Genomic DNA, 72,089 nt, shown 5'->3' with positions numbered 1-72,089 from the left:
ACTTTTTCACCAAACCTACCTTTTCTATGTTAGGCTTAGTGGTCCCAAGAGTTATGACTTTCAATAATTAAAATCTGTGTTTTGTCTTTTTAAGACATGCCTTGTCTGTGCAAAAATTGCATTGATCCAGCACTTACAGCTTCTAGTCACCTATTTACCCCCTTGCATTTAAGAGATTTAAAGATTAAAGAGATTAAAGAGGAACTGCAGTCTGCTCACATAATTTGTATTAAAAACATCTTTGCCATTTCTATCCAAAGTTAAAACAACAAGGGCAGAAGATTTAGTCGATGGAAAGTTGAAAAATAACTGAAGTTCCACTTTAACCTCCCTGGCAGTATTCCTGAGCGTGACTCGGGGTTGATTTTCTCTGCCAGGAGCGGTAACCCCGAGTCACACTCGGGGTAACATTGCAAAGCTGCCAGTGGAGCCCCTTACCTTCTCCTGGCAATCCAGCAACGTCATCCGCTGTCCTCCGCTGTGATTTCCAGTGATATCGCCGGCGAGATCTCTGGCATCTGACTTCCTGGTTCCGTTCCCTGCGGGCAGCAGCGGTGCATGGGAGTGGAACTGGGTGGGAAATTTAAAAGTGAAGCACACATAAAAATAGGTGATACATTGTAATCTGAGAGGATTGACACTTGATCAATGTACAGTGCCACTTGCCTGCCATTTTACTGTAATTTGTGGCCATAAAAAATTTATAACATGGAATCAAAATAGCGCCACTTTACTACAAAAGCGCTTTCAGACCAGTTGAGTGACAGCGTCAGGGAGTTGCTCGCAGAACTGAGCGATAGTGAGTCATGGGGAGATTTGTCGTCTGACACTGACACTGATCTGACAAGTGACAACGGTGATGATCCTGCACCTGACCTCAGCGATGTACGCACTTGGTGCCCTATTGACTGCGATACAGACCAGGTATCGCCCCCAAGATTCCCCTTCACTGGATCACCTGGGATGAAGGTAGATGTTGAGCGTGACAACCCTCTGGCATACCTGCAATTATTACTCACTGAGGAGGTAATTGAAAAAATCGTCACAGAGACAAATCGCTACCAAGAGCAGCAATCCACTAGGCTGCATGCCAGGTTTTCCAGAAGCAGAAAGTGGGAACCGGTGACCAAGGAGGACATCTGGCAGTTTCTGGGACTCATCATTCTTCAGGGGGTGGTGGGGAAACCTCTCCAGAAATGGTACTGGACCAACAATAAGTTACTGGCCACTTGGGCAGCACAGTGGTGTAGTGGTTAGCACTCTCACCTAGCAGTAAGAAGGGTCACTGGTTCAAATCCAAACCACGACTCTACCTGCCTGGAGTTTGCATGTTCTCCCTGTGCCTGCACGGGTTTCCTCTGGTTTCCCCCCACACTCCAAAGACATGCAGGTAGGTTAATTGGCTTCTGTCCAAAATTGGCCCTAGTATATGAATGGGGACCTTGGATTGTGGGCTCCTTGAGGGCAGGGACCAATGTGATTGTGCAATGTACAGGTATAGGGACAATTGTAGACACTCAGGTTGAACTGGATGGACTGGTGTCTTTATTCAACCTTACTAACTATGAAACTCGGTTTTTTGGCACCGTGATGTCAGAATACCGTTTTCTCCCTCATCCTGAAGTATTTCCACTTCACGAACAATGAAGAATTTGATGAGGCCAGGCATCCTGCACCCAAACTAAAAAAAATCTGGGAGGTATGCCAAATTATTGTGATCAATTTCCAGTGGACCTACATGCCAGAAAGGGACGTCAGTGTGGATGAAAGTTTGATGGCCTACAAAGGATGCCTAAGCTGGATACAGTTTATTACATCCAAAAGAGCACGGTTTGGCATCAAATCCTGCATGCTCTGCGAGTCATCCACTGGGTACATCTGGAATTCGGTCACATACACCGGTAAAGGCACGAAGTTCAACCCCAGGTACAGCGGCTATGGGATGGCCACATCATCAGTCCTTACACTGCTGGAGCCATTGCTAAACCAGGGGTAATGTGTGACCATGGACAATTTCTACACATCTCCGGAACTGTTTGAGGTTTTGCTACAAAACAAGACCCATGCGTATGGTACCGTTAGGCCTAACCGACGTGACATGCCATCTACGTTTGCCAGGAAAAAACTAAAAACTGGAGAAATTTTTGCCTGGCAGAAGGGTAAGATGATGGTAAAAAAAATATTATAAGAAGATTTTCAGGCATCTTCTGGAACAATGCCTTTGGAATGCATATATCCTGTACAGAGCAAAGAGTGACAAGCCTCTTGTTCATTCTGATTTTATCTGGAAGGTGGCTGAGCAGATTTTTGTCAACCACCAGACTCCATCAGTAGCTGTGAACAGACCTGGACGACATGCTGTTGACATTGCCAACCCAGAATGCCTGACTGGTCATCACTTTATACCTACCAGGATGTGCGTGGTTTGCTGTTTAAAGAGAGATAGCAATGGAAAGAAAGTCCGAAAAGAAAGCAGGTTCCATTGTCCGGATTGTGACGTCGGACTTTGTGCTGTACCTTGTTTCAAAATTTATCACACTCAGGATGTTTATTGAATTTTCTTTGTTTGACAAATTTCATTATTTTGTATTACATTATTGAATAAAATTATATTATTTATTAGATTATAATTCATGATTTTGTGTTGCAAACTTTATCACATCTGGGATGTCTACTAGAGTGTTGTTTGGTCAGGTTTAAGTAAGTAATTACTAAGAATTGCAGGCCCATATATAACACCAAATTTCCATGTAAAAAATTGTACCGCTTTTGGTACAAAATTCCTGACATAATCATACCGCCAGGGAGGTTAAGGGCAGGGACCAATGTGAATATGCAATATATGTAAAGTGCTGCGTAAATTGATGGCGCTATATAAGTACCTGTAATAAATGTAAAAAAAATAAAAATAAAGGGTATGTTGTATTTTATCATGCTTTATGATAGGACTGATCTAAAGGCAGTGTAGAGAGCATCATATCCACAGTTAAATGAGGTGAATAAGATCAGTGTTACACAACATAAATTTCCCTTGTCATTTGCTTCTTGTCCCTCTCAGGAACACTGAAAGGATGATTTGAAGGTCATTATTTTTTTTTCGCCCTTAGGGTTAATATTTAACATGTACACTGACCTAGTATTGCACACTAGGATGCAACATATCAACATGCCGAGTTACTTGTATAACTTGAAAAAGATAGTAAAGAAAATAGAATATACAAAATATGAATGTTTAGTAAAATAAATGGTTTGCCATCAAGACCAGGTCTGTGGACAGGCAGCACAGGTTGTAGCCTGGAGCCACAAGCTGCTTCTTGTTTCATTATCTCAACACATTTCACTCCTTTGTAGATTGAAGAAATATGTTCACTGCAGTCATAAATATTAAACTTTAACTTTTTTCACAAGAGGTTGGGACAAGCTGCACAAATAAAGGTATGCAATCAAAAGGCATTAAAAAAGGAAGCAGGTTACAAAAACCCAACCTTGAGTGTCATAGATTATCTTGGTTGATACTAGAAGGTAAATTGCATATTCAGTCTCATGGACGAAATAGTTGGGTCTTCAAACTTTTAATACATAGGATCTTATTTGTCAATACTACTGCAATGCTGTAGATGCTATAGTGGAGCAATATTTAAAGTAAAACTGTAGCACCCACTAGTGTGCTACTAGAATAATGCAGGCAAATTTATTGACTTATGATAAAATGAGCCTGAATCTGGGTCAGGGTTTACTGCAGGTCAGGCTGGATGACTCACAGAGGCAGGTCTCTGGTGCCTCCCCCTGGTTCTGGACGTTTGGAGAAACTTCTAGAAGTTAGTGGGTGGAGGCCAGGAGGGTCGATCTGCATACTTATGCCACGTACACACGTATCAGACTATCCGGCGGACTTAGTCTGGTGGACTGTTCCACCGGACTGTCCGTCGGACTTTCCGAACGAGCTACCTGCCCACACACGGTATTTTTGCGGCAGACTAGGTACGGCGGACTAAGTCCGCCGGATTATCCACCATTCTTTTGAAATGAACTGACTTGCCCACACACACGGAGGAAAGTCCGTTCATTTTGCATGCGGCTCCAGGTCACCTGGTATGGATTTAAAGGGGAATCCCTATGCCGAAAAAACTGCGTGGGGGTCCCCCCCTAGGTCCATATCAGACCCTTATCCGAGCACGCTACCCGGCCGGCCAGGAAAGGGGGGGATGAGCGAGGGCCCCCCTCCTGAGCCTTACCAGGCCCCCCCACCCCAAAGCACCTTGTCCCCATGTTGATGAAGACAAGGGCCTCTTCCCGACAACCCTGGCCATTGGTTGTCGAGGTCTGCGGGCGGGGGGCTTAATGGAATCCGGGAGCCCCCTTTAATAAGGGGGCCCCCGAATACCGGCCCCCCACCCTATGTGAATGAGTATGGGGTACAATGTACCCCTACCCAATCACCTGTAAAATAAAGTACAAAAAAAAACACAACACACAAGATAAAATAATTTATTGCACAGCTCCGGGGGTCTTCCGCCTTCGGGGGTTAATAAGGGAGGGACTTGTCCCCCTCTGGGACTGTGACATCATAATGGGCGGGGACATCATCCGGTGATGTCCCTATATAAGTCGCCACACGCCACGTGTTCTGTCATAGTGACTGGAGACAGCGACGAGGCAACATCTCCAGAAGAGGAGAAGAGAAGAACAAAAGACGGCCACAGCGGCAGCGACGACAGAAGACCGGCAAGAAGAACCGAAGAGGGGGACAAGACCCCCAAAGTCGGAAGAAGAGGGCGGCGGCAAAGAAGAAAGCCAGGCTCCTCTGCTAGTAAAAGAGCTAGCAGAAGATAGCGGAGGAGTCCGGCGAGAAGACCCCCGGAGCTGTGCAATAAACTATTTTAACCCTTGTGTGTTGTGCTTTTTTTTTCCACAGGTGAATGGGTAGGGGTACATTGTACCCCATACTCATTCACATAGGGTGGGGAGCCGGGATCCGGTGGCCCCCTTATTAAAGGGGCTCCCGTATTCCGATAAGCCCCCTGCCCGCAAACCCCGACAACCAACAGCCAGGGTTGTTGGGAAGAGGCCCCTGTCCTCATCAACATGGGGACAAGGTGCTTTGGGGTGGGGGGGCTGCTCGCCCCCCCCTTTTCTGGCCGGCTGGGTAGCGTGCTCGGATAAGGGTCCGATATGGACCTAGGGGGGACCCCCACGCCGTTTTTTTGGCGTAGGGATTCTCCTTTAAATCCATACCAGGTGACGGGCCAGCGACGCCTCCGTCGCTGGTCCCGGCAACCTGGAGCCGTGCGCAAAATGAACGGACTTTTCTCGGGGCGGGAAAAGTCTGTTAATTTCAAAAGTACGGCGGACTAGCACACACACAGCCATACTGTCCGCGGAAATGCGAGTCTGGCAGACAGATTGATGTGCAAAACTCCAATCTTAGTCCGCCGGACTTTTGGGTAAAAAAAAGTCAGCCAGAGCCTACACACGGGCGGATTGTCCGGCGGATTTTTCCATCAGATTGTTTGATCGTGTATACGCGGCATTAGGGGAACCTGGCCAATCCCCAGGCATACTTTCCATGCAGGGGGGCTAGGCCAGCCTTTAAATATGAATGCAAAAAAAGGAAACAGAAGCTTCTACTGGACATGCATGCTCCTTTCTCTAGTGATCACTTCCGGCCTTCTTTCCTGTCACACCGCAGTCTCCAATACATCCAGACTTGGGAAGCAGATGACTGCTTTCACCAGGATCTCTGTATGATAGATGAGCCTGTTTTATTCATCCCTCCTGTAAGTGTTCATTTGTCTACTCTGATCCCCTGTTCTAATAAATACTACACTTAGACCCCTTTCACACTGGGGCATTTTTCAGGCATTTTTCAGGCGCTTTAGCGTTAAAAAAAGCTCATGTAAAGTGCCTGAAAGAAGCCACAACTGCAATCCCAATGTAAAAGCCCGAGTGCTTTCACACTGAGGCGCTGCACTGGCAGGGCGTCAAAAAAAGTCCTGCAAGCAACTTCTTTGCAGCGCTTTTGGAGCGGTGAATACACCACTCCTAAAGCGCCCCTTCCCATTGAAATCAATGGGAAGCGCCTGAAAAACACCTGAAAAGCACCTGAAAAGCGCCTGAAAAACGGTTTTGGCAGCAGCGTTTTGTGGGCGCTTTTAACCCTTTATTTGGCCACTAGCAGGGGTTAAAAGCACCCCAATAGTGCTTGAAAAATGCTGGTAAAGCGCTGATAGTTTAAGCGGCACTTTACGAGCGTTTTTCGGGCGCTGACATTGTGAAAGGGCTCTTAAAGCACTTGGGCTTTCACATTGGGATGGCAGATGAAGCTTATTTCAAGCGCTTCACAGGCGCTTTTTTTAACGCTAAAGCGCTTGAAAAACGCCTGAAAAACGCCCCAGTGTGAAAGGGGTCTTAGAGGCGATTTTCTGTTTCCTTTTTGTGCATGTAGTTTGCCAAGTTGGCTTCACTTCTTAGTAGAGCTTTTGGCCCTAAGTGAGTTATATATCACCAGCTGCCTGCCCCACTGATGGATTACCACAGTCCTTCGGGACTTTTATGAACTTTATGCACTTGGCCTTTTATAGGCCTCTTATGATTTTTTTTAATCCTGTGCGCTTGTACAGATTTTTACTTATTATAGTGGCATGTCATTTTTTGGGGGGAGGAGTGGGTACCCTGCTTTTACAGGCAACCAGGTCCCACTTCCTTCCCTGGTTCCGTGGTGCTGGAAGGAACCTCACCTCTCCCCCCTCCCTCTCTATATACAGGAGGGGGGAGGGTTAACTATGTACAGGGGGGTTAACTATATACAGGAGGGGGGGGTAACTATACACAGGAGGAGGGTTAACTATTTACAGGAGGGGGTTAACTATTTACAGGAGTGGGGTTAACTATGTACAGGAGGGGTTACTATGTACAGGGGGGGAAACTATGTACAGAGGGAGATACTATGTACAGGGGGGGAGTAAAAATGCACGGGGGTTACTATGTGCAGGGGGGTAACTATGCACAGGGGGGTAACTATGTACAGGGGGGTAACTAGGGGGAGAGGGGTAACTATGTACAGGGGGTGGGGTAACTATGTACAGGGGGTATGGCTCTGCCTGGGACACTGATGTAAGGACTGAGGCTGGGAACACTGGTGTAAGGACTGACTGAGGGCACCTGATGCAAGGAGGGACTCTGCTGGGGCACCTGATGCAAAGACAGACTCTGCTGGGGGCACCTCATGCAAGGACTTACTCTGCTTGGGGCACCTAATGCAAGGATGGACTCTGCTGGTGGCAGCTGATGCAAGGATGTGCTCTGCTGGTGGCACCTGATGCAAGGACAGACTCTGCTGGGGACACCTGTTGCAAGGACGGACTCTGCTGGGGCACCTGATACAAGGAAGGACTCTGCTGGTTGCACACCTGTGTTAGCGCTTCAATCATCCCGGCACCGTGATTGTTATTCACCACTAGATTCTAATAACCCCGAACATTTACAATAAATTGATATGTACCCGTATTTATCGGCATATAACATGTACAGGCGTATAACACGCACCTTCAATTTAAGGGAAGTTTCAGGAAAAAAAAACTTAAAAAAAAAAAAAACACACTTTTAAGCAAAATAATGGTCAGTGCCCATCAATGCATCCTGATTAGTGCCCATCTGCAGCCTCAATGCAGCCTGACCTGTGCCCATCTGCAGTCTCAATGCAGCCCGATATGTGCCCATCTGCAGCCTTAATGCAGCCTGATCTGTGCCCATCTCTCATTAATGCAGCCTGATGCACATCTGCAGCCTTGCCATCTCTCATGCAGTAAAATCATGCAGGAATTTCAGCTCCAAAACCTGGTGCATCCCATTACATGGAAGTTTTATGCTTTTTAAACGTTACGTGATAAATTTGATATACCCAATCATATGTTTTATTTTTACCTACAGGTCAGGCACTTCTTTTACTCCAAATCTCCATCTCTTACACTTGACAAACCCACTTCCTTTGAACACCTTTGTGCCCAAGGTCCCCACCAGTTACATCTAATTTTCTCCATCCACCAAATCCTCCATGGGTCGACTCCTTTACTGGGACCACGCATCTGTACATGAGCAAATGGGCCCATAAACCTATCATGGTTCAGATGTGGAATGGAATTTGGACCTTCATCTTTAAGTCCTCCACGTGTGTTACTCAAAGGGATACACCTATAAAAATCCTCATGTTTTGGTATAAAACCCCTGATGTCATTCACAAATATGACCCTTCAATCTTGGTGCTCTGTTGGTGATGCAGGACTGAAACTGGTTCGTTATTCCATATATTTTGGCAATGCTCCCTGATATGGCCCTTTTGGAGTGAGGTGGGGTCATTGGTGCAGAAAGTGGTGGGGGTGTCCCTCCCAGTGGATCCCTTAAATTGCCTGCTGAGACTTCCCGTTCCAGGTTTAACTAAAAGAGCCAACTGGCTGACCTCCTATATTCTGCTAGCTGCAAAGAGACTCATCCCGCTGTGTTGGCTGTCTAATGCCCCTCCTCCATGGCCCAGATTTCTTCATCTGATAGCGAAAATATGGAGGATGGAATACTTAACGGTCACTGTGTATGACCCCGTCCCTCAGTTTGATAAAATCTGGGAACCCTGGGATCAGTCGGAATATGGGTCATTCACCCCCCCCAATTGCTGCTAGTGGGCTCACACCACTCCCATACTGTTCAAGTCTCTGTCTCACTCACCCCCTACCTATAATAGTATGGGATGATCTTTACTCCTTTGGAGACTTTCTTCATTAACCATGTGCCTTTCTACCTGATGCTCTTTGTTTTTCTTTTCTGTGAACTGTACGTAAATTGTCCTTCTGATAAATTATGTATTCCACGCCTGTGCACTGCATCATTGGACGATAATTTCCCGTTCTTAAATGTTCTTGTTTCATTCTTCAAACATTTCTGCTCAGTACATATTGTTATGCATAATTACTCTGTATTTGTTTTGGAAAAATTTCATAAAAATACAATTAAAAAAAAAATAATTCATGCAGGAAATCACTGAGCCGTCATCTCTTGTTTACTCGTCTCTCAGTGGGCAGTCACATACACAGTCAATGCCATCGGTATTGGACCAGCTCCTGCGATTGACAGAACACTGGTCCAATTCCGGGGGTGGAGGCAGAACTGTGAGTGTGACGTCAGAGCCGAGTGAGAGCTGATTATACAGGAGATGACGGCTTGGTGACTTCCGGCAGTGCTCATCCCCCTCCTTCCTCTCCGAGGTACACTAACAGCGTATAACACTTACCCGTGATTTGCCTCCTATTTTCAGGGGGAAAAAGTGTGTGTTATATGCCGATAAATATGGTAATTATTCCAAAGAGGTCATCCAATGTATAGGAAGTCATTTCAAGCATATTGCTACTGTTTCATTGCTAATGTAGTAACAACAAGCAGCGGTATAAGACGTACTATTTAAAACCCATTCCACACATAGAAACTGAAATAACAGAACCATTTCTCTATTCCTAGCTGCACTTTGATGCCTGAGGTCTTGACCACTCTTGGCTCAGTAATAGATAGATGAGTGTATGAGAAGAGCGTCTGCATTAACGGACCAGAGCGTGAATTCTGTATAGTAAATGTCAGTGTGTAAGAGGAATGTCTATCATATAAGACTGGGCACAGCAAGACACCTTCAGATATATTCTTGAAAGGGAATAAAGAAGCAACTTGTCTTTAAACTGACACGTGGTAGAAAATGTTGTACAGGAAATTACATGCGTACATCAAAAACATGAGGAGATTGCTTTATTGTGCTGTATTTTTAGACCCAGGCAAATATCGACACATCCATTACACCCACCTACAGCCAGCGCACTTGTGTGGATTTTTAGAAAACACACATTTATGTTACCTAATCTGCCCTACCACTGGATGTGAGAAAAGTAAAATAACATGTAGCCTTTTTAAGATAAATATAAAGCCTACAATAATTGTCTGATATAACAAATGTGTGGCACTAAACATAAATAAAATACATTTAAAAAATGAATATATAATGAATAACTCATGCATATATCCTATAATGTCTAAAAAACATAAAATATAATATATAATTAAAGTGCACGCACTTCGTGTGATGCACACAAATCCTCAATAATATAAAAAGTCTACATAACTACATAAACATAGAGCAAAAAATAAAATCGTAATGCAATGTCCAAAAACGATATATAGGGAAAGCGCACGTGCTCCGTGTATTGCACAAAAAAAAAAAACCCTTAGGCCGCGTACACACGCGCGGACTGTTCGCCCAACTTTGTCCGTCCAACAGTTTCAGCAAACAGTCCGCTCAAAATTAGCATGGACGGACATGCCCACACACGACGAACGAACAGTTTGCTGAAACCGTGCGCGATGACGTGAACAGCACGTACGACGGGACGAAAAATACGACGTCCTATACACTGCATTATAGCTTTCGGCGTGAAAATCCTTTCTGAGCATGCGCGCAACTTTGTTTGACGAACAAGCCTACACACGAGCGGGCTGTTCGCTGAAACAAGGTTTCAGCGGACAGTTTTTCGGAAATTCCGAAAAACCTTGTCCGTCCAACTGTCCGCTGAAACTGTCCGCTGAAAGCCCACACACGAGCGGACTGTCCGCCCAAACACTGTTCAGCGGACAAAGTTGGGCGAACAGTCCGCCCGTGTGTACGCGGCCTTAGTATTGCAACAGTCCAAACATAATAAACTGTGATGGTTATGTCTTCATGCAGGTGTGCCCACCAGGTGTACCCTCACCTTAAGGACTTTTAAAAAAATACTATGATAAATAATATTATCAGCTTGGGAAGATCCTCTTCCGTGTAGTGGTTAGTTATGGCTTAAATGCTGCTACAAAGATCACTCCTTCCTCCCGATCACAAGCCAATTTCCTCCTGGCTGCCATCTTCTCATATATCACACGTTAAAGACAATGGAAACTTGCAATGGTGTGATAACGTTTTAAAACAGGTTTATTAAATGTAAAATCCCACATAGATGTACACTCACATTTAATACAATATAAGCAAGCCTTGATATACTTATGGACAGCAAAAGGGGGGGGGGGGGGGTGACAGTGTCACCTGGAGACAGAACATGCAGCTACAGTTCCCAGCATTCTCCCCATCCTCAGCCTGTAGTACACACAAGGTGTATTTATTTTTTTAATACATTTTCTTATTTTATATTCTTATTTTTATTTTTTTTATTTGTTTATTTAGTCTCTATTTATTTTTAGTTTTTTTATTGAGGTTAGTAGTTGCAGTTCTCAGAACTGCGTGTGTCCCAGAACACAGCGCGCCCCATTCACAAAGCACTGTGCGACTCATGCATGTGCAGTAGGAAACGAGCAGTGAAGTCGCAAGGCTCCACTGCCTGTTTCCCTTAGATAGAATGGCAGCGCCGGGATCCAAGAGCTGAGGGATGGGTCGGCCTCGGGCGGCTGACATCGCAGACACCCTGGACAGGAAAGTGCGCTTATTAAAAGTCAGAAGCTACAGTTGTTGTAGCTGCTGACTTTTAAAAACCCTCTTGGGCATGGAGTTCACCAGAGCTTCACAGATTGCCACTGGAGTCCTCTTCCACACCTCCATGATGACATTACGGAGCTGGTGGATGTTAGAGACCTTGCACTCCTCTACCTTCCATTTGAGGATACCCCACAGATGCTCAATAAGGTTTAGGTCTGGAGACATGCTTGGCCAGTCTATCCCCTTTACCCTCAGATTCTTTAGCAAGGCAGTGGTCGTCTTGGAGGTGTATTTGAGGTTATTATCATGTTGGAATACTGCCCTGCAGCCCAGTCTCTAAAGGGAGGGGATCATGCTCTGCTTCAGTATGTCAAAGTACATGTTGCCATTCATGGTTCCGTCAATGAACTGTAGCTTCCCAATGCCAGCAGCACTGATGCAACCCCAGACCCTGACACTCCCACCATCATGCTTGACTGTAGGCAAGACACACTTGTCTTTGTACTCCTCATCTGGTTGCCGCCACACACGCTTGACACCATCTGAACCAAATACATTTATCTTGGTCTCATCAGACCACAGGACACGGTTCCAGTAATTCATGTCCTTAGTTTGCTTGTCTTCAGCAAACTGTTTGCAGGCTTTGTGTATCATCTTTAGAAGTGGCTTCCTCCTGGGACGACAGCCATGCAGACCAATTTGATGCAGTGTGCAGCGTATGGTCTGAGCACTGACAGGCTGACCCCCCCACCCCTTCAACCTCTGCAGCAACACTGGCAGCATTCATACGTCTATTTCCCAAAGACAACCTCTGCATATGCACATGCACTTAACTTCTTCTGGTTGACCATTATGAGGCCTGTTATGAGTGGAATCTGTCCTGTTAAACTTCTGTAGGGTCTTGGCCACCGTGCTGCAGCTCAGTTTCAGGGTCTTGGCAATCTTCTTATATCCTAGACCATCTTTATGTAGAGCAACAGTTCTTTTTTTCAGATCCTCAGAGAGTTCCTTGCCATGAAGTGCCATGCTGAACTTCCAAGTATGAGACAGTGAGAGCGATAACACCAAATTTAACACACCTGTCTCCCGTTCACACCTGGGACCTTGTAGCACTAACAAGTCACATGACACTGAGGAGGGAAAATGGCTAATTGGGCCCAATTTGGACATTTTCACTTAGGGGTGTACTCAATGTTTCCAGTGGTTTAGACATTAATGGCTGTGTGTTGAGTTATTTTGAGGGGACGGCAAATTTACACTGTTATATAAGCTGTACACTCACTACTTTACAATGTAGCAAAGTGTAATTTCTTCAGTGTTGTCACATGAAAAGATATAACTAAATATTTACAAAAATGTGAGGGGTGTACTCACGTTTGTGAGATACTGTGTGTATATATAATATAATAATATATAATATATATATATATATATATATACATATATATATATATATATATATATACACACACAGGGTTATTTACGAAAGGCAAATCCACTTTGCACTGAAAGTGCACTTGGAAGTGCAGTTACTCTAAATCTAAGGGGTAGATCTCAAATGAGTGGAGGCTCTGCTGATTTTATCATCCAATCATGTGCAAGCTAAAATGCTGTTTTTTATTCTCCTTGCATGTCCCCCTCAGATCTACAGCGACTTTACTTCCAAGCCCACTTTCAGTGCAAAGTGTATTTTCCTTTAGTAAATAACCCACAGTTTATACCTATACAGTGGGAAAAATCGATATGAAACACATCACCATTTTTTAACTTAAATATATTTCTAAAGGTGCTATTGACATTGTCATTTCATTTTATTACACATAACTTAATTTCTGAACTTATTTGTTTTGGTTTCTTTGTATGTATGGATTGCATGGGTTGTTACCGACATGTGGTGAAAATTTCATGTTAAGAGCACCCTATATATATAGTAGGTGAAATTATAGTAGGTAAAATTAATATCTTTTAACCACTTTCAGACCGGACCAATTTGCTGGTCAAAGACCAGACCACTTTTTGCGATTCGGCACTGCGTCGCTTTAACTGACAATTGCGCGGTCGTGCGACGTGGCTCCCAAACAAAATTGACGTCCTTTTTTTCCCACAAATAGAGCTTTCTTTTGGTGGTATTTGATCACCCCTGCGGTTTTTATTTTTTGCGCTATAAACAAAAATAGAGCGACAATTTTGAAAAAAAACGCATTATTTTTTACTTTTTGTTATAATAAATATCCCCCAAAAATATATAAAAAAACATTTTTTTCCCTCAATTTAGGCCGATACGTATTCTTCTACATATTTTTGGTAAAAAAAATCGCAATAAGCGATTATTGATTGGTTTGCGCAAAAGTTATAGCGTTTACAAAATAGGGATAGTTTTATAGCATTTTTATTAATAATTTTTTATTCTTATTTTTTTTACTAGTAATGGCGGCGATCTGCGATTTTTATTGTGACTGCGACATTGTCGGGGACCCATCGGACATTTTTGACACATTTTTGGGACCATTGTCATTTATACAGTAATCACTGCTATATAAATGCAGTGATTCCTGTGTAAATGACACTGGCAGTGAAAGGGTTAACCTGTGGGTGGCAGTGTAGGGGTTAAGTGTTCCTAGGAGTGTGTTACTAACTGTGGGGGGGGTTGGGCTTTCATTTAGTGTACACTGATCTCTGCTCCAATCACATGGAGCAGAGATCAGCGTCACTAGTTGCTAGGCAGAATGGGAAAATGTTGTTTATACAGCATTTCCTCCATTCGGCCGCTCCATGAGACGATCGCGGGGATGCCCGCGGCGATCGAGTCCACGGGTCCCGCGACCGGACTCACGGGGGTCCCGACCAGCGCGGGAGCGCGCCGCCGGCGGCGCGCTCCCGATGGCACGGCGGCAACGAATATTGGACATACATGTACGCCAATATGCCTGCCCGTGCCATTCTGTCGACGTACATCGTCGTGCGCTGGTCGGGAAGTGGTTAAACATGCAATATTCACTTGTTTGACAGCTGGTGACATCACTCATGCTGTTCTTTCAGAGCTCTGTGTTGCGCATGGGAGTGACGTCAACATGGCTCGGCCTTTCAAGCGGCAGGAACCGGTGAGCCTGGAAGGAAGACTGGGTGAAAATGGAAGACCTGCAAGCATGCGTGGCAGTGACATTGACGCACCTCAGCCATTCAAGCGGCCAGAGCCCGCAAACCCAGAAGGAAGATCGGATGCAGATGGAAACCCTGATAGTGGTGAAAGTGCTTCGCTGGAGGGCTTTGTTTCAATGCAAATCTTTCATAATGTGTTCGTATGCAATGCATACTAGCACATTATAATATTACTTTGATAGCATGCATTGCATACTAGCACATAATAATATTACTTTTCTGGAGGATTTTTCTTTTTTTTTTATTCTAAAATTTGCTATGGCTTTAAGGGTATTGCTGAATTTATAGCGGTAGTGGATGCAATGTAAAGGACAGGGGATAAGCTCTCAACTGCTATGACAAGAATGATTGGATTTTCACAACAAAGAACGAAATGAACATAAAAACAAACATAAATGTTTAAATGAGGTTTTGGTAATGCATAATTAAGCATACAAATAAATGTAATGTAATTGTTATAACATTAACTTTACTATATTTTTGGTAGAACAATAAAACCTATTCCAACTGAATGTCTTTTAATTATGTTTTGAGATATTGGCTGTATATACAAGATTCAAAAACCCTTCAATCAATGTTACCTAGTTAACTGTGAGCCATGATAAACTACATTTCAGTTCTATACATTAACTTTGTCAAGAAAAATGCTGCATTGAAAGTCTGTTTATCTAGACCATGATGGTGTGTTTCCCACAATTCCACCTTCATTAAAGTATTGTAAGTTTATAATGACCTGAAGAGTGACTATTGATTTCTGCTCTCTATTACCCTATGTACTGGATCTTGGGTCTGAATGATTTATGCCCTTACTATACTGGACACTGAAGTGCAGGGTAAAGATTTGATGACTGAGAATATGGAAGAATTGGTATCAGAAATATAATATTGAGCGTAAGGGTCTGCTGTAATTGTGATACCATCAAGAATGTTTGCAGTGCTAGGTTAAGATAGAATAAAATCAAATTTTAAAGTAAACCTGTCACAACATGTGTAATTCAGCCTAAGCATACAATACAATCCATGTCCATACAATCCATACACAGAGGTTACCATCACTGAAAATCTTAAGGTGTATTTAAACAATAACAATGAACTTATTTTATTTACTCTCCTTTGGTCTGTTAAACATACCATTAGAATCATTTTTTTTATATTTGTCTGAGAAGTGCAAAAAAGGTTGATATTTTCAAAAATTTAGAGCTGTCTGATGTCCTCTGCATACCCCAAAAAGTGTGTTTAGCAAAAGATGCTGGGCAGGTCTGACCAGTGATGGCTGGTGGTTTTTTGTTTGGGGGGCAGCAAATATCCAACCTCCCCCCCCCCCGTGGAGCTTCAACCCCCTGTCCACCCACACTTACGAGAAGCGTCAGGGATTGGGGCACCAAGCAGCGATGGAGATCGGGCGTCCGAGGAGCAGTGGGGACCGGGGCACCAAGTAGCAGTGGGGATTGAGCATCTGAGGAGCTGCAGGGATTGGGGCACCAGGTAGCAGTGGGGCATCCAGGCTCTTCTCCTCCTCGCTTCTGCTGTGTGTCTCCTCCCCTCCTCCTAGGCATCCAATAGGATCGCTTGTCCTTTTAGCCAATCGGTTGAAAGGTATCAGACCCGCTTCCTGGGTCTGATATTTTGACCGGGAGGAGGATCAGTGTTACATCAGTGAATATTCAATTGCAACACATCTGGGATGTGGTTCAGGCTGTGTTCTCACCCCTCTTCCTCCTTCCTGACAATGCAGCACTTCTGTGTTAACAAGCAGGCGGCAGTTTTCACAGACACACAGGAGATGCACTAGCAGAAAGGAGGAGGGGCAGAGAGAGCTAAACCTGCACCACCGAATGGAGAAGTATCCAAGAGAGAGCAGGTAATGGAGGAGAGAGAGCCATCAACACAGTGATGAAACTGAGCCACACAGAGACTGCTAGGCATAGGAACCCCTAGGCTTGCATGTCATGAATGGGGGGGGGGGGGGTGTAATTTGGCATCCTTGCCCTGGATGCTGGATGAACTTGTCCTTGCACTACTATGCCCCTTTATGAGTTTTACCTTGAGGTCACAAAATATTCCATTGTTAAGTGGAAGAACTTAAAGTGGTACTAAGTCTGTTACTAGCATTAAAGTGATACTAGATGATATCCTTATTCTCCAGAAATAAATCATACACATCAACTACTTAATAGCTATGTACATTTTTGTTTTCCTTCAAATCATTTCTTATTGTGTTTTTCTGCCTCCTTGTAACATCCTCCATGAGCTCCTTTCCTTTTCCCCTCTCATGTCATTTTGTTTGGAACATGCAATGCACATAGTTTGTGGTTATGTGCACTGCTTAATGCGCATTACAAATCCCATAGTATATAGTCCATAGTCCCTGGTCAGTCCCTGGAGTGATCAAGAGAGTGTGGCTACAGTTCTACATACTGAGGGACCATGGAGAACATACATAGCTACCTTCCAAAAGTCAGATCACAGCAGCAAAAAAAAAAAAAAAAGGATGCTCAGAGCAATAGAAGGAACTTTTTGAATAAATAATACATACTTGAATACATTTTTTTAACCAGTTTGTCTTGCCAGTAAGACCCCTTTCACACTAGGGTACTTTTCAGACATTTTAGTGCTAAAAATAGCACCCGAAAAGCGAAAAGCGCCTCTCATGCCTCTCCAGTATGAAAGCCAGAGTGCTTTCACATTGGGGTGGTGCGTTTGCAGGACGGGAAAAAAAGCCCTGCAAGCAGCATCCGGGGTGAGGGTCCTCATCGGGAATGGCCGCATCAGGTGATCACCCAGCCCAAATTCTTCATCAGTGACAGATGAACGGAAGACCAGCCACGTTGTCTTCTGCAGGTGGCAAGCTCAAGCCACCACTCTGTAGAACTCGGTCTGGGCGATGACTCCACCATCTGACATCCGGCCATTCTTCCCCACGTCCACATAGAGAAACTCATATGTTGCTGACACCACCACCAACATCACAATACTATTAAACCCCTTGTAATTATATTAGTATGACCAAGTTGGGGAGTGGCACGATGTTGACGTGTTTCCCATCAATTGCCCCTCTGTGGTTGGAAAAGTACCATGCTGGGCAAATTAGGAAGCCATAGTCTGCCGTTCCTGTGGCGTTGAGTGAAACAAAAAAAAAAATAGTACTTTTGCACGTAACATTGCAAGCAGATTAGACACAAACATTCTTGGCCAACATAAGTATAACATTTATTGAAATAAGTATTTAAAGACAAAAGTATAAAAGGTCAACTTATCAGATTCCTCACCCCTCTGATGGCCCATTGTACAATTTTTAGGGGGGGAGGTGTTTTGGACAGGTAACACTCTTCACTTCACTGAGAGATGGATGCATACATAATGTGTGTTACTTTGGCCAGCCCCTCCTTACTTACACTATTGACAGCCCACTGGACAGTTAAGAAGTGTCACAATACAAAAATATGAATACACACTGTCCAAATTGAAGCACATTTTACGTTCTGCAATTACCTATCAAGATAATAGGAGAGCAAAACTTTAAACAGTACTATTTGAAAGTATTCAGGCAGGCCCTTTCTCTACATGCTTTGGTGAATTCATCCATAAATATGACCTCAAAAGAGGTAGGTATAGTGTGTATGGGTTTGGCAAAGTCAGCAGATAGAGGATTGGTATTGGCTGACATAGCGATCGGGGGGGGGGGGGGGGGCGGGAGGGAGGTGCCAAATGAGTTTGGGCCCCCCCAAAAAATAACCTTTTGCACTCTGCCTGAATTTAAGGACAACAATAACATTTGTACACATTTTAGGGGGTGTTTAGGATAAAACACTACTATGGAGCTGACAAAATACATTGTTAAGTGACTAGGCTAGGTGCGTATGGAGCCAGGATAGCATGCTGGGGAGGTTAGTGAAGGCAAATATGCATGAAGGACAAAAAAGGACTATAAAAAAATTCAAGCATGCATGAGGATAAAGGGGACATTCACAGCATATTACATTCATGGTAATTAGAGAATAATGAAATAAATACAATACATTAGCAAACATTAAATACATAGAATGTGATGTTAAAGGAGAAAACTTACCCTAATATAGTGCTTCTGCAGGATCTGAATGATGGCAGAACAGGTTTCTGGAATAATGATCCCCAGAGCCTGGAGGGAGATGCCTGTCAACAACTTGATGTCCTGCAGACTCCTGACCTCACCAAGTATCACAAGGTGGCAACGAGCCTTTTTTCAGGAGTGATGGCTTGCCACATGCAGGTGTCCTGCTTGGTAATATAAGGGAACAGCAAAGCCAACAGATGGTGAAAAACGGGGTCCGTCATCTGGAGATAATTCCTGAAATCATCAGGATTATCCTCATGGATCTCCCGCAACAAAGGCATGTGCGAGAATCGGTCATGCTGGAGCAACCAATTCTTCGTCCATGAACTCCTCCTCCCCCTGTTCATGGACTGGGCTTGGGTCAAAGTAAGAACCCCAACACCAAGCCCCCACATTGCAAGAATTCTATGATGAGTACGTAACCGCAACATGGCTTCAAAACGATCGGCTGGTCAGAACAAACCAACAGAACGCATTGAAAATCAGAAAGAACCCGAGAAGCAGAAAATCTGAAACAACGAGCAGACAAGAACGCACTGAAAATCAGATACGTGCTGGAAATAGCACACACTGGAAACCAGATGCAAACTGACTACACGCACTGAAAAACAGATACGAACCTACAAGCACAAACTGAAGAGCAGTAACAATCGGAAAAGCATGAGGCCTAAAAGTGCAAATTGTCTCTCACCAAACTTGTGCTAACACGAGATTAGCAGAAGGAGCCCAAAGGGTGGCGCACTGGCTATTAAACTTCCTTTTTCTAGTCCCGTCGCACGTGTTGTACGTCAGCGCGTTCTAGCTGATCGAAATTTCCAAAAACGTTTGTGCGACCATGTGTATGCAAGACAAGTTTCAGCCAACATCCGTTGGCAATAAATCCACGGTTTTGTTGTCGGAAATTCAGATCGTCTGTACGCGGCATAAGAATCATCTCTAAGCAATGATAAGCTACTAAATATTATAGGGTTTGGGTTTGGGTTAAGATATGCTATACGCTTTTCCTCTGAGGGTTGCAGTCTTTGCTATCAATGCAGACACATACTGCTAGATTAAAGAGGAAGTAAACCCTGTAGGGTTTTACTTCCTCTTTGTTCCCTTGCAAAATAAAAGCATAATGGGCTAGTATGCATTGCATACTAGCCCATTATGTGGCACTTACCCACAAACAAAGCCTGTAATGTCCCCAATGTCCCTGCTGGTGGCCACGTTCATCTTCCAGAGACTCCAGCTCTGTGACTTGCCGGAGCCACGTGATGTCACTCCCGCGCATTCAAATATTGTCAGTAATTTGCCTCCTGGGAATAAACCCGGTTTGATCTCGGGAGATCAGGGTCGTAATGACTGAGGCCAGTCTGTTAGCCAGGAGAGATCTTTAGGTTGTTGTTGATGACCCAGATTCGGTGGACGTTTTTGGGAAGGGAGTGATCTTTATGGGGTTTAGGGATAAGGGACATGTTGGCCAATAAAATGTCTTCTGAATTGCCATGTGGGATGGTGTTTAATCTCCGTGTCCGCCGGAGCTCCTTGTTGCTGCGTTTGTCTCTCATTGCGTCGCAAAAAAGTAATTTTTAATAACATTCAATTACAATATGCCTCGAGGCACAATTTTATTTGCTATATTATATATTTTGAATTCACATTTTTTTCCATGAAAGTGTAGTTACCCTTTAATATGTATCCTCATAGGTTGGATCTTAATTGTTTTGTAGCTTATTTTCTTTTTCATCTAACCCAGCACCATGTTACCTATCATCTTCTGCCTCACAAGTGTATTTTCCTTCTGTCCTTTTTCTCCGTCATGGCCGTAATCTCACGCATGTACAATACATACATGACAGTACAGATACACTTCATGGATATTTACATTTTTGTGGTTGTAATGTTTTTTAGAGACTGTAGTATATAGGCTGTAAGTGCAGTGTACTGCTTGGACCTTAAAGAAGGGGACATACCCCGAAAGCTTGTCCTGAAAAATTGTATGTTAGTGCCAATAAAAAAAGTATCACGGACAGTACTCAATTTTCTCTGTCACAATTGCACTAATATAGCTACAATCACATCAAGTTCTTTTTTTTACAATGCAGTTTGCATGGTGAAATTTAAGGTCAAACATCCCCAACCATAATATACAGTGGGTAAAGAAAAGAATCATGACAATGACCCAAAGTATGCAGCAAAATGACCACACAGTGGTTGAAGGAGAAAGACTTAAACCCCTTTGAAAATCTGTGAAATGATTTGAGGACTGCAGTCCACAGTTACCATCAAATTTAACTAAACTTGAGCAATTCTGCAAAGAAGAGTGGGCAACTATTGCAAAGTCTAGATGTGCAAAGTTAGTAGAGACATATCCCAACAGACTAAAGGCTGTAATAAACCCCTTCCGGACAGCCTTACGCACATATGCTGTGGTAAGGCGGACCGGCTGTGTGAAACTACGTACCTGTACGTCACTTCATACAGTAGGCTCCGGGGGGCGCATGCGCAATTTGGACAGAGGGGGAGCCAATCAGCGGGTCCGGCAGGTGTGATTTCCGCCAGCCACCCGCGATCGTTTCCCTGAGAGGCAAAGCAGCGATCTGCCTATGTAAACAAGGCAGATTGCCATTCTGACAGGAGAGAACATGGAGATCTTGTGTTCCTGCTAAGGATCTCCGTGTTCTCCCAGTCAGGGCAATCCCCACACAGTCAGTAAGCACCTCCTAGGGACACATTTAACCCTTTGATCGCCGGCTGATGTTAACCCCTCCCCTGCCAGTGTCATTAGTAATGCCCCATACACACGGTCGGATTTTCCAATGGAAAATGTGTGTTCGGATCATGTTGATGGAAAACACGACCGTGTGTGGGCTCCATCGCACTTTTTCCGTCTGATTTTCTGACGCGCAAAGTTTGAGAGCAGGATCTAAAATATTCCGACAACAAAATCCGATTACGTAAATTCCGATCATGTGCAGACAAGTCGATGGACAAAGTGCCACGAATGCTCAGACTAAATAACGAGATGAAAGCTATTGGCTACTGCCCTCATTATAGTCCCATCATACGTTCTACGTCACCGCATTCTGAACGATCAGATTTTCCGGCAACTTTGCTGTGACCATGTGTATGCAAGACAAGTTTGGGTCAAAATCCGTAACAGTGCAAATTTTCAGCACTGATCACAGTATTATTGTCACTGGTCTCCAACAAAAAGTGACAAAAATGTCAGTTAGGTGTCCGATTTGTCCGCCGTAATGTTGTAGTCTGGATAAAAATCGCTGATTGCCGCCATTGCTAGTAAAAAAAATGTTTTAATAAAAATTACATTAAAATATCCTATCATTTGTAGACACCATAAAATAACTTTTGCGCAAACCAATCAATATACACTTATTGGGATTTTGTTTACCAAAAATATGTAGCAGAATACATATTGGCCTAAATTGATGAAGAAATTAGATTTTTAAAAGATTTTTATTGAATATGTCTTATAGCAGAAAGTCAAAAAATATTGATTTTCTTTTCTTCAAAATTGTTTTTTTCAAATACCACAAAAAGAAAGCTCTATTTGTGGGGAAAAAAGGACATCAATTTTATTTGGGTACATCGTCACACGACAATTGTCAGTTAAAGTAATGCAGTGCTGTATCGCAAAAAATGGCCTGGTCATGAAGAGGGTAAAACCTTTCGGAGCTGAAGCGGTTAAAGCAAAAGGCGGTCAAACAAAATAGGGGGTGATCCTTTTTCCAACTCAGTGATTCTGTTTTGGATTTTTTTTTTTATGTTTCTGACATGTTGGTGTTTATATCTTTCACTTGGATATTATAAGTAAATACAGCTGGATAAACCAAATATTGTGTCTGCCTTCATCTCAGGCTGCAAAGCAACAAAAAATGAGATTATTTTAAAGGGGGGTGATTCTTTTCTATACCCACTGTAACTCACAGCATTGCGTCTCTTAGTAGAGATGCAATGTTTTCACTAAATCGAAAAATCTAAAGACTGGTTTGATTTACATGTAATCATTTTATGTAAAGCACCACTTACATAGTATTGGAATCAAAAAGAAATTTCACATAACAAAAAAAAAACAATTAAGTCAAGAAATGTAGACATCTAGATACTGTAAATATTCTATGCATATGTCATGTATCTTTTCTTCTTCCTAAAAGAGAAATATCAGGTTGTACTTTACAGAAAATACTAAATTTGGACTAATTTCATGTCGTAAAGAAAACCAACATTATTTGAGGGACAAACTGAAAATACAGTTTGGCTCGGTGTAAGTGTTCAGTGCTGCAATATAGGCGTGAGCCAAGAAAATCATGGAGGAAATAGTGTTCACTTCACACAAGTGTCAGAAAATTGTCACCTTTGCAAATGCTGGAAGCACTTTATTAGAGAAGGCCAAAGGGAAATGTAATATTGAGGATAGGAAGCTGGCAGGAAAAAGGTGAAAACGTAATTTTGACACCTCGTTTGGAGAAGATTGTCGAAGTTTGACTAGAAGTGCAAGTCAAGCTGGGAAACAGTCAAGTCTTATGGAGTGGATGTGACTTCACAGTGCAAGAGGTCAATATAATATGGTACAATAATAGAATATTCCACGTAACAATATAGTACCGGGAATATGTTCAAAATTGGTAATAATGTAAAATAAGCTCCGCAGGAAAGGTCCCTAACCCTTTTTAGGTTGTCAGCCATATTTATAACAAGTGTCTGTTAGCCATGATACAGGTAAGTAAAAAGCACATATTCCTCTTTGTTTTACAGGAAACTCTGAACCATTCATATCTGTGCTTGCCTACAAAAGAGGTTACACTCCAATGTCACTGTCGCAATCATAAAACGTACTACTATTATTGTATTACATTTGAATATATAGCAACTGTTAACTAACATAAGACTGTAATCTGCATTTGATGTTTATTACTTTGTAAACTTGTTGTTTTTTTCAACACTCAATAAAACTTTGATTGTGGAAAAAAAAGAAAAAACAACATACTAGGACCAATTTAGGTTAAAAGCTAGCTAACTCAGTAAAAGGAAACCTGTACCCACAGAAATACAAAAATACTTTTTACTGAAAATGTTACTTGCCATACTGTTAATGACGTTCTTAAAGTACAACTGTGGGCAAAATAAAAATGACATATTTAATGCAGCCCGTCCCTATCTTTAATACTGCAGTTTTGTCCTCTCCATTAGGGATGACATTCAGGTTTTGGTTAGAGCCAAAGCCCAGCCTGTTTGAAGATCAAGGTCCCACCCAACTAATTTTGTCAATTCATCCACTCTAATTTATTGTGTTGATAATACACTGCAAGTGACTTTGAACTTTGGTCAGCTGACTGTGACTATGTTGATAGGGGAGTCCCTCCCACTGCGTTATTGTTTTTGGACTGTGGGAGGTTTTCCAGTCATAAGAATACAATGATCATAGGCGTGCAGTTGGCCCACCCTTTGCAGCTATAAAAGTTTCAACTCTTCTGGGAAGGCTGTCCACAAGGTTTAGGAGTGTGTCTATGGGAACATTTGACCATTCTTCCAGAAGGGCATTTGTGAGGTCTCCACTCAAATTCATCCCAAAGGTGTTCTATTATGTTGAGGTCAGGACTGTGTGTAGGTCAGTCAAGTTCCTCCACCCCGAACTCGCTCATCCATGTCATTATGGACCTTGCTTTGTGTACTGGTCCAAATAATTTGGTGGAGGGGTGATTATGGTGGGAGGTTGTTTTTTGGGGGTTGGGATTGGCCCCTTAGTTCCAGTGAAGGGAACTCTTAACGTGTCAGCATACCAAAACATTTTGGACAATTTGGGGATGGCCCCTTCCTATTCCAACATGACTGCACACCAGTGCACAAAGCAAGATCCATAAAGACATGGACTTAACAAGGGTGGTGGGAAATTAACTTCAAGTGCATTCATTTTATCATTATAACCGTAGCTAAAACATATACAATTAAGTATAACACTCTACAAAAATACAAATTCCAAAATGCTATAATGGTGTGAACCCCCCAACTAAAAATGTGTTGCACTTGAAGGTAATTTGTATTGCAATTATCCATAGAGGGGTTTCCACCATCCCTGCTAAGGCAGCACTGATGGGCACTGATAGGCAGCACTGATGGGCACTAATAGGCTGCACTGATTGGCAGCTTTAATGGGCATAATTGGTAGCATTGATAGGCAGAACTGATTGGCACTGATAGGTGGCACTGATGGGCACTGATTGTCAGCACTGATTGGCACTGATAGGCGGCACTGATGGGCACTGATATGCATCACTGATGGGCTCTGATTGGTAGCACTTATGGGCACTGATAGGCTCTGATTCTCAGCACTGAGTGGCAGCACTGATGGTTACTGATTGGCCCTCATAGGAAGCAATGATGGACACTGATGGTCACTGATAGGCTGCACTGATGGTCACTGATAAGCAGCACTGATGGGCACTGACTGGCAGCACTGATGGACACTGATTGGCAGCAATGATGGGCAGAACGTATGGGCACTGATTGGCACTGATATGCAGCACTGATAGGCAGCATTGGTTGGCACTGATTGACAGAATTGGTTGGCACTGATTTACAGCATTGGTTGGCACTGATAGGCAGCACTGACTGGCACTGATAGGCAGAATTGGTTGGCACTGATAAGCAGCACTGGCACTGATAGGCAGCATTGGTTGGTACTGATAAGTAGCACTGGCACTGATAGGCAGCATTGGTTGGCACTGATAGGCCGCACTAATTGGCACTGATAGGCAGAATTGGTTGGCACTGATAAGCAGAACTGGCACAGATAGGTAGTACTGGTTGGCACTGATTGGCATAATTGGGTGGCACAGATAGGGGAGAGGGAGAGTTTCACATTCAGGAGATGGTGAGAATTGCCAGAGCTGTTCAATGTATGAAACTGTCAGATTATGACACTGCATGCAGGGAGAGAGTCCAGCTGTTTAAGTCAGCAGTGATGTCGGTGGTGGGCGGAACTGAACAGTTACCAAACACAAGCCAATAGGATGGGTCTTGGTGGGCCTCTACATTTATCTGTCTCCGCCCCCTCTCTGAAGCAGCCCATTCATTGGCTGGTGTTGGTGCTTGGTCCCGCCTGACATCGTGGCTGAGTTGTGATGACTTACAACAACAAAATGTCAGGTGTGGGTGGGACCAAGCACTATAAACACCAACCAATGTTTGGGCTGCTTCAGAGAGGAGGCAGGGGCCACATAAATGTAGCAGCCCACCCAGACCCTATCCCATTGGCTGGTGTTTGGTGTTTGGTGGCCGTTTGGTCCCACCCACCCCTGACATTGACTTTTGACAGCTGGTGTCTCTCCCTGCATGAAGTGTCATTATCTGACAGTTTCATTCACTGAACATCTCTGGCAATTCACACACTCTCTTGGATGCAGCATTTTGGGGCAAACCTCTGGAGACAGCATGGGGTGATTAGGGTGTTCCAGGCACACCCAGCACACCCCGTGCGCGTGCCTATGACAATGATCACAAAAAAAAAACAGATTCAGATAGATCAACTTCAGTAAAACAAACCTGCTCATAGATGGATTGAAGGTCAGCAGGACGCATCTATGGTCAGCTTTAGAGAAGACAATATTGGGGGCTTTGTTATGAATCAGCTTCCTCACTTAAAGGGGGGCAGTGGAGCCATAGTGCAAGCATATTGGAAGCTGGTTTGGAAATGTATATTTATTGGGGGTTTTTGTCTTTAATTCTATCTTGTGGTTGATTACACCTTAGCATTTACTTTTAGCTTGAGTCCATAGCAAATGTATTTATTTTTTTAGCAAGACTTCCCTTAAAAAAAGAAAAAAAAAAAAAAAAAGAAAAAGGTTTCTATTTCAGGGAGGCAGGTTTTTATTTTTTCTTATTGTTTCAATCTTTAGACGCGATCCTGCCTAAAATGGCTTGCATGGGTAAGCTTAAACAAATTGTTAGCTATTTGTGCATATTGTTTTTTTGTTCTGATCCTTTAACCACTTTCAGACCGGACCAATTTGCTGGTCAAAGACCAGACCACTTTTTGCGATTCGGCACTGCGTCGCTTTAACTGACAATTGCGCGGTCGTGCGACGTGGCTCCCAAACAAAATTGACGTCCTTTTTTTCCCACAAATAGAGCTTTCTTTTGGTGGTATTTGATCACCCCTGCGGTTTTTATTTTTTGCGCTATAAACAAAAATAGAGCGACAATTTTGAAAAAAAAACGCATTATTTTTTACTTTTTGTTATAATAAATATCCCCCAAAAATATATAAAAAAACATTTTTTTCCCTCAATTTAGGCCGATACGTATTCTTCTACATATTTTTGGTAAAAAAAATCGCAATAAGCGATTATTGATTGGTTTGCGCAAAAGTTATAGCGTTTACAAAATAGGGATAGTTGTATAGCATTTTTATTAATAATTTTTTATTATTTTTTTTTTACTAGTAATGGCGGCGATCTGCGATTTTTATTGTGACTGCGACATTGTCGGGGACCCATCGGACATTTTTGACACATTTTTGGGACCATTGTCATTTATACAGTAATCACTGCTATATAAATGCAGTGATTCCTGTGTAAATGACACTGGCAGTGAAAGGGTTAACCTGTGGGTGGCAGTGTAGGGGTTAAGTGTTCCTAGGGGTGTGTTACTAACTGTGGGGGGGTTGGGCTTTCATTTAGTGTACACTGATCTCTGCTCCAATCACATGGAGCAGAGATCAGCGTCACTAGTTGCTAGGCAGAATGGGAAAATGTTGTTTATACAGCATTTCCTCCATTCGGCCGCTCCGTGAGACGATCGCGGGGATGCCTGCGGCGATCGAGTCCGCGGGTCCCGCGACCGGACTCACGGGGGTCCCGACCAGCGCGGGAGCGCGCCGCCGGCGGCGCGCTCCCGATGGCACGGCGGCAACGAATATTGGACGTACATGTACGCCAATATGCCTGCCCGTGCCATTCTGTCGACGTACATCGTCGTGCGCTGGTCGGGAAGTGGTTAAAGAATAAGTTCACCTTTCCAAAAAAAATTAAAAAATAAATTAGGGCTGTGGAAATTAAAGATGAATTCCTCGATTAATCGTGAATTTTTTTGATCGCTCAAAATTCTTTTGATTAATCAAAAAAAGCACTTAGATCTTTTCTTTCTATCCATGACCTTGCTGAGATCTAAGGAGACGTGAGAGAAGTTTATGGTCCGTGTTAACCCTTTTGATACCCGCTTGCATGACCACCTGTTTGCACAGGGGTCCATGCCATAAGGTGAGAGTGATTAGTTAGACCGGAGGTGGAGGGATTGTGGAAAAAAGATGACTTGCGTCAGTGCTACAGTTTGAATTTAAAATGTATTTGTGTGAACTATGAAGTTAAGTCATGGATTGTGGAAACTAACTAGTGTCAGGTGATTGTATATAGTGTATACCACATTTACCACTGACTAATACAGAGTTGCAATGCTAGGAGATCAGCTAAAAGTAGTTGGATCTTTATGTGCGTTATAATTAATCGAAATTAGTGGATTAATCGATTAAAAAAAATTGATTAATGAACATGAAAATATTAATCAGTAACAGCCCTAAAATAAATGCACATTTTTTTTCCAGGTAAAAATTTTTTTCAGTTATTATTTTTTTAGTTAGGAGCCTATAAAGCAGCGTAGACCAATCAGCAGACCATGGGTATAATGCCATGGTCCTGCAGACTGTCTGTGTAGCTGTCTGACCATACCCTCGATACAGGCAGACAGTTATGCCGCGTACACACAACCAGAATTTTTCGACGGAGTAGGTCCAACGGTCTTCCTGACGGACTTTCGGCGGAGGTCTGATGGACTTTCTGAACGAACGGACTTGGCCACATACGACTGGACTAAGTCCATTCGAAAGTCTGTTCGTTTTGAACGTGATGACGTAAACGGGACTAAACAAGGAAGTTCAATAGCCAGTAGCCAATAGCTGCCTTTGCGTCTTATTTGGTCCGTCGGACTAGCACACAGACGAACGGTTTGCGTGCTAGAAAGCTGAGTCCGTCGGACAGATTTGAGACATGTTTTATTTCTAGGTTCGTCTGACTTTTGGGGAAAAAAAGTCAGCTGAAGCCCACACACGATCGAATTGTCAGCTGGACTTAGTCTGCCAGAAAGTCCAATCGTGTGTACGCAGCATTACACTCTGAAAGGAAGATTCAATGAACTAGTAGAGCACTCAACAGCACCCTGGTAGTTCATTGAGAACTACAAGCCGACAGCCACAAAAGGATGTTGGTACTTGTAGTTTTCACATTTACAAAACACTGTGAATGAATGAGGTGGTGGGACAAGCGGGTGGAGCCCCACACAATAGTTTTTTCAGAAATATACAAAAACTCTTTGCGCCTAGGAAGGATAACTAAACATATATACTGTTATGTCCCTTCGACACAGGGTCTCTCAGGGTGTTGCTAGAAATGCTGCCAGTATCTACTCAGCAAGTTACACACAGGCTGGATGCACTTCACCAGGGAAGGGTTTATTACTCACTCAGAAAGTGAAGTACATTTTTACATGGAGGAGTCATATACAACAGGTCTCCCTCTAAGTATCATGCTGCTGCTTTCCAGTCCGACACACACCGTGACTGACTTCCTGGTACAGCCCCTCCCCCAGCATGCATCAGGAGAAAGGGGTTAAGGGTCATAGTGTTTATGCATAAACATTACACCTCCTCTTTGGTTGGCTGTAAACTTGTGGGGTCATGCCAGACACCATGCCATATGTCACCAGTTGAACCCTGAGTAGACTCTGGTGGTTGGTTAGAAAGAGGGGTCGGGTTTGTCTCTAGTGGTCGGCAAATGTGCTTCCTCAATTGCGAAAGGTGTTATCGAACATAAACGCCATTCTCCAGGAGAACAAGATACATTCTTCTTCCAAGAGGTCCATCAATTATGCCAGGAAGCCAATGAGGCAAAACTCTATAATTCCGAAACCATACAAGATCACCTGCACGGAATCCAGGACGGCCTGGAGGAGGAGGTGTTGGTGACGGACTAAATCCAGTTTGGTGTGGAGATGCCTGCCACACATAAGAAAAGCAGGGGACAGCCCAGTAGTAGCATGTTTTGTGTTTCAATACATGGTCAAGAAGTCCAGGAGCTTCTCCTCTGACAGTCCGATCTGGTCCAGAGTGGACAGTAAGTGCTTCTTAAACGTCTGCACAAACCGTTCTGCCAGCCCATTTGAGGCTGGGTGATAAGGAACCGTTTTGTAGTGTTGGATGCTCAAGCCACTGAAGAAGGATTGAAACTCATGCGATGTAAATTGAGTTCCATTGTCCGAGACTATGGCTGTTGGCAAGCCATACTGAGCAAAGAGCTTCCTTAAGACTAGAATGGTAGCAGCTGAGGTAGTAGAAGGCATTTGAAATACCTCCGGCCATTTTGAATGTGCATCTACGACGATCAAATACATTTCACCCTGGATTGGGCCAGCAAAATCAAGATGGAGTCTTGACCACGGGTCTGTCAGCCATGGCCAAGGTAACAGGGTTCCTTTCTTTCAGGGTCGCTGAACTTGACAGCACCCAGGACATTGAGCCACATAATCTTCAATTGCTTTATCCATTTGTGGCCACCAAACATAGCTCCGGGCTCCCTGCTTCATGCGCACCACGCCAGGATGGCCCTCATGCAGTATCCTTAGCATGGTTGGTTGCAAATACTGAGGTATAACCACTCTATTGCCCCACTGTAGGCAACCAGCATTAGTCACAAGCTCACATTTTTTCTGGTAAAGTATGGAGGGAATTCACCTGGGACTTTCTCTGGCCATCCAGCCTGAACATACGAGAATATCTGAGACAGGATGGGATCTGTGGCTGTATGTCTGGCAATTAGTTAGGTGGACATGCAGGACCATGGCCTATGTACTTCCACTATGCATGGCAATGCAGATGCATTTTCCAGATTGCCAATTGGATCCCACCCTCGTCGCCACTGTTATGTCACGGGGTCTCTCAGGGTGTTGCTAGAAATGCTGGCAGTTTCTGCTCTGCACGTTACACACAGGCTGGATGCATTTCTTAACCAGGGAAGGATTTATTACTCACTCAGAAAGCGATGTACATTCTTACATGGAGGAGTCATATACAACATATACTATATTGCCAAAAGTATTGAGACACCTGCCTTTACACGCACATGAACTTTAATGGCATCCCAGTCTTAGTCTGTAGGGTTCAGTATTGAGTTGGCCCACCCTTTGCAGCTATAACAGCTTCAACTCTTCTGGAAAGGCTGTCCACAACATTTAGGAGTGTGTCTATGGGGATGTTTGACCATTCTTAAGGAAGGGCATTTTTGAGGTCAGGCACTGATGTTGGACGAGAAGGCTTGGCTTGCAGTCTCTGCTCAAATTCATCCCAAAGATGTTCTATCAGGTGAAGGCCAGTCAAGTTCCTCCATCTCAAACTCACTTATCCATGTCGTTATGGACCTTGCTTTGTGCACTAGTGCGCAGTCATGTTGGAACAGGAAGGGACCATCCCCAAACTGTTCCCACAAAGTTGGGAGCATGAAATTGTCAAAAATGTCTTGGTATACCGACGCCTTAAGAGTTTCCCTCACTGGAACTAAGGGGCTAAGCCCAACCCCTGAAAAACAACCCCACGCCATAATCACCTCTCTACCAAATGATTTGGATGGGTGGCCCAATACTTTTGCCAATATAGTATGGATGAGCAAATCTGGGATGGAAAAACTTAACTGACTTGTACAGAGTCCTGACCTCAACCGACAGAACCCCTTTGGGATCAATAAGAGTGGAGACTGCAAGCCAGGCCTTCTTGTCCAACATCAGTGCCTGACCCCACAAATGCACTTCTGGAAGAATGGTCAAACATTCCCATAGAAGCACTACTAAACCTTGTAGACAACTTTTCCAAAAGAGTTGAAGCTGTTATAGTTGCAAAGCGTGGGCCAACTCAATATTGAACTCTATGGGGTCCCTTATTAATATCTATTTTAGACCCTCATCTAGGATAAGGATCTGATATAGATAAAGGGGATCCCCAGTTGTCTTGTTTACAAACATAAGAACATGGCTGGAAGTTGCATTGCCAGCAAATTAGACACATTTTTTCATTATAAATGTCAGTGTTGCTGTAGTTGATTTTATACATTGTACAGATGTACCATTTTGCACGCAGGGCCAGGGCATCCCCCAGGCATGTTACTTTATGCAATTTTTCATGTTTAATGTTTCATTTTAAGCATTATTAAAATTGCTGCTCCCTGCAAAAAAAAATGTTTGTTGTTGCTTTGTTGCATGTCCCCCAGGGCATTGAAAATCCCCCCCACCCAATTCCAATCCTCCATCCTTGCCATTTGTTTGACAATTGACAATCACTAGCATATTCACCTATAAAATGGCCATTAAGATTCAGCAAACATTGATTTTAATATAGATGGGATAAATGTAGTCATGTTCGCTGAACCTGCCCCAAACTGATCCCAGGTAAAATCAGCTCATCACAAGCAGCCACCATATTCCTCTCAACATAGAAATCCTTTCATTTACAAATGTTTTCCTTGGTAATCAAAGCAGGTTTGGGTTTCATGGATCAAATGGCTGGAAGCTCAACAGTTTTATGATAGTTATTATTCAGTACTGCATTCTAATTAGCACTTTAATCATCAAAAAATGTGCATGCAATATTGAGCTGAGTTATTAAATACAAGTGGTTCTTAGAGTGTGCTTGTACTGAAGGTACTAACCTGCCTCTTGGATGATATTGCAGATACCTCCAGGTGCCTGCACATCGATTCACCATTTTTCAAAAGTACATGAAAGGGCTCTATTATGCAGATAGTATCTAGGAAATCAATGCTCCTCCCAACTCCTAGTTTAATGTTGATCAGTAAAGCTTCCAGTTGTACCAACGGTTCGATATTCGTGTGCAGTATGTACAAGTGGGCGGGGCTAAGTGCCAATTTATTTGATGAAAAAGGTCCTAGGAAGCACTAAAGGTAAGTTGAGCCAATGTACAAGCACCTAAAGGTGCTTCTAGGTAAGTTTACATTTTAATAAACGTGAGCAAGGTACAGCATGATGTGGCGGGCAGTAAACACACTAAGTCCAAGTTAGGCATTAAAGTTATATGGTAGAAAGGTTCAACACAACTTATTCGGCCTGGCTGGTAGCCACAACCATTCAGAACCACTTACAAAGTGTGACAATGATCTGAAGACTTGAAGATGCCAATAGCATCTGCAATGAGGAGCAGAATGTGGCCTAGCTGGTCCACACCCAAAGGGGAGGCTTCCTGAAGAGAGGTTGACATAGTCCCTGCACTGCCCATACTACTCTGGTACATTTACCTACCTTTAAACACTGTCCCTGCCAGACAGTAAACCTGTCCCTACACTAGCCACTTACATAAAGCTTATCAAACCCAGGAGCCAAAGGTATTAAATAGACTCGGCCTGACCCAAGAAGCCGTTAGAGTGCGGCGCCAGCATCCAATCACAGGAAGTCAAAGAGGAACCAAATTCCTCACAAATGCCTTCCCCTTCTGCCTTGCCGCATTGGTTAGTCACCACCTGCAGTGGGCAGTACTGACTGCACCTACCTACATACAGGTTTGGTTTAAACTCTAACTAAGCTATCCAGTATTTATGTTTATTTACAGAATTGGCTTTTCATAGTCCTAATCCTTTTCACATTAAAACCAGCCACACCTGGCATACTGACTGGCACATTGTTAAAGGAAAATCCCATTCCCGCTATGCTGTTATAGTCCAAATGCATTGAACTCTAAGTGAATGCTTTAAGAAGGAGCCATAGCTGAATAATACATAAGACTAGGGCCTGGTGGATGTCTTGGGAACCAGCTACAACCTTCATGTTCCTATAGTAAACTAGAGTGATAGTGAAATTGGTCAAAGTTGTGTACCTTCATATCATTTCACCAGAAAGGTTGCTCTTGTAAGCATTAGTGTTTGATGGAGCAGACTATACCAGTACAGACAGGACATTTTCTTAGTGCATATTCCAATCCTTATCAATATTAATCAAAGATAATTGAGTTAAAAAAATGTTACTGGAGAGGGTCCATTAAAATGGACCTCTCATTTCAAAACCATGTGGTATCAAAAAACAGAGTATCAAACCTTCATCTTAAGGTTCCAGGCTCCTTTATTGCTGATAACAATACAAACACAAATGGTAGACAATGCATTTTGGAAGCCAAAAAATCCTTCTTCATTGGAGCTTGGGCAAAGTAGCAGAGCTTTCTATTTGACTTTTTAAAAACTCCCAAAGAATAATCTCGGTCAAGAGAAAAAGAAAAACGGTCTCAATAGAAAAATCTGGAAGCTCTTCTACTTTACCCAAGTCCCGATGAAGGCGGTTTATTTGGCCCTAGAAATGCTTTGAATATCATTTATTTTTCTATTGTCATATTGTTATCAGTAACAAAGGATTATGGATTTCTAAGACAAACCTGTTGTGGTCTGTTTTCTGGTATCACCTAGACATTTGCATTCGTTTTTGTCCGAATGCATTTCGTCCGAATTTCGGGTATTTTCGTTATCGTTTTAACAAACGATAACAAACGTGCAGAATCTGAAAAACGAAAGATCCGACATAAACAAATGCTTTATTTTCGTTTTCGTTACGACAACAGTTCGATAAAGATAGGAGATTCAACATGACGCTGACAATAGCCATCTGGGTCCATCGAACCTGTGGTCAAATGTGCCTAACCTTAGCTCTATTAGTCCAAGATTATTCTACATAGAGAGAAAAGATTTGACATAGAGAGAAAAGATTCGACATAGAGAGAAAAGAGTCAACATTATAGAGACAATAGCAAAAAAGGTTGAATGTGCGTAACCTAACTCTTATTCGACATAGAGAGAAAAGATTCAACATGAAGATTCGATGAAGCAGTCACTGCTAGTGTATAGTTTAGCTGCTCGGTCGAATATTCTTAGAACATTCAACAGACACCATAAGCCTTTAATGACAGATTCGACCTTAATTATTTTTCGGATTTTGGAAATGAATGTATTTTTTAACAAAACTAACTAAATAAAAATGAATTTCGGGAGTAACTAAATAAATAGATTTTTCGGACAAAAATAAAATTCCGAAAACAAAATATTTCAGTGTGCACATGTCTAGTATCACCTGCGTTCCCTAATTCTGGTGGTCTTTGTGGGGGAAACCACTATTTTTTGTTTGATGGGTAAAAGATTTGAGTCTCACAAAATTTTTCTTGAATTCTCCTTTCAAAACAACATCCTCACAGTCAAAAATGTTACACAGTATGTTCTTTTTAGGGGATCCTATCCCAAATACCATATAACAAACTTTTTTAGCCTAAATATCGGGATGATTAGCATAGACCAATACTGAATAAATAAATTGTCACTGAAATGTTTCTTAAGCCCCGTACACACGAGAGGACTTATGTCCGACAGACTTCCGAAGGAGTTCTGCCGGAGTTCTGCCGGAGTTCCGACAGAGTTCTGACGGACTTTTCGGCTGAGCGGACTTGGCCACACACAATCACACTAAACTCCGACGGATTCGAACGTGATGATGTACGACTGGATTCGAATAAGGAAGTTCATAGCCAGTAGCCAATAGCTGCCCTAGCGTCGGTTTTAGTCCGTCGGAATAGCATACACACGAGCAAATTTTTCGAAGGAACCGGGTCCGGCGGAGTTCCGTCGGAAAAATTTGAAGCATGTTCCATATTCTAAAGTCCGTCAGACTTTAGTGAATCAAAAGTCCGTTGAAGCCCACACACGATCGAATAGTCTGACGGAATCAGTCCGTCGGACTTTGGATGTTGAAAGTCCGCTCGTGTGTACGGGGCTTTAAAATATCATAATCTTCCTCCTTGCCCTTTTACAATTTCATTGCACATATTTATTGTGTTCATAAGGAGAGAGCTGCTTCAAAAAAAAAACTTATTTTCATAAATAAATAGATCATACAAAATAAAAAGGAAGCAAATGTATAAACCATGGATATGATTTCACATATAAATCTAAAGGAACTGCTTCCCCTGATGACAAGAAATTTTATTTGCATTCCTAAAGTCCAGGTGATATTACTGTCCAGAAAGAATTAAAGCAGGAGGTGAGAGAAAACAAAGAGCCATGCATTCCCACTATAGTTCCACTCCCCCCACAATGAAAAAAAAATTCTTCTGGGTGGATGGTTCTTCCAGGAGAGTAGAATTTCTTTACTGGTGACACATGCATCAACTGTTCACCAATGTTCTTTTTAGCAAAAGTTGTAGTTGAAGTTATAGTAAACCTCAGACAAGAAATATGAACAAAGCACATCCTTCTACACTGTGTTCTTTTCTTTATCCAAATCACTCAGTGTTATTTCTCTCTGCTTTTCTGTTCCCTTGTTCCCTGCATGAGTCACTACTGATGCTTTTCCTGACTTCAAGAGATAATTGGAGATGGGGAAACTGCCCCCCCCCCCCCCCCATGTAAATGAGTATCCACCATCGATCACATTGTCCAGCAATGTAAATCCACATCAGTCATGATGCCTGGCACCCGTCGAGCGACCAAAAAAAATCACAGGTGTGGTGGATGATTACTCATTTATACAAAGGGAGGGTGTCTCCTAGGTGATGTCATTGACCATGTTGATCATTGACATGACCAAATATAGTCATGTCCATAGTTGGTCAATTATGTCACCTGGGAGACCTCATCTCTATGTATACTGTATACAGCCTTTGCTGATCTTCTATTGTGACCTCAGTATGCCTAATGCTGTGTACACACGATTGGACTTTCTGGCAGACTAGGTCTGACGGTCTTTCCGACTGACTTTTGGCGGACTTCCGACGTACTTTCTGATTGAACGGACTTGGCTTCACACAATCACATCATAGATCATCGGATTCAACCGTGATGACGTACGACCAGACTAGAATAGGGAAGTTCATAGCCAGTAGCCAATAGTTGCCCTAGCGTTGGTTTTCATCCGCATTTTTTTCGACTGGACTCGAGTCCGTAGGAAAGATTTGAAACATGTTCTAAATCTAAAGTCCAGAGGGTGTGGCCTGACGCGAATGGCGGCGGACGTTTAGCTGAGGAGCTCCAGCCATCCACGGAGCTATCCGCCGCCATCCACTCATTTCTACGCGGAATCTGCCTCCAAGATCGCCCTTACAGGACCGCGCTGTGCCGCCGAGTGATCCGGGCCATATATTTTACCGCATTGAGGCTCCTAGCCGCCCAGACCCACCGATCAATTCCCCGCCGGCCGCCGCCATCTTTGGCCTACAGGACCGCCAGAGAATGCCAGAGCCACACCGGAGGGAGAGGTAAGGGGCTGACATCGGTCCCCCCCCCATCATCCCCCCCCTCACACGGGACTTATCTGGGGCATTCTCGGACTTTCACAAGCCCCGGGGAGCTCGCGGCTGGCTCCGGCCTAGTGTGGCCTACGGAGTTTCCTACAGCTGCTGCCCGGGGAAGCGTTCCACGGCCGCTCCGGCCTGCAATCGCGGCTGAGGTTTGCCTCTCTTCGTTGGCCTGGCTGCCCCCCCATCCCCCCCTCTAGGAGACTTGCTTTACATGCCATCTACCTGTGACTCTACATGCATGTTGAACTTCTACATCCATGTTGAACTGTCCCCTTTAATTTGCTCTCCTGGCTCGCTATACCAAGCATCCTTACTTCAAGTACCCCCTGCAACCTCATGTTCCCCCTGTATACGGACTTGTTCTGGCTCTCATCGTATACTCATTTATTCAACTGCAGCAGGGGATTGCCAACTTTACTTTGCTCCTACCTAGATGAACTTTCCATCCTCTCAGATCGTAAGCCAGTATACCTCTCAGAATTACTACAGTGGATGTTACCTCAACTTGTCGCATGACTGTACCTATATAGTCACATTTTACCGTATGCAAGCCTCTCCTAACTAACTGATCTGTACTTTCCTCTGTAAGGGCCTGGCCTGACGTATGGAGCGGTGAGTCAGGCCACACTCGGCTCCCGGCTCCCCCGGCCCCACGGGAATCATTTTAGATCGTAAACCGGACCTTACCCAGCTCCATGGGGAAAGACAAGCCCAAGGCGCACAGGGGCGGCAGTGGCCGTCACCCAGGAGGGGATTTGGATGACTACTTCGGCCATGGAAGGTTGTCCTCACAGCACCGCCTAGTATCTAAAGAGACGCCGGCCCCTCTGTCCCCGGCGCGCTCTGAACTGACCCTGCAATCTCAAGTGCATTCCCACGGCCTACTCTCACACCCTGAGGACACTGCCCTCTCCCCCAGGCTTACCAGCAGCCGCTCCAATGCCTCACTAGGATCGGGGGATGGGTGGGATATGGAATCGCAAATCAGATCCCTGCACAGCTACCTGTGGTCCCTTCCCACGAAAGATGACTTTGAACGCTGTGTGCATAGGATTGAGGAAACATATCGGAAAGAGATTTCGGACTTGAGAAAGGATGTGGGGGTACGCTTAGATGATGTGGACAACACGGTTGATGGCCTGCGGGACACTATACAGTCACACGATCAGATCCTCAATACCCACACTGTCCTGCTCCAGCAACTCTCATATCAGCAGGACGACCTCGAAAACCGTAGTCGCTGCAACAACATACGCATACGGGGGATACCTGAGTCGGTTGACCCCAAGAATCTACCTGCAGCGGTTACAGCCATCTTTAACCAGATACTCCAACGACCCAAAGATGACCCGATCGAACTGGACCGGGTGCACTGTACATCGGGTCCTCGCACCCCTGACCCCTCCTTTGTCCGTGACACTCTATGCCGTGTCCATTTCTACAAAATAAAGGAGGACATTATGAGGGCCGCCAGCACACAACAGTCGATTCTATTCAACGAAACACCTATCATGCTCCTTCCTGATCTCTCCCTCCAAACATTAGCAATGCGGAAATCCCTGAGACCCCTCACGCAACTCCTACAAGCAAGACAAATTAAATACCAGTGGCGCTTTCCGTTCCATCTCCGAGTGCACCACGCGGGTAAAACCGCCATATTTCGTACATTGGGGGACTTGCCTACATTTCTCAGTACACTTGAACTGCCTCAAGTCGCGCTGCCCGATTGGCCATTTGCTCCGACCACCCCTGGTCTACCCTACACTCCGCAGTGGCAGAAACAAGGTCGCAAGCGCACCCCTCGATCTCCGCTGCCTCAGGACCCCAACGGCTGACCCGTGCCTGTGGGCCCACCCGGACCTGTTTTCTTTCTCCACCTCTGGGGTCCCCCCCGTGATGTGCCTGGACCCGAATGGGTCGAATAGCTTTACTGCTGATGAACCCTTTTGTTTACAGGTTTTTTGTATGTTTTTTGCGCCCTCTGTTGCTGTACATCCCCTCCCCTATCCTTATAGTTGGGGTGCCCAGTTATGCCTTATTTGATCGTTCCTGGGTTGATCTCAGGACTTGTCCATGCACCCCACTATCTGCAGCAGCCCTCCCCCCCCTGGGTTGCCCTTACCATACTTACCAGTTGTTGCTATGTTTCCTCTAGATGTTTCTATTTCATGCCGGTTTACAAATGCATTTATTAATGACCGCTAAGATAATTCTCGTTATTATGTTATTTGGTTTACTTTTTAGGTCGCTACTACATCCGGTTTACCCGTGGGGCCGGGGTGCTGGGAGCTGCCCGGCTCGGTGATTCTGCTCCTCGCCCCCCCCCTTACGGGTTCTCTGTTTGTTTGTTTTTATACTTATTTTTGCTGTGCGCCCCACGGTGTTCCCATGATCGCTGTGGGGTGCACCGATTTGTGCCTTTATGACAGGCTTTTTTTCTGCATGCTGCTTTCCTTTTGGAGCCACTTAGTGGCCTTTTTTGTTTTTGTCTTACTCACTATTTTTTTTTACATGACCTTTTGGGCCTGTCTCCCACGATTGATGTTTACAGCTATTGTATTCTATATACCCCTGTTTATTTTACCGGGAGCGGGTGACCATGCCTATAATTCTTACTACTCCCTATACGAGGTTGTTATACTGTCTTTTCTCTCTCTTCTTACTTTTTTTCTTCCCTCCGTCCTCTCTCTGCCTGTACCCTCCCACCCTCTGCCTCTTCCCCTGCCCCCATGTCCGACCTCTATTCCCGTTCCCACACCCAACAGGGTTCGCCCATGGTGCCACTTATCATAATGATTCTGAGCTCCTCCCTACGACCCCCCCATGGCTAGTGACGGTTCCATAACCTTTGCTTCCCTTAATTGTAGAGGTTTCAACATGCCTGAGAAGCGGAGCCAGACACTCTACCATTTTCACAAGAAGCGTGCGAAAATTTTGCTGCTTCAAGAAACGCACTTTCGCGCAGGAGCTATCCCAGCCCTGCGCAATAGGTATTACTCGCAATGGTTTCACAGTGTTAATCCTAAGGCCAAATCTAAAGGGGTATCTGTTGCCTTTCATAAATCTTTTAACCCGGAGGTTCTAGACTCTTTCATAGATGACTCGGGTCGCTATATATTTCTGAAACTGAAACTAAATGATTTTCTTTTCACAGTGGCTAACATCTATGTGCCGAACGTGGGCCAGGCTTGGTTCCTCTCCTCGGTCCTCACCAGACTATCCTCCTTTGGTGGGTCAGCTTTCATTATTGGAGGTGATCTCAATATTGCCCTCTCCCCATCCGCAGACACATCCTCGGGTAAGTCTTCTGTTCCTTACTCCACCTTGACACGCATTAAATCACTTTTACATTCATCCCATCTGGTGGATGCCTGGCGAATCCAGCATCCCACGGAAAGGGATTACAGTTACTTCTCAATTGCACACAACTCCTACAGTAGACTGGACCACTTTCTCATATCACAATCCCTCCTAGACACACCTCTCAAAACTTCGATCGGTAACCTTCTGTGGTCCGACCATGCCCCCGTCTACCTGACTCTGGTCCACCCCCCTGCTACCTGTCGGGGAGCGAGCTGGAGACTTAACGACAATTTGCTGCGGGACACCGTGTGTATGGCGGATGTCTCTAAAGCCATTAAAGACTTTATGGGTGACCATTCCACTGACACTACCTCCCCTATGAACCAATGGGACACACTCAAATGTGTTCTCCGGGGTACCCTTATACAACACGGTTCTCGCCTTAAAAAGGCCCGAGCCCATGACATACGCAGACTCTTTACTACCATTGCGGACCTCGAACCCCTTCACAAAAAGGATTTGGACCCTGCTGTTTTTGTTCAGCTTTCCAATGCCCGCAGGGACCTACTACAGCTCCTAGACGCGCACTCCCTGATCGCCAGGGATAAAGCGCGGAACCACTTCTACTCACTGGCAAATAAGTGTGGTAAGCACCTGGCTAGGATCATTCATCCTAGACCCCCGCCACATTCTATCCCCTTCATCGTTCAATCGGACCATACAAAATCATTTAACACCTCTGGGATATCTGCATCCTTCAGGCAATACTACTCACAGCTTTATAACCTTCCGCATGCAACCCCTCCAGTTAGGTCCCCCCCATCTTCTGACCCCACGCAAGCTTATATCCTGGAGACCGCTCTACCTACTGTTGACACTGTGGACGCGACGACCTTGGATGAGCCCCTAACTACCTCTGAATTTTTATAGGCTATTAAAGCCCTTAAAGTGGGAAAATGCCCGGGCCCTGACGGCTTTACTCCCCGGTTTTACAAAACGTTTGCCCCCCAGCTTGCACCCCTTCTGACAAAAGCCTTTAACTTGGTAGACAGTTCTAACCTCCCATCCAAGGAATCTTTATCTGCTAACATCTCTATTGTCCCTAAACCAGGCAAGGACCCATCCCAATGCAGCAGCTATCGGCCCATCTCCCTGCTCAACATAGATATCAAGCTATTCGCAAAAGTTCTAGCCACCCGTCTGTCCCCTCTACTACCTAAAATTATTCATAATGATCAAGTGGGGTTTGTCCCTGGCAGGGAGGCAAGGGATAACACCACCAAGACGATACATCTCATATCCCTGATCCAACGTAAAGGCCTGAGAGCTTGCCTCTTATCTTTCGACGCTGAAAAGGCCTTCGATAGGGTCAGTTGGAGGTTTCTACAGCTGTCTCTAGAACAACTTGGCCTCGGAGCTCCCTTCATCTCTAAAGTTATGTCCCTATACTCCCGACCCTCAGCTACGGTTCTGGTCAACGGTACCACATCAGCTCCCTTTGACATTGCAAACGGTACCCGACAGGGCTGCCCCCTGTCCCCCCTCCTCTTTGTCATCATTATTGAACACTTGGCCTGTGCCATACGACAAAACCCCTCCATTCTCGGTATTCAAACTCCGTCTGCACACCACAAACTTTCCTTGTATGCTGATGACCTCCTTGTGTATATTCAGAATCCACACATCTCCCTACCATCCCTACTCAGAGAATTTCAACGTTTTGGTATCCATAGTAACTTTAAGATCAACATCTCTAAGACAGAAGCCCTCAACATATCCCTCACCCCCTCCACACTGTCCCTTCTAAAATCCAACTTCTCATTTAAATGGCAGGCCAAAGGGATCTCTTACCTAGGGGTCGTTATACCCTCCAACCTAGCTGATTTGTTTTCCCTGAATTATATTCCCCTGCTTAACCGTATACGGAAGGACCTTGAGGAGTGGGGGGGATCTCCCTTGCCCTGGTTCGGACGGATTAATATCCTAAAGATGGACACTCTATCCAAGTTCCTGTATTTATCTCAAACAAACCCCATCCACGTCCCCAAATAATTTTTTATCTCCCTAGGCTCGCTGGCCATTATATTCATGTGGAACAGGGGCCTCCCCAGGGTTAAATTTAAACTGCTAATGCTCCCGAAGACTATGGGAGGAACGGGCCTCCCTGACTTTGAGACTTACCATACAGCTGCTCATATGACTCGCATCATAGAATGGTTCTCCCGTCCTCCCTGCAAGGCCTCGGTGTCTGTTGAACAGGACCTTTCTCCTGTAGATCTCTGAGCTCTTCTATGGGGTTACAAACAGGACTACTCCCGTATGACATCTTTATCCCCACTGACTTTGGCCTCCCTGAAGCTGTGGTATAAGACAGGGCTAAACACCACCCTCTCCTCTGATCCGGGCCCCCTGACATCCCTCTTTGACCATCCTGCTTTACCACAAAGTACAGGGGCAGCCTCCCTAGGACCCTTTAAGCGTACGGAGTGGCTGCAAGCCCGCACATTTGTGCATCCTTCTCAGGGGACCCGGTCTCCGTGGCAGACTCCGGAGATTGGCTCACGGCCCCACATGTGTCCACGTTTACCAAACGCCTACACTCCTCCTCTCAAATACATTGCAAGCTTACCAACTTCGAGGAACTGTGCTCGCTTCCAGAAACTCCCAAACACTTACTATCCTCCTTATATAACCTACTGCAGACTTTAGCACATGATCAACTCCCACATTACACCAGGCTGTGGTCTGCGGATTTGGGTGAAGACATCTCTGTGCCGGAATGGCAAACCTCTTTTTATTTCACACATAAGTCAACCATCTCCTGCTACTCCCAAGAAAAGAACTACAAACTATTGTCCAGGTGGTACAGAGACCCTGCTACTTTACACAAAATTTTCCCGTCTACCCCAGCCACCTGCTGGCGCTATGAAGCTTCAGTCGGAACTTATATGCATGTCTGGTGGGACTGTGAGAGGATCCGCCCCTTCTGGATGCAGGTTTTTGAATGTTATAATCTCTTAGCTGATATTCCGGTTCCTATCTCTCCGAAAATTGCATTACTCTCTATTCTGCCCGGGTCTATTAAATCGCAGAGACAAAGATTGCTCCGTTTCTTTATGTCCTCTGCTAGACAACTGATACCTGCTTATTGGAAGACGACGAATACTCCCCCATTATCACGGTGGGTATCGATTATGAATGACACCATGAGAATGGAGGAGATGTTGGCACTGGACAATGACACTTACGCCAAATTTGTTTCTCAATGGTCGATCTGGCTCCGCTTCTCTTCCTCTGACACCTTAATGAACCAAGTCTTAAACAAATAGGGACACTGTGGTGGGCTCTTTCTTACCCTACCCCCCTACCCATATCCCTTCCCCCTCCCCCCCTTCCCTCCCCTCTCCTCTCCTCTCCTCTTGCTATTCAGCCTTCCCCTCTACCGCCTTGCTCCTCTTTACTTTGCTCCTCTCTTCCCTTCCCTCTTCTCTCTCTCTTTTTTTATGTTATTGATTAAATATTGTCTCATGTAGTAACCCATGAGTATTTCTTACTACTGTGGCCTCGTGGATCGGTGAGCAGGCCGTCTTCCCTACTCTCCAAGCTTCCGCCAGGGACCGGCTGTGGCCGATAGTCATTAGCCGGCCCCCCGTAAATGTACTCCTGTTACTGTTCCTGCTTGCATTTGCCTCATGATGGTTACTGTTTTATTGTTTTTACTTGAAATGTTTCAATAAAAATATTTTCAACACTAAATCTAAAGTCCATCTGATTTTTCGTCAGCGAAGGACCAATGAAGCCCACACATGGTTGAATTGTCTGTTGGATTCGTGCCGTCGTACCTTTGCTGATGAAAAGTCCGGCCGTGTGTACACGGCATAATAACAATGACCCTGCCAGGTATACTGTCTGTCTCCTTGGCCACTGAGACCTTGCTTCCAGACTACTGTGTGTACCAGTGCCCTAGCCAGCTGCCTTTCAATCTGTCAATTCCCGGTGACCTTGCTGGTGGACTGCATAAGCCCTTCACGGCGAACCCTGCATCTAGAAGGGAGCTGCCATGGATTGGACCATTAACCACATTCTAGCAAAACTGCTTACGCACCATGCAGTAGGTCTGAACAATATTTCTGACTGCTGTCTCTGAAATCACACAATTTTATTTCAGAAGAAGTCTAGTCTCTCTCCCTCAAACTGTGCTGGCTTCTGTCTCTAAAATAAAATTTACCTGCACAAAATACAAATCTGGATTTGGGAAAGGGCAGGCAGCGTATGGCCATAGGATTTTAAGTGTACCTTTAAAGTGGTTGTTAAGCCACTCTGACATTATGATACTATCCTCTCTGTCTCCTAATCCTTATCCTAATCCTCATTTCAGAGCGGCTTGACGACCAGTTGGCTCTCTCCTTTCCCCATCTGACAGATGCAGTGGACAGGGCCAAGACGTCAGCTGGGCAGGGAAGAGGAGAGGAGAAGAGGAGGAGAAAGCCAGACGGTCACGTGATTGCTAAGTGCTGCTCTGAAATGAGGTATAATCAGCTTTTTTTTATAAATCACACACACAGGGGGCACAGCATTAGGAGATAGAGAGGATAGTATGGTAACGTAAATGTTATTCCAGCAGCAGGAAGGGGGGGCCCTGATACGGGCTGACAGGCAGGGAGGGGAGGGGAGAGGAAGACACAGGAGACACAGGGAGAACAGAGAGCAGGGCTGTGGATGATGGATGGGCACTAAAACTGACCACGGTGTCAGGACTCAGCAGCCATGATAAACCGTGGGCAGTTTACAGGGGGAGGGCATAACCAGGCAGGATCAGCCAGGTATTTCAGGTCTTACAGCCAAATTACACAGCAAAAGCACTGTGACTGTGATAGGATCCATGTTTTTTACGTTAAAAAAAGCTTTAACCGACCGCCTCACACCGATATACGTTGGCAGAAGGGCACGTACAGGCAGAATCACGTACCTGCACGTTGCCCTCTGAGAGGCGGCAGGGGCATGCCCATGCACTCCCCGCGGCAAGCTCCGTGAGTCGAGTTGCAGGTTTCGGAGAGGACAAGCATCTCCCCGTTCTGCCTAGCAACAAGTTACAGTGATCTCTGCTCCCTGTGATTGGAGCAGAGATCAGTGATGTGCACAATACAGCCACACCCCGCACTGTTAGCAACACGCCCCTAGGACACACTTAACCCGTACACTGCCACCTTCTGGTTAACCCCTTTACTGCCAGTGTCATTTACACAGGCATCAGTGCATTTGTATAGCACTGATTGATGTATAAATGACAATGGTCCCAAAAACGTGCCAAAAATGTCCGATGTGTCCCTCATAATGTCGCAGTCATGATAAAAATCATTGATTGCTGCCATTTAAAAAAAAAATGTGTTAATAAAAATGCCATAAAACGATCTCCTATTTTGTAAACGCTATAACTTTTGCACAAACCAATCAATAATCGCTTATTGCAATTTTTTTTACCAAAAATATGTAGAAGAATGCGTATTGGCCTAAACCTAGGAAAAAAAAAATTCATATATTTTTGGGGATATTTATTATAGATAAAAGTAAAAAATAATGCGTTTTTTTCAAAATTGTCGCTCTTTTTTTGTTTATAGCGCAAAAAATAAAAACCACAGCGGTGATCAAATTCCACCAAAAGAAAGCTCTATTTGTGGGAAAAAAGGATGTTAATTTTGTATGGGAGCCACCTTGCACGGCCGCGCAATTGTCAGTTAAAGCTACGCAGTGCCAAATCGCAAAAAGTGCTCTGGTCAGGAAGGGGGTAAATTCTTCCGGGGCTGAAGTGATTAAGTTTGACTGCTGTCTACCATTCCCCCTGTTTTGTGGCAAGCTAGGCACCATGCGGTCTTGAGTTTTTCAGAGACACTGCTACTTTGCCCCACGATGGTGAAGGTGACATTATTTCTTTAAACTTCAACATATTAAAGAGCTCTGTGTATTAAATAATAAGGGGTGCAAATTACAAACTCTGTACTAAAACAAATATAAACATGACACATCATCATCATGTTTTGCTCAATCAAGAATCGAGTACAATATCAAGATGACTGAATAAATAATAGGTACTCTTCTTCTCTTATTATTCTTTAGAAAGCACTAGATAAAAATGTGCCCAAATCATGACACATTCCTTGACAGACTATTTGTAGCTGAGATCCTTGCAATACATCTTGACAGCATCAACTAATGTAATGTCTGGATAATAAGATTATTACAGGATGTCTAATTTGTTAAGCCAAAATCATTCGCTGAATTACTGATCATGTTTGGGCACAGCGACGCTCTGACAAAGAAAAGGTGCCTAATTCATGCGAACAGGCATATTATTTCCTGCACTCTCAAATTCTCAGTGAAAGATAAATTACACAAATTAGACTATGTTGTGTTTACCAATAGGTGAACAATACCATATTGCATGCTAACCTATGCTAATGTGTGTTAGACATGTGCATGACAAAAAAAAAATAGTTTTGTTTAGTTTTGTTTCGATTAGTTAATCTAGTTATTTCGTTTCGTTAAATTCAGGTTGATTCGTTCAATTCGTTTTTAGGATTCATATTTGATTTTTCTTCAAATTTACTGGGTTTTTTTTTCGATTCAAGCCATTGGAATCGATCAATTTTGAAACGTTCAACTCGAAAACTTTAGATTAGATTTTTTTTCGATTCCAATGTGGCAAAGTGAACAAACAAAAGAATAATCTTCATCAAATGATTACAATGACTCTTTAAATCACCTTTTGGCTTAACTAAAACAGTACTATTTTGAAATGGTTCTCAATAACACGCACAGTTTTTGATTTCAGCAATATGTGTACAGTTAGAATTCAACTGAAATTTGATGTAAAATTAGATTTGAATTTCTGCCCGAATTTCCCAAATTCGAACCAATTTCGCTTCGTTATTCGGAGCATTCAGTAAAATTTGTTTATTTTTTAATTTGGGTATTTGTATATATCCAAATCTCAGAATAACGAAAATTTGTGCGAATATTAATTCCGAATGAAACGAACCACACATGTCTAATGTGTATGCTGCCTTTGCTGACTTCTATTTTTGAAAGTGCTAGTTTTTCTTTAAAAACAGGTAAATTGTCAGTCACTATAAATCCCTTGTATAGTCGCTGAACAACTGCAAAAATTAAATTTCATCTATCTATATGTATATATATATATATATATATATATATATATATATATATATATATATATATATATATATATATATATATATATATATATATATATATATATATATATATATATATATATATATATATATATATATATAGATATATATATATATATAGATATAGATATATATATATATATATATATATATATATATATATATAGATATATATATAGATATATATATATATATATATATATGCTCCTTTACCTTTACTATTTTGAGCAGATTATATAGAATGTGATCTGTTTAACCACTTGACCTTCAGAAGACTACACTTCTGGTGGTTTACCCCCCCTTCATGACCAGGCGATACGATACAACACTGCGTTACTTTAACTGACAATTGTGCAGTCATGCAACGCTGTACCCAAATTAAATCTATGTTCTTTTTTTCCCCACAATCAGAGCTGTTTGGTTGTATTTGATCAACTCAGTGGGTATTTTTTGCGCTTTAAAGAAAAAAAGGTCGACAATTTTGAAAAACAAACATTATTTTTTACTTTCTGCTATAAAACATATTCAGAAAAAAAATTGAAAAAATCTAATTTCTTCATAAATTTAGGCCAATATGTATTCTGATACATATTTTTGCTAAAACAAAAATCCCTATAAGCATATATTGATTTGTTTGTTCAAAAGTTATAGCGTCTACAAACTATGGGATATTTGTATTCATTTATTTATTTAACTAGTAATGGCAGCGATGAGTGAATTATAGAGGGACTGGGATATTGCGGTGGCCAGTCACACACTAACTGATGTTTTTGACACTTTTTGGTGACCAGTAACACTAATACAATGATCAGTGCTAAAAAATATGCACTGTCACTGTAATAATGACACTGGCAGGGAAAAGGTTAACACCAGGGGAGAGAAAAGTTGTTGCTTTTTACTGTGTGGGAGGTGCTTGTACTAGGGGATGGCATGGATCCATGTCCCTGATTTGCAGGAACACAATATCCATGCCTTCCCTACTGACAGATCTGCCTTGTTTACATTCTGCCTCTGTGCTGGATGATCGTGGGGGCCGGCGGACATTCAGTCTGCAGTACCTGCAGATCAGCTTGGGATTTGGCCACCAGCGGTACGCATGCGCGCCCCAGACCCAGAAGTGTTGCATAACATACTAGGTACGTGATCCAGTGCCACTTTGCTGTGGTATAAGTAAGTTATACGTGCAGAAAGTGGTTAATGTTGTTTGCCTCATGCAATAGATATATGGCCAGCTTATCAATGTGTGTAAGGAGCTAATTAATTTACCCCAATGAAAGAAATGAGGAGGAGGAGAATGGAACATTACAAAGGAAAACACTAAGGAGCAAAAGGTAGGTGGTGTATTAGCCTTAAAACTTAATTCCAGAATGGACACATATTTAATTGTGCCAGACTGCCAGTCAGTGGCAGCTTCTGAAAATAAAAAAGCAGCCCTGTGTGCTATACTCACACAATTTCCAACACTGTTGTTGCAGATTCACCAAGCCAATGATGTGGCACAGGTCCTCTTCCTGGTTAACATCAAGAGCAGAGTTTCTCAACCTTTTTTCAGTCAAGGCACCCTTTAAAATTATGGACAGTCTTGAGACACCCCATTCTAAAATGTACAAAACGTTTCTAATAGTTTTACATCATATAGTAATATTCACACATAGGACACCCAACATTAGAGGTGATTTATTCGTCCCAAGAAAATACACTTTTGCACACTGGTAGTTCTAGTATTCCTATTCCTATATTTTTCTTCTTAAATTTTTCTCCATGAGTCAGCTAATGTGACCCCAGTGCTAAGGGAGAGAGGCACAGGAGGGTCAAACAGGAATACTGTGGAGGCAACAGACATCCTCCTTATTAACTGATGACATTATTGGTGGTTAGGATGCCAGTGTCTAAAAAGTCGTAATGGTACATAATGAAAACCCCAGGCTCGATCCACCTGCTGTACAATTTTTGATACATTTTTAGGCATTTTGCCAAGGCACCCCTGATGAAGCCTCAAGGCACCCCAAGGTGCTTGGGCACCCTGGTTTAAAAAGGCTGGCCTAGGGCATTAAGTCTCCTCCCCCACCCTGGACTCACAGGAAGAATGCTGCAGTATTTATGACCAACCAAGGAGGAAGAAGAGGCAAAGATCACCAGTGATGTCATCAGATTTGGCTAAATACACCTGGAGAAAACAGAAGCCTGTGACAGAAAGGGGGACCCAAAACCTGAATTGGACTTTTAGAGAGTAAAGCTGAAAGTGTGCAAGAGCCCTTTAGTACTTCCGGCAGGAAAAGTAGGTGCTCTTCTGGGAGTGGGAGTACAACAATAAGATGAAGAGTAGAGAGAGAGATGCAAAAGCTGATAAGGTGCCTACAGTGATTCTAATGCCAGGGACACACGGATGGAATTTTCGACAGCAAAGGTCCAACGGAACAAATCCGTTGGACAATTTGACTGTGTGTGGGCTTCATCGGACCTTTGCTGTCAAGAAAACAAACGGACTTTAGATTTAGAACATGTTTCAAATCTTTCCGACGGACTTGAGTCCGGTCGAAAAATCAGTTCGTCTGTATGCTAGTCTGACGGACGAAAACCGACGCTAAGGCAGCTAATGGCTACTGGCTATGAACTTCTAGTCCGGTCGTACGTCATAACGGTTGAATCTGTCGGACTTTGGTGTGATTGTGTGTAGACAAATCGGATTCAACAGAAGTCCGTCGAAAGTCCGTTGCAAGTCCGTCAAAAAAGTCAGACGGAATTCAGTCCGTTGAAAAGTCCGGTCGTGTGTGCGCGGCACTATAGGAATTAGGAAGTGCTCTTTTTGTTTTATATTATACATTGTATAGTGGGAAGCACATTAAATAGCTTGCTACAAAAGGTCTGCACTAAATGGTTTGTAAATGACATAATTTTTGAAAATGCCAACTATGCTACAAAGGTGCCAAATAGGAATTTTATTAAAAAATGGACAAGCTGTGCATAGGATGAATGAAATGAAAAGTTGCAAATTGTCCTATCTAATGGACATAAATAGACTACAGTATGTATGCCAACTGCATACTTTTCCTTTAGTAAATTTTATAGTCAAAACAAAATCTTGCTAAGAGCAAAGGGAGGAGAGACAGGGGGAAAAAACATACCGTAGCTTACCTTTTATGTGCATGCTTTATTGAGTGTTTTGATAAGGTTCCTTCTATTAACTGAATATAATATTGATGTGCAGCCAGGGGAGCATGGCCTGGTGGGATCCAGGCTCTTGATGTGCAGCTCCGGAGACATTTATCACTCTCTACCAATGCCTGGAGCACAGATGAGCTCCCTTCCTGGCCAGCACTCACAGAGTTGGGCACAGGACTTCACTCTCATACAGCCTGAGCGGCTCAAACACATACCTTGGTTCGCAATGATGTGCCACCTGTAACACAGCAGAAAGAATGCAACAAATTGCACCAGCCACCAGGGTGGATATAATGCTGGGGCTTTAACCATACCTGCCTGCCCAACGTCATATGACGTCATCAAATTTCAGTGGTGATATCTATATGATGCCTGCAGCTACTGACATCATTCAGATATCTTTTTTTAGCGCAGTCGATTCCCTGCACCGTAAGAATGATCATAGCGGCTTCTTATGGGCGATGGGAGGGGACGTTCCCGGCTCGCCCCTGTCATCGGTGAACCGGGGAAGGAACCAACCGGCGATGGATGTTGACCATAGAGTCTCTATGATCTTTCAGAGGTCCGGTGGGATGTTATGATGTCACGCCTGGCCTCTGCATTTGAAAAAATGCCGCCACCTTAGCTGGGAAGCCAGGATCTTTTTTTTTTATTTCAGGCTTCCCGGGCCTAGAAGTTAGATTTTCTGACTTATTGACCCCAGATCTCACTGTAATGAGGACCTGTCATGCACTATTTCTATGACAAGGGATGTTTATATTCCTTTTTTGACCAACAAAAAAATAAAAAAGAAAGCATCAAACTGAAAAAATAAAAGTAAAATTTACAATAAAAAAATTTAGAGCACCCCTGTCCCCACGTGCTCACTCGCTGAAGCAAACACATACATAGGTCGCGACCCACATATGTAAATGACGCTCAAACTACCCATGTTTTGTATCGCTGCGAATGTTAGAACGAGAGAAATAATTCTAGCACTAGACCTGCTCTGTAACTCAAAACATTCACAACATAAGTTCGACTCAAACATCGGGTGTTTGCCCATTCACCAAAGAGCGAACATTATGGGGTGTTCGTAGCAAATTCAGCCCCATAATGCACTTCAAGATAGCAGTGTCTTGCTGTATGATGATTGGCCAAAGCATGCACCTGACCTGCATGCTTTGGCCAATCACAGTGCCCTCTGCTAAGAGAGCCATAATTGACCTAAGTCAGGGTTCCTTTGGCCAATCATGGCTCAGGGGGACTAAGTCCACGCCCAACACTATATAAAGCTGCTTACACGGCAGCCATGTGTATTTATGTTGGTGTGGACAGAGAGATAGCATAATTTAGATTAAGCAGGCAGATTATTCAGTTAGTGGCAGTGTATTTGATATATATATATATATATATATATATATATATATATATATATATATATATATATATATATATATATATATATATATATATATATATATATATACAGTCAGTTTATATATATATATATATATATATATATATATATACTCTGCATTTAGCATAGATGAGCTCCCTTCCTGGCCAGAACTATATATGCAGTGTTTACTCGATAATCAATCAGTGCAGGCAGTGTATTAATATATATATATATATATATATATATATATATATATATATATATATATATATATATTCTTCATCCAGTGTAGCATATATATCTACAGTACATTCTGTGGTGTACTGTTTCTAATACACTTCAGGCGGTATATTAATATATATATATATATTTAACAGGGGCGTGTAATTACAACTCTTGATATATTTCACAGCAGGGCCCGTTCCTGCACCCAACAAGTGTAACAGTGAGGGCTTATAGGGTTGTGGCGCCACCACCAAAGGCCCAATTTTTCTGGCCCTATTTAAAAGGGGCATGTAATTGCAATTTTTGATAAAGTATTTCACAGCAGGCCTCGTTCTTGCGCTCACCAAGAGTAACTGTGAGGGCTTACAGTGTTCTGGTACCACCAACACCTAAGGCCCAATTTTCTACAGCATATATAGGGCAGGCCATATAGTATATATACTGCTGTTCAGAGTATACAATACTCAGAGTATACAATACATTACAGTCACAAGTAGTTTTAAATGACATTTTTTCCATTAGAAATGTCATTTTGCTGTGGTATTGTTCTAAACACGGGAAAAATGCGCTACTTTGCAGGCACACTTAGGACACCACTAGGCACGGTATTTAAAGTAATATTTATTTTTTATTGTTTCACTTTAAGCATTATGAAAATCACTGCTCCCGAAAAAACATCAGTTTTTAAAACTTTTTTTGCATTGATACATGTCCCCTGGGGCAGGATCCGGGTCCCCAAACACTTTTTATGGCAATAACTTGCATATAAGCCTTTAAAATTAGCACGTTAATGGTGTTTGTGTGTTCAAACAAATTTTTTGCCTGTTCGCATGTTCTGCCGGGAACCGAACTGGGGGGGGGGGGGTCAGCTCCTCCCTACTCATTACTATAGCTACCGATTGCTGCCTGTCTAATTTTCCTTATTTTTTTCTTCTATTTGTATTCCGTCCCGCAACGTTTCATAATGTCACTGGCGCATGCACTTCCCATCTCTAAAGTTCCCACTTTAAAATAATGCTGTGGCCGAGAGTTCCTCTCCCTGCAGTATAGCTGAGAAGACATGCGAGACTTGCCAGTGTGTGATGTCACATGCGCAGTAAACCAAACCATCCCATAGACTTAGAGCACACGCTGTATGCGCGAGATTTTGATAAGGGAACCCAAGGAAGGGCGGAAATGACGTCCACATGGTACTCACTAAACAATACCTAAGGTGGCCCTGCCGATTCCTAGAAGAAGCAATAATTTAAAAAAATATATAAAAAACTGTAAGTAACAAGCATTTTTACATCCTTTGTACTTGGCAATGACTGTAAATACTGTACCATGTTACATAGCATGAAAAAATGCAGCGTTTACTTACTCTTTAATCTTAAAGCAGTATTAAACACATAAGTAACATTTATTATGTTGTAGCAACCAATTATTAGCAGATGGCTAAAAAATTTTTTTAGACCTTCTTTCCTTAATACCTACCTGCTGATCCAGCCAGTGAGTTTGTTGTTTTTAAACAGAACAAGCTGTCCTGCAAATGTATCAGTTAAGAGCATTGAGACAAACCATTGGGGTGCTTACAATGTAAAACCTTGATCCCAATAAAAAAGACTTGCTGTAATTTTTTGTGTAACTGCAGTGTGAGATGGAGTTTGACTTTAATTTTTTAGTGTATCTAAATCTTCTAGTACATCTAACACTCCCCTCCCCCAGACTGACAAAGCTGCTGTTCAAAGTTGTCCCTATGCTCCTTTATCCAACGTGGGCACACTCTGATACAGAAGGTGTTTTATTGGCTAGATAACCTGGTGAAATCGGGGGGGGGGGGGGGACTAAAAAAAGAAAAGAAATGCAGCCACCACATCTAATGATTGGTAAGCTGCAATATATTCTATTTTTGGTTTTGGGTTCACTACCGCTTTAATACTTGTCCACAGATATCATGGCACTACATCTACAGAAAAAGGTGGTCTATTAGTTAGGATGCCAAGTTTGATTAGCTGATTTCTATCCCATCCCCAGTCTAGCAATAAAAGTCCTTTCTTGTGGCCTCTCTAGAAACAAATCATTTCACTGTTCATAGTCCAGCATGGAAATTTCTTTCTGTGCCAACTCTACAAAAAAAAAAAATAGATTAATTAACCTTTATTTATAAAGCACCAACATATTCCACATCGCTGCACAATTACCAGGTAAATATGCAGATATATTTCAAGGGCGACATACTTTACATAACTTAGAAATTGCTACATAAACTATTTTCTCAGCAGCCCTTACTGTTAGACAGCGAAGACATAATACTTCAGGAGGAATGTGGTTCCATTTTGCCAATGTCACGAGTTTGAGGTGAATCCTGCGGGTTCTAGATTAATGGTGCATTTCTGTGCAGATTCGCCCAAGAGAGTTTTTTGGAACCATAATGCACTTCATGGCCTTTCACCACTTGAAGACTGGGCATTTTCTGCCACTCTTTTGTTTACATGTGAAAATGCGTTTTTTTTTGCTAGAATATTCCCTTCAAAAGGCTCCTAATTGTCTAGTGATATGAGGTATACTTTGTCTGAGCTCACACACTTTCCAGCATTTGTTTTCTCACACTTCTTCCCCTCTTTCTCTATGCATTTTCTCTACTAGATAAGCACCAGGTACAATGTCATGCCTCCTGGCATAGCACAGCAGGGATTCAGGGACTCCTTACTTAAGGGTTAACTTAGTTTGGCAGGTCTGAAATTCCTATTTACATATCTGTCACCCCTTCCTAATACCTCCTTCTAAACAGATGGGTCTTTGCTATTACAACACATAGTTACAGACAAAATGATAGCGAGTTTTCGGTACAGATGGCATCCAGTCAACACACAGACAAAGCAGTGGAATTCGATTACTTTAATAGACGGATTTAATCACACAACAAAAGCAAATTGTGAGGGAATCCAGTAAACTGATATTATTTCTGCAGGAGGAAAAACCTCACAGAAAAGAACCTGGTAGAATAGAACAGATGCCCATATGCTAGTTATGTATACAGCTACAATTATTTAAAGGTAAACCCAGCTTTAACCTTTTTTTTTCAGAACACTCGCCAAATAAACTGCAAAATAACCTCTTTCCAATGAAATTCAGTGAATTGCATACATAATCTGAACTGATATTTTAAAAGATATGCATGTGCACATTCACACTGATCAACTGCAAACTTGCATATCATATACTCACAAAATTTACAATTGGGCTGATTTACAAAACGTTTGTGCCATGAGTTGAGGCGCAATGCACATTTTCATATTTACAAATCGTTTGTGCTGGTAACAGAGCACTAATCCCCATTTACTATAGAGATCTTGGCGCACTGGAGAGTAAAATCTGAGCGCCACATTCAGACATATTAGGGCCAATTTAGACAGGATCCGATTTACCTACCAGCATGTTTTTAGATAGTGAGAGGAAACCCACGCAGGCACAGGGAGAACATGCAAACTCGAGGCAGGTGATGTTCGCAGGCAGGATTCGAACCAGCGACCCTTTTTGCTGCTAGGTGAAAGTGCTAACTAGGGATGAGCTCGGTGTTCGAGTCGAAGGCATGTTAGACTCGAACATGGGCCGTTCGCCTGTTCGGCGAATTCAGAGCTTTGCGGACCGTTCGCACCAAATGGCCCACAATGCACTACGCCATCGCAGTGCATTGCTGGCTCATGATTGGCAAAGCATGCACTGTGACCCCGCATGTTTGGCCAATCAAATCGCCGGCAGCGAGGAGAGCCATAATTACAGGCATCTGCAGGAGTTAGTGGGTGTTGTGTGCCTCCAGCACAGTATAAACCTGTAGCTACCCTTTTTGCTGGTGTTCTCTAATACAGGCTTCTGCAGGAGTTAGTGGGTGTTGTGTGCCTCCAGCACAGTATACACCTGTAGCTACCCTTTTTTGCTGGTGTTCTCTAATACGGGCATCTGCAGGAGTTAAAGTGGGTGTTGTGTGCCTCCAGCACAGTATACACCTGTATCTACCCTTTATTGCTGGTGTTCTCTAATACAGGCATGTGCAGGAGTTAAAGTGGGTGTTGTGTGCCTCCAGCACAGTATACACCCGAAGATACCCCTTATTGCTGGTGTTGTCTGTTGCGTATCTTGCATATTAGCCTTTAAAATTAGCACTTTTGATTTTTTCCGTTTGAGTCCCACAGACTTTAATAGGGTTCTAAAGTTTGTACGAATTTTCGGTCCCTTCGAAGGTTCTGGTGCGAACCGAACCGGGGAGTGTTCGGCTCATCCCTAGTGCTAACCACTACACCACTGTGCTGCCCAAATATCTATCTATAGATATAGGTTCTTGTGCCCACCAGAGGGGTCTTCAAACTACGGACCTCCAGTTGTTCATGTCTGTGAATGTCAGTTTTACAATGCCTCATGGGATGCGTAGTTCCGAAACAGCTGGAGAGCCGTAGTTTGAAGATTTGTGATCACTCTAGCATGTCTTGAAAAAAGGTGGGTTCTCATGTGCCTTGTATAATGCCCAAGAAATATCAATAGCAAAAAACAAGTGGGTGATGGCACATCGACATTCCAAATTTGGCACTTAAGATGGTCATGCACTATACAATCTAATTGGCCAATCTCCGTCCAACTCAATATTTTAGCAAAATAGGTAATAGGAAGATGCACTTGAACAATTAATTCAAATTATAGGAAATCAAACAGATCTTAAAAAAAAATTGATTTAGTGCAAGAGCCTAACTGGTTGCAGTGTATGGTCACCTTTAAAGATCAAGATCGGAAAATATTAATTTATTGGGTTTAGAAACACAAGTTTTTTTTTTTTTTCCTTTTAAGTATCTTAAGCATTTATTTTAGCTTTCATTAGAGCAATGAAAGGTTGGACCCCTTGTTAGGTTTTCATTTGTTTTTTGTGTCCCCACCAAGGAAATTCATTCTCTCCATTTGTCTTGGTGACCAATGTCTCCAGGGCTGAAAGATGTGACATTCCGAGGTGTCACTAGAACAGGAATAGGGGTGAAATCTCAAGCTGGCCATAAATGGATTGTAATTTGGCTAGTTCAGCAGGAAACAGATGAATTTCAATCCATGTGTGGCCATTCCCATTCATGAGACGTCAGTCTGTCGAAGTTGATCAGTTAACTTGAATTGGCTTGTTGTAAATTTACGCTCAAACAGTACATGCAGCCAATTGGCTGCAATGCTGATCAATGTATTCTGAATGGGGAATACAATGATGTAGCAGTGAGCATTCCCTCCTTCACATGAATTGTGTGGATGGGGTAATTGGTTCAGCTTTTTATTTTCAGCCGACTGGCTGAACGAAAAAAACTGAACCATGTACAGCTATCTTTTGGGTAACATCTTTAAGGATTCCCTTTAGTTAAGAGATGCCTACCTTAATTTCCTATTGTGCCTCGAGACAAGAAGTAATGGCAAATATTTCCAATGGTCACAGGAAAAAAAAACTTGACTTAACCATTCCCTACTCCGTCCAAAACTAGAACTTTAGGTAAACTTCAACTGACAGCTTAACCCCTTCATTCCGGCGTAACACATATATGCGGCTTCACTGCACTGTTTTTTTTTATGTGGGGCCGCATATATGTGTTTTTCCCTTTGAATGGGGAGAGCGCCAAACAGGGGTCTCACGGAGAACCCTGGGCCCATACTAATGATCACTGTGGTAGCCTCTGATTGGCCTGTGTTTTTCCTCTCTGTGAATGGAGAAGAAGATGCAATGGGGGTTTATTTACAAAAGGCAAATCCACTTTGCACTGCAAGTGCACTTGGAAATGCAGTCACTCTAAATCTGAGGGGTAGATCTGAAATGAGGGGAAGCTCTGCTGATTTTATCACCTAATCATGTGCAAGCTAAAATGCTGTTTTTTAGTTTCCTTGCATGTCCCCCTCGGATCTACAGTCACTTTAATTCCAAGTGCACTTTCAGTGCAAAGTGTATTTTCCTTTAGTAAATAACCCCCAATGCATCTTTCTCGTTCCTTGCAGAAAGAAAAAAGTTTAAATAAATATTAAAAAATAAAATAAAGAAAAATATCTAGATCAAGGTTTTATCTAGGTCAGTATCAGGGTTAGTGTTTGGGTCAAGGTCAGGATCAAAGGTCAATGTCTGGGTCAAAGGTCAGGGGCCATAGATCGTGGACAGGATTTTAATTTTTTAAATTAGCATCAGTGTCAGATAGTGTCAGCGTGTTTTAGGTAGGAAAAAAAAAAGAAGTAAAATGTGCACTATTGCTTCTGGATTCACAAAGTAGTTGTGATGATATGTACGGTTTTACTAACACATGTCAAAATTGCAAAATTGAGCTTAGGCATTTAGATTTGTTTTACCCGTAGGTGAGAAGGGGTTAAAGTAACAATGCAACAAACCTAAGCAATTTATAATGAACATATGATGAAAAGCCCTATGCCTATTGTTCTCATAGGCAGTCTTGGAAGGTAGACACAGGCAGCAAAATACTTGACTTATACTAGAAAAGTCAATATTTGCATATATTGTATCATGAACTATATTTCTGCATCTACTCATTATTATTATTATTATTATTATTATTCAGGATTTATATAGCGCCAACAGTTTGCGCAGCGCTTTACAATATGAGGGCAGACAGTACACTTACAATACAAATCAATACAGGAGGGATGAGAGGGCCCTGCTCGTTAGAGCTTACAATCTAGAAGGGAGGGTCAAGTTGAAACAAAAGGTAATAACTGTGGGGGATGAGCTGATGGAGAAAATGAAAATACAGTTAGGTGTGGGTGGGGTAGGCTTCTCTGAAGAGAAGTGTTTTCAGGGATCGTCTAAAAGCTAATAAAGTAGGAGATAGGCGGACAGATTGGGGTAGGGCATTCCATAGGATTGGAGAGGCTTTGGAAAAGTCCTGGAGGCGAGTATGGGAGGAGGTGATGAGGGAGCTAGAGAGCAGGAGGTCTTGAGAGGAACGAAGAGAACGAGTAGGTTGGTATTTAGAGACTAAGCTAGTGATGTAGCTGGGGGCAGAGTTGTGGATGGCTTTGTACGTAGTTGTTAGTATTTTGAATTTAATTCTTTGGCTGAGCGGAAGCCAGTGGAGGGATTGACAGAGAGGAGTGGCAGACACAGAGCGATTGGTAAGGTGGATGAGTCTGGCGGCAGCATTCATGATGGATTGAAGAGGTGATAGACTATGTAGAGGTAAGCCAATGAGAAGGGAGTGGCAGTAGTCGAGGCGGGAGATGACCAGCGAGTGAATTAAGAGCTTTGTTGTGTCATTGGTTAGAAAGGGCCGTATTTTTGAGATGTTGCGGAGGTTGAGGCAGCAGGATTTGGACAGTGATTGGATGTGTTGCTTGAAGGAGAGTTCAGAGTCCAGGACTACACCTAGAACCTTGGCGTGAGGGGATGGGCTTATGGTTGTGCCATCGATTTTGACAGTGAGATCAGGGGAAGGGGCATATGGGGGAGGAAAAATTATAAGGTCAGTTTTGGATAGATTGAGTTTGAGGAAGTGGTGTGACATCCAGACTGATATATCCGATAGTAAATTAGTGATACGTGAGGAGACAGAGGGAGTGAGCTGAGGGGTAGAGAAATAGATTTGGGTGTCGTCAGCATAGAGGTGGTATTGAAAGCCATGGGAGGCTATCAGTTGACCCAGGGAGGAGGTATAGATTGAAAATAGGAGTGGTCCAAGAAAAGAACCTTGGGGGACCCCAACAGAGAAAGGAAGAGGAGAGGAGGAAGTAGAGTTGTAAGAAACGCTAAAGGTGCGGTTGGATAAGTAGGAAGAGAACCATCGTAGAGTACAGTCACGGAGACCAAAGGTGTGGAGTTTTTTGAGGAGGAGGGGGTGGTCAACCTTATCAAAGGCAGCAGAGAGGTCCAGGAGGAGGAGTACAGAATGATGTCGATTGGTTTTGGCCGTTAGTAGATAGTTTGTTAGACTAAGGCCGCGTACACACGGGCGGACTGTTCGCCCAACTTTGTCCGCTGAACAGTGTTTCAGCGGACAGTCTGCTCGTGTGTGGGCTTCAGCGGACAGTTTCAGCGGACAGTCTGACGAACAAAGTTTTTCGGAAATCCCGTAAAACTGTCCGCTGAAACTTGGTTTGAGCGGACAGTCCGCTCGTGTGTAGGCTTGTTCGTCAAACTAAGTCTCGCGCATGCTCAGAAAGAATTTACACGCCGAAGGTTGCATTGCAGTGTATAGGACGTCGTTTTTCTAGTCCCGTCGTACGTGCCATTCACGTCATCGCGCACGGTTTCAGCGGACTGTTCGTTCATCGTGTGTGGTCAAGTCCGCTCATGCTAATTTTGAGCGGACTGTTTGTCAAACTGTTTGACGAACAAGGTTGGGCGAACAGTCCGCGCGTGTGTACGCGGCCTTAGGAGAGCAGTTTCTGTGGAGTGTTGAGGACGAAATCCAGACTGAAGGGGATCAAGAAGGCTATTATCAGCGAGGTGGACACTCAGTCGGTTGTAGACAAGACGTTCGAGGTTCATGTTGACATACAGATACTTTTAAATTTTTTACTATATGTCCCAACTGAATTTCCTAGGTTAATGACAGGTTTAGCGATGTAACCAAAGTTGTCAATAGTAGACATGCAATGACTACCAAATCGCCCCACAGCATAGGTAGTCCCATTATACACCCTGGACAAACACAGTATAAACATTCTATAAGGCTACATGAACATTTTGAAATCCTGTATTGAATAAAGCTGATGGTTTATATACACCAGAGAGACGGATGGACTTTATTATAGCTGTGTACTCTGTATGACGATGAGAATATTTTTCAGACAAATGTGAGAGGTAACTATGACCATTACATTTTGGTTACAGTTACACTGCGCCTATTCCTGAGAACATACTCAGTGCTGAAATCACACTTTAAATATCAGTTTCACTATATTTTTAACTAAAAAGTCTCTACAAAACACTAAAGTCCTAGAATTCTGATCGATCATAGATCTGCTCCAGTGATACAAATTATAGGTGAAGGTGACAAGTCGGTCATTTTATGACATTTTAATCTTTTCATCTTGCTCTGTTTGTCAGAGTTGCAGGGACTGAGCAGTGAAAGACGGATTGATCAGATCACTTGTCATGAAGCACTGCCCTCTATGGGAAATCAAATTGGTAAACTTTGTATTTACACTCTAGAAAACCGTTCTCTCACTTTGATCACAAAGCTGTGGCATTTTTCTAACCGTTGGTACAGTGCTATTAATCATATTGTAAGGTGGCAGCATTTAGCAATATATAATGCTTTTCCATAAAAGTCAGCTTTACATTTTTTGTTTTGTTTTCAAAATGAACTGTGCTTAAAATATGCCGATTTTTTTCTCTGTATTTTAGTGGATAAAGAATAGGCACACAATTAATGTATATATCAGAAATTGTGCACTTAAAAAATATTGTACACAAAGAATATGCTTCTTGTGCTGCTTGAGGTGGCTTGGGCAGTTTACATGGTTTCTAGGAGGGTAAATGAAGGTGACCCATACAATGGAACCTCCATATGGCAGTGGGCGCCTTTAGCGCTCGTGTGTTAGCCACCCATACATCTTACATGCGGAAGTTTTCTGCTCAGAGCCATCTAACATGGGTACACTTGCTTTCTCCCTCATGGTTCACCTTGAGCATCTACTTTGAGCCTGTTTTTGGTTTTCACAGGTCTCAATGCATTTTTTAACTTTAGCTTTTACTCTCTTTTTCCTCTTTTGGGATTGTTTACACTGACACCTATGTTAGTCCTCATTTTCTTTCTTTCACCTTTCCCTTTGGTCTCAATGTCCATACCATCATTGGCCTAGGCTGTTTCATTTACATTTACATATATATTACTATATATTTATGTTTACACTGCTACTCTAGTTAATTCTGATATATATACTTATGTTTACAGCTGACATCCCCAATGGACATTGTGAGACCTTTGGGGACACACATCTCTTATCTGTGCCAGGCTCTCCCTCTGTTTGGTCCTTGGTGGGTTCTTGCTTGGTTCCACCTCCTCAGTTCCCGAGTGAGTTACTTGTCACTACCGTCCTCTGGAAATTGTGCATTTAGTGTTCTGGCCTTGCCCATTGGTGAGCATGGGGTCCCTTACATCAAGGCCTGTCTTACCATGTGTTTATACAATCCACATCATTATATACATTCACTTTGTCCTTCTCCGTCTTAGGTACATATCACACGCATCCACCCCTGAAGAAGCGAGCTGTGTCTTGCGAAACGTGTTAGGTATACTAGATGCTTGTGTGTTATTTTATTGTTATTTTACATATGTACTACTATCCTATATGATATGTACCTCGTATTGGCTTGGCATTCCGTTTTTGGTATTTATGCTTGTATGATCTTTTTTGAATAAATTATACGACTGCATTTACTGCATTTACTGACCTGAAATGTGTTCACCTCACTGAAAGTCCCAGAGTAATTTTCAGTTTTATTGCATACAATGGAAGATAGTCACTAGGATTGTTTGCAGGCTACTGATCTTATCCCCACCCTGTGCATTTGTGTGGATGTGTCCATCTTGGTAGAGAAGCAGGGTTTTTCTACTTGATATCATGTACAGTAAATAAATGAATAAACAGCACAGTAGTGGCATCCCCACGTCTCTCTTTATTGCTCAGGAAGCTCAAAATCTCATGACAACAGCAGTCACTAGAGGCAGGACTGAGAAGGATAAGCCTTCTAGCTATTAGGACAAACCTGGCCTTCCCTGGCCATATATTTCCCCTCTCCTTTTTATGCTACCTTTCCTACCCCCTGCACTATGGAAGAGTGGGCAACCTTTTATTTTTGCTACACTTTTCCTCCCTGCCAACACAACATTTCTCCTCCTAACCACCAGCACCCCAACTCTCCTCTTATGGCAAGATTGGGAAAAAAAATAAAGAAAGAAGAGGAGAAAGGAGCTCATTAGCAGTCCTCCAAAAAAAATGAGTGTGAGGAGAACAAGGGAAATATAGCAGGCTTCAAAATAAAATGTTGGCTAAGCACCCTTGGGGAAAAGAAGGAGGAAAAGGGCACATTAGCAGTCCTCAAACTAAAATAGCCACCATGCACCTTTGAGGAAGAGGAAGAAAATGGAGCATTAGAAGCACTCTTAAAGAGGCTGCTACATGCCCTTGAGGAAAGAGGAGGATATGTTGACATGTTGACAACCATATTGCTGTTACTTTTACCATGACTGATACGTTGCAGGCAAAGACTACACAACTAGCAGATACACTAAGTTGACACTGTTGAGCTTTTCCATTTGCTTGCTATTCAGTTTCTACCAAATACATGCAGTACCTAAAATCTATTTTGAATATTTTGGGGATCCAGTGATGGAAGGGGTTCGGGGAACGTGGGGTTGTGGTTTTGAAGTGTTTTTGTGCACTCTGGTTTGCATTTGTTAAACTTTAAAAAAAATGTGTGTTACAGCAAAAAGAATCCTCACTTAAGCCGCGTACACGCGGTCGGAGAATCCGTCGGAATGCGTCTTATCAGACCGTGTCGTCAGATAATCCAACTGTGTGTGGTATGCATCGGACTGATTCCGTCCGAATCTCCGTCCGACCCAATTTTCCAACATGTTGGAAATATTTCCCAACCAACTGGGCCGGTAATCCGATCATGTGTAGTGAATTTTGATCGGACCAAGTGCCACGCATGCTCAGATCAAATTCCTACATCAAAGCTATTGGCTACTAGCCTGAATCTAGTCCCATCGTAACGAAATTATGTCATCATGTTCTGAAAGATCGGATTTTTCGACAACTTAGTCCGACCGTGTGTATGCAACAGTTTCGGACACAATCCGTCAGACTAAATCTGACGGACAAAATCCGACGGATTTGGTTGGCAGAATCTCCGACCGTGTGTACAGGGGCAAACTATACTATGAAACTGTTTTGTTACTGGCCACTTGGTACAACGTTGAGGGCTGTAGCTTTACCTAAACTTTTCTATAGCTTTTAGATTTTTTGTGGCTTCTGCTTCAACCATTCAAAACAATCCAATAAAAAATTAAGTTTTGCAGTCAAAACAAGTACTGTATCACACTGAAGTGCTGCTGCTGTATTTACTCCAAGCAATAATGTAAAAAAAAAAACCCCAATTACTTTTTTTTTCTTTAAAAATACCAAACATGTTATTCTTACCTACCCTGTGTAATGGTTTTGCACAGAGCAGTCCCGATCCCCAATCTTCCTCTTCTCCGGTCCCTCACTGGTGCTCCTGGCCCCTCCCTCTTGCCGAGTGCCCCCCCACAGAAAGCAGCTTGCAATCGGGGCACCTGAGCTGAGCTGCAGCTCTATAAATCTATTCAGATAAGGAGCCGCGATTCGGCCCTGCTCCCTCTCTCCTCATTGGCTAACTGACTTTTATTTTACAGTAGCTGGAGCCAATGGCGCTGCTGCTTTGTCTCAGCCAATCAGGAGAGAGTCCCGGACAACTGAGGCACTCATGCACATCACTGGATTGAGATAGGGTTCAGGTATTAGGGGGCTGAGGGGGGCTGCTACACACAGAAGGTTTTTTATCTTAATGTAGAGAATACATTAAGATAAAAAACCCTCTGCCTTTACAACCACTTTAAATTCCTATTGCAACAGATGTCTAAAATGTGACTTGTATCTTAGTGCAGACTTCTGAGAAAATCAGTGAGCCAATCACACAAGCAGGAAATAATATTTCTGAATGCATTCAGTACAGGTTGCCATATTGCATTTGAATACCGAAATAATTGCGGCTGTAGTTTAAAAAAGAAAGGTAATTTTCAATAACATTAACATTCTACATGGCTTGTGAAGCAATTGTACATGCTATATTTTTTATTATTTGCTAGATTTTTCTATGTAAGTGGAGTAACCCTGTATGCATTATTATTTTGGTCTATTTCACCAAAAGAAGGGCCAAGATGATTTTCAGTAAGTTCAAGGGATTCTTTGAGGTTGACTACCTAGTCCCCCTTGTTACACTTCTAATGGGCCTCTGGGCTCCAGGAAAGGTACATTAACATGAAGTGTCATGATTTTTATACAACAGCAGATATATATATATATATATATTTTCTTTTTACCCAGTCCACCGCACACTGTAATCTTCCTATATCCACTACCCTACATATCATCTCATGAATACAATACCAATAATGACACTTTCCTAGCATACTCTGTATGTCATCACATGTAATCCAAGCAGCAAACACAAAAGGAACAGGAGCCAGCATATAGCAATATTATTCTGTGCTGCATCTGTGTCACTAACAATAAAATATGAATTCTTCTTTCCAGTCAAACACATCACAGCCTTTACAGTAATCCTGAACAGCAGAGCTACTCTTACCTTTAAGCTAGGCTCAGATAATGCACCCAGCACAGTTATAAATCACCCTTCCTGACTATAACTGGAAGGAAGTGACTGGATGGTGCCATCAGAGCTGTTTGGCCCATGGGTTAGCAAGTCTAGTATATCACACTGGATCCTTCAAGCACCAGGGGGTTTATCTTTTAATGGAGGTTGTTTTCCTCAGGAAGAAAAAATACTCTATTAGGCCTCTGTGTTCCACTGTTTGCGCTTACGGTACTGAAAGCCATTCATAAAATTGATTATTTCCTTATAGGTTGCTGTTCAGATAATTCTTCCACGATCACCTGGCTATTATTCACTGTAGTTGTCTGAAGCAGCAACTGGAAACATTTGTTTTCACTGTCATAAACAAAATGGATTCCACGGCGAGCAGCAATTAAGTGATGTATGTATGCATACAAGACATGGGAAATACATAAAGCCGCAGGGTACGGTTCCAGCTTCTTGACACGGTCTGTTCCTTCTGAGACTTACACATATGGCATTTGAATGTTATAATGTGCAGTTGCCATAGGCCTTTATTTCTTGTGTTTTTTTTAATGATTTGGCCTTTTATTCTTTTTTTTTAAATATTGTTTTAAGAAGCAAACTAGGGCCTCTTGTACTTAGAAGCCTAAAAACTCCACATTTTTTTCACTAATCTAAATGCAGCATGTAGTTTGTTTGTTATATAATCTTTATTTATTGAAAAGTTGCACAAAACAATGATACAATAAGGGAAATACACATAAATCAAATATTGGTAAAAAAAGGAACAATACTAGAAGTATTAGTCCAGGCAATATCTAGTTGGACGGATCAACAGGGTAGATTGTATATCAACAGATTTTGCCCCTAGGCCAAACAAAGTACATCATTTGATATACTCATCAAAGTCTAACCAGTAAACTGGATCGACATATCCAGATGAAGGACATCAGGCATATCCTGGGTATCGTCATCCCATATTAAAATGTACCATATGAGACCAATGCTAACAGTTGGTAGATAATTAAGAGGGAGGTAATAACGAGAGAAAAGAAATATAAAAGAAGAAGAAAAGAGGGGGATAAACACCTCGAAGTGTAAAACCGAAGAGCAAAACCAGGTAAAGCCACATAGTGTTGTGGTTGCCTCAGCTACACCTAAGACTACATGAGGGCCTCTAATTCTAACAGGGTTTAAAGTATGGACCTATGGGGGTTTGCTACTAAGTGCAAAAAACATATAATTAGCATCAGAGATCTAATCAGAATAGTACATCCAACTCAACCAAGTATTACGAAAATGGTCCATCTGGTCCTTAAAGTGGTTTGGTACCTAAAAATGAAAGTTCATGTTATTAAAATCAACAGATAGCATACTTACCTAAACGAACCCTGAAAAAAAAAATATTATTTACTTACCTTTTATTTCTGATGTTTCAGCTGACTTCCGGGTTGTCCTCCCGTGGGAGTAGGCGTGGCTATCGTCCTCACAATGGTCCCTGGGAAATTTCCCAAGAATCCATGGGGGACAATGAAAGTTTTTCTTTCCTTGTCACTGCTCTCACTGAGCATGTGCAAGATGGAGCGGAGCATGCTGGGAGCCAGACGTCATCATATACCAGGAAGTAAATGCCTGTGGGCTTCAGACGCCCACAGTTAAAATGGAAAACGCCAGAGCAGGTTTTTATAAGTCATCCTGAGGAAAAGATTCGTCGCTCCGGGGGTCAAATAAACGCCGGACGTGGATGCCAATCGAAGGTAGCACTCGCCCACCAGTGAGACAGATAAGAAAAAAATAAAAAAAGAGCGGAATCCCGCTTTAACAGTAAGCACCAGACGTTCAGCCTCCATTATTTAGTTTAATTCTCTCTTCCATTTAGTTAGCATTTGGGAGCATTCCACAAATAGGGAGCTATACTCTTTTTGTATCGCCTAACCAAGGACCTAACACAAAGAAAGAGGAACTGAAGAGGTGAACATTGAAATGACCGTATGGATGTTTTCTGCATCCTGGGAGTAATTGATTCCCAGAAAACCCTCATCTTTGGACAATACCACCAAAGGTGAAGGAATGTACCGTGTTCGGAGCAGCCATGCCAACAACTAGGACCAGACCCTGGAAATATCTGAATAAGGTAGGATGGTGTTCTGTACCACCTCGTCAAGAATTTGTACGAGGATTCTTGGATGAGAGTACTAATGGAGGAAATGTGGGCCAGGTGCACAATTTTCTGGATCTGTGGACGGTAAAACTCATTACCCAGCTTCCTCTCCCATTCTTTGATAAAATAGGGAGCTGTCTGTGAACACGACCCAAGCACAAACTTGGGATAGCAGATGTCTAGAGTCTAAGGGCTGTACACACCAGGATTTGAAGGGAGATAGCATAACCTGTCAGCGTAACGTTGGCTGTAATTTAAAAAGAAAGTCAGTCAATTGTCTGTGCCTCCACAATGACATCAGGAAGTCCCCATAGCGGGATCGCAGAATAGGTACTGGCAGTAACTGCCCCTTGGGAGCAAATTTAGCACACAATGTATTTCTATTCACTCCCCAGGAACGGAAAAAGCGGATATCCTCTCCTAGGGGAAACCGCAGCACAAAGTTTTTAATAGTCCTGTAGACACAGTCATGTAAATTTGCACTGCATATAGATCAGTTACAAAAAAGAAAATACAAAAATCTGTGCTGCTGGTCAGTAACTTTATGTGTGCCCTAAAACATAAAGTTATAGATTATGTACACTCTACTTCAATAGATATGAGAATAAAATAAATTAATTATAAACTGTTGACTAGGTGGTATTATGTTCCATCAAAATTATATTAGATCAACTCAAACCTTCCATCTGAGGGCTGGAGAGAGTGTTGGGGGGGACACATGCCCATATTTGGTGGCAATGTCCAATGACTATACTGGGAAAACGTTTAAAACATAATTAAGATGATCGGTAATTTTAAAATTGGGCAAAACCCCTGGCAATGTTCATTTCATGCTACAAGTGAAAAAAATATAAAATTACTATCATTCCATTTTTATTGAATACAGCAAAGACATTCATCCTGAAATACTGAAAAGAAAATACCAAAATAAAATATCCTGAAAGAAAATACCAACTATGTCAGAATGGTTGAACCAGATTAGAGATATATTGAACCAGATTAATGGACAAGCTGATTAATTTACAAAATTACTCCTATTCAAAATTTTATGAAACCTGGAGAAATTGGTTTGCATTTAAACAGTCTTTGGTTTACATGCGATATGTAGATAATGAAAATGCTTTGGAGGAGGAGGAGAGAGAGAGAGTGGTGGTGGAGGATACTCCATAACATGTAAAAGAGATAGCGGATGTGAGATGGAATGAGGCTGGCTTGGGAACCTGTTTCCAGTTGCCTCCCGCCCTCCTTTTTTGTCTCCCTATATGATCCTTTTCATGGTGTAAGGTTAATGGGTGGAAGGAAAGAATAAGGAAATTAAGGGAAAAGGGGAAATAAAGGAAAAAAATTCCTATATCAACAGTAATTTGCAATAGTGATTGTGTTCACGGATAAAGATTGCTCACAATGGGCCTGAATGGGTAAGCATAAGGAAGAAAGGGAACATGGGGAAGGGTATGGGTGTACAGTGTGTGATAGTTAGGGTGGAATTAGGGAGGAGATCTCTCTCTCCCTGTTTTTTTTCCCCAAAATTATCACAAATGTTTTTTTATAGTTTTTTGGTATATCACTCTGTTGTTTTTTTGTGTTTTGTTACATATAAAGAAAGCATGGGGTGGTTGGGGGTGGTTGAGGGAGGGGAATATGGGGGTAAGGATTAAGGAACAGAAACCGGACAACACCTAGACCTTTTAGGGAGAAAGATGGATCAGAGTATTTGCATTTAGATGAGGGGTGCTTACACCTCTCATAATGTCTCTTGCCTCCTCTTTAGGGAAGAGTTAAGATATATGGTTACTATAAGTTCCCAGGAGATACACATTTTATATACATGTTTGTTATAGTATGTACAGTATGTTGTTGTTTGTATGAGATCTAAATGTTTTCTTATTTCTCTGTTTGTTAGTTTTTTCATGAATGATGTCTAGGTTATTTCTTGTTGTGGTGCGTCATTTTTGTAACCTTTCTTTTTTTCTAAAAATAATTTAAACAACTTAATAGGTCTGTAGACACAGTCATGTAAACTTACACAGCATATAGATCAGTAATAAGAAAGGCGAAAATACAAAAATATGTGTTGCTGGTCAGTAATTGTATGTGTGCAAATACAAGCATGCATCCCTCGATTTAAAAAAAAAAGTAGAAGAATTTTCACATGTATGTATGTGGATTTGCAAGAGAATGCTATACAGTCCATTCTTGCATTTTTTTATGCCTGGAATATCTGATGTCCATGCAGCAGTACAAGTTTCCTAAAGGGGGCAGAAATGTGAAAACCTTATACAAGTACATACATACTCTTAGGTAACTTCTGTTTAAATCTCAATAGAAGAGGACTGCATGTCAAAAGTCAGGACCTCTCAACTCTGCTCTGTGCCTCTGCACTGCATACAGTTATTCAAAATAGTTGCCCCCATATTGATTTTAACATTACATTGAAACATCAATCCAGACACTGACAGACTTTGCAGCAACATGTTACTTTACCTCATTAGTAAACTGCTGTCCTGTCCAAATGTTTTCTTGGTGACAGATTTCCATTAGAAAGCATTACTTAAACTGTACATTCTAAATTCTACATATTCTTGGAAATATTCTATGTAGTATATCAGAATATAGGTCATCAACTTTCAATATATACACAGATAGGAGGAGAGAGCAAAATGACAAAGAGATGAGTTCATCAGTCTGCTGCTTCTCTTTTCATTGTCCAGTTAGGCTGGGGAAAAGGACAAGATCTGTAAATGTTACTTACCACAGCAGAGAAAAATCAAGTCTCCTGTGCTGCCAGATATGGCTGTGCTGTGTAACGCCAAGGCAATGCTTTTAACAACTTAGTGACCGTAAAGCCGCGTACACACGGGCGGACTGTATGGCCTACTTAGTCCGTCATACAATCCGACGGACAGTCCGTCATACTTTCGAATGAACGGACTTGACCACACACGGATGCACAAACAGTCCGTCGAAAGCTTGCGCGATGACGTGTACAGCACTTACGATGGGACTAGAAATAGGAAGTCCAATACACAGCAATGCACCCTTCCGCCATGTAAATCCTTTCTGAGCATGCGCCATTCTTAGTCCGTCGAACTAGCCTACTAACGAGCGGATTGTACGCTGAAACCAAAGTATGACGGACAGAATTTCGAAAAATCCGAAATACTTAGTACGCCAGACTGCACGCTGAAAAAGTCCACTGAAGCCCACACACGAGCGGACTGTCCACTGAAATGTGTTTAGACGGACTAAGTAGGCCATACAGTCCGCCCGTGTGTACGCGGCATAAGGATTTACCCCCCTTAATGACCAGGCCATTTTTCATGATGCGTCGCTTTACCTGACAATTCTGCGGCTGGCCGACGCTGTACCCAAACAAAACATATGTCCTTTTTTTTCCAAAAACTGAGCTTTCTTTTGGTGGTATGTGATCACCTCTGCGGTTTTTATTTTCTGTGCTATAAACAAAAAAAGAGCGATAATTTTGAAAAAAAATTATTTTTTTACATTTTGCTACAATAAATATCCTTAAAAAATCTATAAAATAATCAAACGTCTTCCTCAGTTTAGGCCGATATATATTCTTCTACATATTTTTGGTAAAAACAAAAAACAAAAAAAAAAAACGCGTCTACAAAATAGGGAATAGATTTACGGCATTTTTATTATTAATTTTTTACTAGTAATGGTGGCGATCTGCTATTTTTAGCGGGGCTGCAACATTGCGGCGGACAGATCGGACACCAAACTGGCATTTTTGACACTTTTTTGACATTTTTGACACTTTTTGCATTATTACAGTAATCAGTGCTAAAAATATGCACTGTTATTGTACTAATGACACTGGCAGGGGAGGGGTTAACATCAGGGGCAATCATGGGATTAAACGTGTTCCCTGCAGATGTTTTCTAACTGTGTAGGGGATGGGCTGCCTGAGACAACACACAGATTCGTCTTCCTGCTTAGCAGAAAGACAGGATCTGTGTGATCTCCCCTGTCAGAACGGAGATTTGCCTTATTTACACAGGCAGATCCCTGTTCTGTCACTGCATGGTGGCCAATGGACATCGAGTCCACCCCAGACGCTGATTGGATCCCCCGCTGGCCAGTGGGCACACGCCAGAGTGCTTGAGCCGACGTATAATCACAGCGATTCGCCGGAAAGAGCCGACCTGCCGCAGTACAATGATGGCGGCTGGT

Source organism: Lithobates pipiens, unplaced genomic scaffold, assembly GCF_037356315.1.
Source record: "Lithobates pipiens isolate NorthernLeopardFrog02 unplaced genomic scaffold, aLitPip1_a1.2 Scaffold_13, whole genome shotgun sequence".
NCBI classification, from domain to species: Eukaryota; Metazoa; Chordata; class Amphibia; order Anura; family Ranidae; genus Lithobates; species Lithobates pipiens.
This window is presented reverse-complemented; position numbering follows the sequence as displayed.